General features: G+C 47.7%; 1 pseudogene; it reads right to left on the reverse strand.

The window, feature by feature from the left end:
- Positions 1-25,441: 25,441 nt before the first annotated feature.
- On the reverse strand, positions 25,442-26,294 carry LOC124519369 (40S ribosomal protein S2-like; annotated as a pseudogene).
- Between the last annotated feature and the right edge of the window lie 45,795 nt (positions 26,295-72,089).

Genomic DNA, 72,089 nt, shown 5'->3' on the forward strand with positions numbered 1-72,089 from the left:
CTCTCTCTCAATAATAAATGTAAATTTAAATATATATATATATATATATATATATATATATATATATATATAAAATGGGCACAGAGAAATAACAAGGAAAATTATAGAATAGAACATGTAGGACATCTAAGACATAGTCAGGAGGCTAACATACTTAGAATTAGATTCCTAGAAGGAGGAAAAGCTGGAATGAGACAGAAATACTATTTTCAGGACATGGGATGAAAAATTCCCCAAACTGATAAAGTATACAAAGTCACACATTCAAAACGCTTAAATACAGAGAATGTCCTACAAAGGCACATCATAATAAAAATCTCGAAAGCCATATAGAAACTCTTGAAAGAAGTCATCAAAAAAAAAAAGACACATTGTCTTCAAAGGCACAACAACGATAATTATTATTTTTAAAAGTGTAAGAGATATATTTTCCTACAGAAATTATGTGAGTCAGAAAACGATAAAATGTGCCTACCAAAGTGCCACCCCAAATTATTTCTAACCCAAGAATCATATACTCAATGAGAATATTCTTTCATAGGAAAAGTGATATAAAGACATTTTCAGACGAGCAAAGGTTGACAAAATTTGTACCCAGCAAATGTTCACTAAAGAAATTTTTTTCTAGAAAGAGTTGTGTAAGCAGGTATTACATGGGTCCATACAGAAGCACAATTATGCAGCAAAGTGTTAAGAAAAGAATACTGGAAAGGGTAAGTATGTCAGAAAACTGAATTTTTTGTGTGCTAGTTCTCAATCTGCAAAATCCAAATCTCGTAGAGAAAGAGAGAAGAAGGGTGGTTACCAGTGGTGAGGACAGCTGGGGATGTGTCATTACAGGGGAGAGGCTTGCACCGGGAAGATGAGTAAGTTCTAGAAATCTAATGCATAGCAAATAGTGATAACAGTCAACAGTACTCTACTATATGTTCCAAGGTTGCTAAGCCACTAGATCCCAAGTGTTCTCACCACAAAAAAGGAAATTATAATTATGTGATGCGTTAGAGGTGCTGGCCAAAGCTATAATGGTCATCAAGTCACAACATATCAATGTATCAAATCAATACTTTGTATATCTTAAACTTCTAATAATACTGTATGTCGACTGTATCTCCCTTAAAGAATACACTTGGTTTCGGGCCCAAGGTTCGACCCAAACCAGATCGATGGGAGTACCACACACATTTGTTGCCTGATATATGACAAATGGGATATTGCAAAATTCTTTTTTTTATACAAATGTTAATTTTTTAAAAAGTAATCTCGAAGCCTAACGTGCGGCTCAGACTCACGACCCCACGATCAAGAGTCGCATGCCCTACCAACTGCCATTGTAAAAGTCTGGATACGGTACTTTATAAAAGAGGATGCCCAAATGGCCGGTAAAGAAATGAAAAGTTGCTCGACATTACTGGTTGACCGGGAGATGTATGCAGTTAAACCCTGGCGTGTGAGTAACTTGTTCTGTGAGTGTCAAAATTCTCTAATAAATTTTAGCTTAATAAACGCGTGATGTCTTGGGGTATGAGTAGGATGTGACACCAAGAGTCACGTGATCGCCACCGAGCCAACGATTCTCGAAATTCGCTTGGTAATACGGTGCTTTGGACTAGAAGCATGTTTCCGGAATGAATTGTGCTCTCAACCCAAGGTTTTGCTATTAGAACGATAAGATACCATTACAAACACACAAAATGAGCATGGTTAAAGTCAAGGGAAAAAACTGGCAACGCCACACATTGGTGAGAACTTGGAGCACTAGAATTTTCCTAGTCCGCTGGTGGGAGAGTGGTCTGGTACCGCCACTTGGGAAAAGCTCCCCCCCCCGCCATGTTGGGTGAAGAAGGGGGGGCAAAGCTGAGGGTAGACATGGCAGTCATTGGCTCTTACTGTCTAGTGGGCACTGGAGGCCAGGTGGTGGCCTCCTTCTATGCCACACTATTCAGAGCAGGGGAACAGCCCTTACTGAGCCCAGCTCACACGTGGGGTTGGGGAAATCCCAATAATTAACCTCACAAAGAAGCCTCTGATCTTCTGGGAATACCAGTCCTCGGTGTGAATCTTCAGATGCCAACTACTAAGAGACGAATTTCCAGGGCATCTCTGTCATATGCCTTTCCTTCCATGCGAGCGTGAGTTGCAACCTCCTCGAAGCCAAAGCAGTGGCTTATTTCTGCCAGTTCCCGCTGCTCCTCTGGGTGCTGAGGCCTTCCCCTTCCGTTCCACCTGCAGGATCCGTGCTGGAACAATGCCTGTGTAGACAGACAGACACCCCCCCCCCCCCGCTCTGGTTGGCTGGCTTCTGGAATTAGACCAGCCCTCCCTAACCTGGTGTCAGCTCTGGACAAGATTAAGAAGGCTGATGGCCTCCCTACCTCATCCCCATCGTGACGTCTTTGACCTCCGTTCCTGATTTTCCCTTGTGGCCTGCCAGGAGAGAGGTTCAACTGTGAATGCCAGGAGAATCCCTGAACGACCTTGCTGAGCTCCGCATTGTGACGGCCCACGACCGGACAGCGCTTCTGATATAACTACCAGCTCTTCTGGCTTCTTCCCTACGCAGGCTCCGAAAGATATTTTTGTACCACAGGTAGGCACCTCTGAGCGCAAGAACACCATAACCCCACCCCACCCCCTATCAGTGCACTCATACTAGACTCTCCCACCGCCTAACCTTGGCTGTTCCACATCAAGCTAGACCTCACGCTATCCTCAGAGTCTGGGATTCGTGCTACCTGGCTTAGCAAGGCTCACCGTACCGGCGGCCTGCTTGTCACTATTTCTGGCATGCGATATGATTCACGGAAAAAAGTGAAAAAAAAAAATCCATCAAGCCAGTTGTTGCAATTCACGTGGGCTTGCCTGCCAGAAATTTAACATTTCAAAGACTTTAGGGAAAAATTGTGTCAGGACAAAGGATACTTAGAATAATAGATGTACCGCCATCTCTGTTCAGGGCAGCCTTCCTTGGCTATAAGATCTGTAAGTTGTTACTTAAAGATACATTTGTCAGTTGGATTTGGTTTCAACACGGCCTCTGAAAATTACTCACATTCCCCGAGGCCACAGGACAGTCCCTACAACTTAAGTAAATCGGGCATGTTTGAATCGATAAATAAAGGCATGCGTGTCCGCCCACTCCGGCATCCTGGACATGGAATACTCTCTGGGGGAAAGTTCTAAGAAAGGCTTGAGAATTACCCCAAAGCTGCAGAAAAAAATCCTTCCGGGGGCACGGTAAAGTGGGATACCCACCCATCTGTGCTAGAGTCAAGCACACCTCAAGGAGAGGAGGCAGGACCTGTTGGGGGGAGACTTTGAAATCCAATGGATACCTTGTTTATTTTTTAAGAGGCTGTTTTAGAGCTGTTTTAGGGTTACAGCAAAATTAAGAGGAAGGTAAGAGAATTCCCCCCCCCCGTCCCCACACATGCACAGCCTCCCCCCCATTTACCAACATCCACCTCCGGAGCGTTACGTTTGTTGCAATTGACAAGCCTACGTGGACACGTCACAGTCACCCAAAGTCCACAGTTTCCTTTAGGGTTCACTCCTGGGGTTGCACATTCTGGGGGGGGGGGGTTGACAAAAGAATAAAAGACGGCTATCCACCGTTAGAGTATCGGGGAAAAAAATTTCACTGCCCTCTGCGCTCTGTGTATTCATCCCGTCCTCCCCTCCTACCCCTGGCATCCAACGATCGTTTTCCTGTCTCTGCACGTTTCCCTTCTCGAGACTGTCGTATGGTTGAAATCATACAGCATGTAGCCCTTTCAAAAGGCTGCTTTCCCTCAGTAACACACATTTAAGTTTCCTCCGTGACTTGTCACGGCTCGATAGCTCATTTCTTTTTAGCGCAGAATAATATTCCGTCGTCTGGATGTGCCAGTTTTGTTTATCCATTCACTTGCCGAAGGACATCTTAGTTGTGTCCGAGTTTTGACGATTATGGGTACCGCGGCTATAAACACCCGTGTTCTGGCTCTTGTGAGGACACGGTTTTCAACTCCTTTCAAAAACCAGAGTGCGATGGTTAGATTATGTGCTAAGAAACTGTCAGCCTGTCTTCCAGAGTGGCTGCTCCCTTTTGCATTCCCACCAGCAGCGAACGAGACGTCCCGTTGTTCTCCAATGCTCACCAGCATTTGGTGTTGTTATTGCGTTGGATTTTGGCCCTTCTTATAGATGAGCGGGGCTTTCTCATAGCTGTTTTGACTTGCATCTTCCTGACGGCATATGACGTGGAGCATATTTCCATATGTGCATTTGCCGTATGTGGATCTCCATTGGTGAGCTGTCTGTTAAGGTCTTTGGCCTACTTTTTTTTTTAATGTTTATTCATTTTTTTTTTTTTTTTTACAGCGAGAGCATGAGCGGGAGAGGGGCAGAGAGAGGGGGGGACAGAGGATCCGAAGCGGGTTCTGAGCTGACGGCAGTGAGCCCGACGCGGGGCTCGAACTCACCAACTGTGAGATCGTGACCTACGCTGAAGTCAGCCACTCAACCGACTGAGCCACCCGGGTGCCCCTAGCCTATTTTTTAATTGAGCTGTTTTCTTTACCGTTGGCCTGTCAGCGTTCTTGGTATATTTTGGGTACCAGGCTCTTCGCAGTTGTGTCTTTTGCCAGTATTTTCTCCCAGCCTGTGGCTTGTCTTCTCAGGCTCTCGAGCATGTTATTTTCTTGAGTTGTTGGGTGCAAGTCACAAGGGGGCTGGTGCCTGGCTCATTCCGTGAAGAAGCGTAAAGTAAAAAAGCATCAAGTCTTTGAGCACTTGCTTACTAGAGAGACGGGAGGGCATAGTGGTTAAAGCAGTTTGTGTATGTGCAGATGGGGGTGGGAATGGGGGCCAGCAAATGCCCTGTGTCCTCCTCCTGTAGCTCCAATCCTGGTCATGCCATTTAATGGCTGGGCCAAACTACGTAACTGTGTCTGCCTTAGGCTCCTAACCTGTGGAGCCAGTCCCGAGAGGACATGAAGACATCTCCGGACGGCCATCAGCAAAGCACTGAGAACGATGTCAACGCCTCGTAAGCGCTCCGTCGACGGTAGCCATTATTGTAACGCACCCATTCCCGTTAGGGGTATTTTTAAGGATGCAGGAGAAAAAGACATCCTTACCCGTGGGAATATCCTATTATTACACTGGAGAAGAAGATTAAAGTGCAAGGTAACAGAGGTGAAGAGTGAAAGTGAGCACAGGCCCCTCTGGAAAACATTCCCCATCAACTAAAGCTGAGCAAAAAGTCGGAGATAGAGCGGATTCTGAATACGTGTTTAAGTATTCCATTAATTATTCGACAGAAGGGCCAACCTCGGCGGGAGGTAAAGTGGAGACGTTGGAAATAAGACCGCCTAAGATGATTTGATGACCGAAAGTGGGGGGGGGGGGGACCGAATCCCAAAGGATTCGGTCAGATTTGGATTTGTGAGGGAAGAGGAGAAGAGCATACATAGCAGGTGGATGAATACTCGGAAGGGAGGGCTGTATTCACAGGACGCGGAGAAGCCCGGCTGTAGAGGAAATCGGACAGGCAGCAAGGAGCCGTATTACAGGTGATTGCTGAATTAAACTGTAGCGTTCACCTCGGCCTTCGACACCAAGCTCTCCCACATAACGTATGTAACTGAGTTCTCCCTCCTGGGACAACTGTTGGATCTATCATTTCACTCTTGGGGGGACGTGGCGACAAGGTGATTTGGGATTCTGTTCACTTACACAACCCCCTCAGAGCAGCTCCAAGGAAATTGTTTAAATGTTGACCCCTTCCCGCTAAATGTTCATTGGTTAACATTAAGTCTGATATACAAGGAATTGGAAAACTTGCATGCACCCAAAACCCGACATGCAAATGTTCGTGGCAGCTTTATTGTAATCACTAAAAACTGGAGGCAGCTGCGATGCTCTTCTACAGGTGAATAAATAAACTGTGGTATGTCTATACAGGAAAATACTACGCAACAATCAACAGGAGCAAATGGGCAAGCCACAAAAGGACACGGATGCATCTTAAACACACATCGCTAGGTGAAAGATGCCAGTCTGAAAGGGCTACCTATGAACGATGCCCTCCCTATGATGTTCTAGAATAGACCAAACTATAGAGATTGCAGACAGATCAGTGGTTGCCACGGGATTCGGGGAGGGGAGTGGGGGCTGAAGAGAGGAGGCACGTGGGGTTTTGGAAGGTGGCCAAAGCAATCTGTGTGATCCTGTGATGGCAGATACATGACACGCGCTCGATATTGGTTAAAAGCCGTAGAGGGGCGCCTGGGTGGCGCAGTCGGTTAAGCGTCCGACTTCAGCCAGGTCACGATCTCGCGGTCCGTGAGTTCGAACCCCGCGTCGGGCTCTGGGCTGATGGCTCGGAGCCTGGAGCCTGTTTCCGATTTGGTGTCTCCCTCTCTCTCTGCCCCTCCCCCGTTCATGCTCTGTCTCTCTCTGTCCCAAAAATAAATAAACGTTGAAAAAAAAAATTAAAAAAAAAAAAAAAGCCGTAGAGCTTTACAACACAAAGGGCGAAGTTTCATGCGGGCAAATAAAAGGAGTCAGGTGGGAATTCGGGGGATCCCAGCATGGAACACAGAATGTGACCCCCAAAGCCCTCTAAATTACAGATGTGTGAGGCAACCCCAATAAGGAGGATGGGGAGGGGAGACGCTAACCTAAGACAGTTTGAAAAAGAGTAGACACAAAGCCCAGCCTCTAGAATTTCCATGGGGGGGCCCAGGTGCCGCTCAGAATATAGGTCACATTCACCCCCCTTAACCTTTAGGAAGCCTTTCCGGCCTTAGCCTTGTCAGTTAGCCAATTACCCTTGGTGTCCCCTGCCCCCTTTGCCCAGACACTAGACACGTCTTAAGCATCCGTGGGGTATGTAAACTGGGGGCTGTCGTCCAGACACGGCTACCCCAAGCTATGTAGGGATTTCTCCTTCAGGTCCCACAATTACTTAGGGCAGCAAACCAAGGTAGAGCTGAGCAGAAGGCAGTGGCAGCTGAGTGTAAGCGGGTCAACAGCCCATGGTGCCTTTCCAGGCCATGCATGCCATTCTTTGAATTCGATTAGTAAGCCAAGAGCAGTGGAGAGGCACGTCATCGCGGTCCATCACCGAGCCGCCCAGCTTGCCACACCAATCATTTTGAAACATACCTGGGGTTTGCTCTAATCAGGTATGGTAAGACGACGGACATGGAGACGACTGCCTTGAGAGAAGAGTTTACCACTTACCATTCGCAAGAGGAGGGGGGACGTCACGTCACACAGGGGCCACAAGAGGAGGCACCAGGGTCGGTCAGAGCCGGAGTGAGAGGGAATCGCTGACAGGAATCTTCCTTCTGGAGCGGTGGCAAGTTTTCAGTCACGGACTTTCCCTGTGGGGCAGGAAGCAAAGCACGGATGTTGGGATCCGCTGTTGGAAGGGGTGAAATGTGACTTCTGTGTGCCTGCAACCCCCCAGGGGTGGTAGGCGCGGTAACAATTCTGACTCATGAGTCCAAGACGTCAAATAGTCAACTACAGGTGATCAAGGTTGATCATTACGATGGGATCCTGAAGCAACAAAGAAAGAAAAGGGCATTAGGCAAAAAGTAAGGAAATCTTGGGGCGCCTGGGTGGCTTAGTCGGTTGAGCATCTGACTTCAGCTCAGGTCATGATCTCTCAGTCCGTGAGTTCGAGCCCCGTGTCGGGCTCTGGGCTGACAGCTCCGAGCCTGGAGCCTGCTTCAGATTCTGTGTCTCCCTCTCTCTCTGCCCCTCCCCTGCTCATGCTCTGTCTCTCTCACTCTCAGGAATGAATAAATGTTAAAGAAAAGAAATGAAAAAAAAAGTAAGGAAATCTGAATAAAGCATAGAAGTTAAGGCATCACGACGTAGCAATATTCATTCATGAATTAGGAAAAACTAGCATCCTTTTTTTTTAAGTTTATTTATTTTGAGAGAGAAAGAGAGAGCACAGGGAGGGGCAAAGAGAGAGGAAGGGAGAGAATCCCAAGCAGGCTCTGTGCTGCCAGGGCAGAGCCCGACGTGGGGCTCAATCTCACGACCCGTGGGGTAATGACATGAGCTAAAACCAAGAGTCAGTCGCTTAACTGACTGAGCCACCCAGGCTTCCCACCAAGGTACCATCCCAATATAGGGTGACAGTTCTAGAGGACATAGGAAAACTTGGGAACGCTCTGGTGCTATCTTTATAACTTTTCTGTAAACCTGCAACTTTTCCAAAGTAAAAGTTGATGTCACAAAACTGAGACCAAGTGTGGGCGGAGGAGGGGCAGAGAGAGAGAGAGAGAGGGAGACACAGAATCCAAAGCAGCTTCCAGGCTCCGAGCTGCCGTGGAAAGGGGTGGTAAGAGATGCATCTGGAAAGGAACAGTAGGGCTCTAGCCATTAGGAAGCACTTGATGAACATTTGCTGATGAACTGAAGGAATGAATGGATGAATGACCAGAAGCTGAAAGTTCCTGTGTGATTTCCAGAGTCTCGAGTTTACTGCATGGGCAACAGGGAGCCACCTGAGGTTTCGAGAGGGGGCGTGACCCGATGTGTTGGCCATTAGACACTTGCCACTCCAAAGTTTGGTCCATGGACCAGGTGGTTCATGCAACATCGGTGTTACCTGGGCGTCTGCAAGAGCCAGAGAAGCTGAGGTCAGACCCCAGAGACACTGAATCTGAATCTGCATTTCACCAAGATCCCCCGGGTGCTTCCTCCGCACGTTTCAATTCCAGAAGAGTCGCTTTCTTGAGATCACTTTGTTGGTGGGGGGGGGGGTGAAGTCTTCTGATTTTGTTGGGTTGTGTTTTTGTTTTGTTTCATATTGCAACAAAAAAAGGGGGGGAGGGGGGAGGAAGGGAGAGAGGGAAGGGGAGGAAGGATGGAGAGCAGGTGTATTGTGGGACAAATACACAGCCTCCCCCCTGACTGCTTTCTTCCACCGAGGTGCTGCGAGACGCAGTATCTCTAACTGGAAGGCTTCGGATCCCGGCCAGTTTCCTGCGGAGGGAGGTGGGCAGCCTTTGAAGGGGCTGCTGGGGAAACTGGGGACAGGGTAGGGGAGAACGGGACGGACCACCGGCGGCACAGCGCCCGGTGAACGTGGAACCCTTCTCCCCTCTGCCAGCAGCTGAAACCTACACTCCATTTCCAGGAAAGTGGCCGTCGGGCTGGCTGCTGGGGGAAATCAAAGGCTCAGCGGGCCTCCGTAATGCACCCCCATTTTGTGCAGCCAGAGCAGAGGATGGGACAGAAGGGTACAAACGTCCCCCGCTCCCGCTAGCCCATCTGGCCCCTCTGTCCCCGGCCCTGCACGCTTGCCCGGGGCGGCCCAAATCTGGGCTCGTGCAGGGAAAGCAAATGGGAATGTCTGGCCGCCTCGGCCCAGGTGCAGACGGCTGCATCGAGTGACCCGCTTCTACTGCCTCATCTACACTGCCTGTGCTGCTGGGGCGTCCTCCTCTGAGACACGCTCATCGAGATCTGTTATATTTACCCACGAAACACCGCGTGATAACGACATCCTTATGTCTCAGCCTCTTATCTGAGACGAAAGATCTACCAGAGCCTTGCTCGCCTGATTGGCGCCCTGGGGTCAGCGGTCACTCGGGGAGCACGGGCAGGGCTGTATGTGGGGTTTTGTCCTCTCCCTCCCCTTCGTCGTTGGGCTGCTGAGAACGGAGCTCATTCTCCAGTACAGCCTGGCAGTCACTCAATTGCTCTGCGCCAGGCGTGTTCACACATCTCTTCCTTGAAGCGCCTCACGAAGCGCCCTGGAAGGTGGTCCCCTTGTCCCGAGTTTACGGACAGGGACATCGATGCCAGCAGCATGGATGGCATTCTGCCCAAGGCCGGGCTCTTCCCGCTGCATTGCTAGTGACAGGACGAACTCGGGGTCAAAATCCACTCAAAGGCACGGTCCTGGTTTCCTGAGGTCAAAATCTCTTGGAGGAACCCTCCCTCCGGAAGAGTGCCAAGTTTATAATGGGACACCAAAGCCTCACGGGTGTTAGAGTTTTGGGTTTCCGGAACTCTCCATGATATCATAGCTCAATGCTCGCGACTAGAAGAACTGCAGGGCTAGGTCAGTATCCCCAGCTTCTGGAGACAGGGACTGAGCCCCGCAGAGAACAAGCCAGCAGCGTGGCCCCATAGGGAAGAGATCTGGAAGAATGGAGGGGCGTCGAGGTACCCCACCCTCCCACCTGCGTGCACGGGCTCGTGACTTCACCCAGCAGGCATTGGAATGTGTGGCTTGGGATTGAGGAGGCAGAACTGGAAAGCAATGACTGTTGCCTTTGAAAATCTGAATATTGCCAAGAGGGGGAAATAGCAGCCTTGTTTTACGTGCACGTGTGGGTGCACGTGTGTGTGTGTGTGTGTTTTCCAGAAAGCATACGAGGAGTAAGACAATCCAGCCTCCGAATGGGTCTCTGATGAATTGAGTCACCCTCTAGCTCAGTTAGATTCAGTTAAATACAGAGACAGGAGCCCTGAGCAGGGCGTATTGTGAGAACCAGAATGCCCGACAAAGCGACCGGCTACCAAAGGTGCCATTTGTCTGACGGTGTCATCGACCCTGTGTGAGGAAAGTCCATGGGATGATGATCGCCCAAGACTGAGATGCCCAAACCCATTGGGGAGCAGCACCCTGGCCCCCTTGCTCCCCTGGACCACATAATAAAGGTACTAGGTATGGGGCACAGAGCTGGGCGGACGGTTGTTGGTAGCAAGGTGGAAGCATTTAAGCTGGTGCCACACTTACCATCTTTGAACCTCGTCTTAAGGGAATCCATCCAAGATCCTAAAGAGAGTGACCGCCAGACTCTGGAAACCTTGGTATTCCAAGAAACTGAGTAAACAGAACCATCAAGGGCCAATGGCTAAAAGGAGACATGGCCTAGCCATGGTCACACTCAACCCCACAGAGAGGCCATACTCAACCCCGTAGAGAGGCCATACTCAACCCCACAGAGAGGCCACACTCAACCCCATAGAGAGGCCATACTCAACCCCACAGAGAGGCCATACTCAACCCCATAGAGAGGCCCGTACTCAACCCCGTAGAGAGGCCCGTACTCAACCCTGTAGAGAGGCCCATACTCAACCCCGTAGAGAGGCCATACTCAACCCCACAGAGAGGCCATACTCAACCCCACAGAGAGGCCATACTCAACCCCATAGAGAGGCCCATACTCAACCCCGTAGAGAGGCCCGTACTCAACCCCGTAGAGAGGCCATACTCAACCCCACAGAGAGTCCATACTCAACCCCATAGAGAGGCCATACTCAACCCCACAGAGAGGCCATACTCAACCCCATAGAGAGGCCCGTACTCAACCCCGTAGAGAGGCCCATACTCAACCCCGTAGAGAGGCCATACTCAACCCCACAGAGAGTCCATACTCAACCCCATAGAGAGGCCATACTCAACCCCGCAGAGAGGGCTGTACTCAACCCCAGTGTGGACAGTTGGCATGGAGAAGCTGCCAGAAGCATGAGGAAGTGACATCAGTTTAGCCTCCGTGGTGGTAGCAGACCTCATGTGACTCAGCCTGGGCAAGGGTGGGGAGACGAGAGCCATGATGGCAGTGTCCAGCTGTGACACTGGAGCAGTCCACGGAACAGGAGGCAGGACTGAGTTCTGAAGAGCAGGATGGAGTGGGGGGCCCTCTCAGATGATGCCCGAGGGACCCCCACCCACTGGAGACCAGCAGGTCCCCTCTCTTACTTGATTATATCTTACTCAAACTTTTTTTTGGAAAGCTGATTTATTTATTTATCGAGAGAGAGTGTTAGAGGGGAAGGGGCAGAGAGAGGGAGAGACAGAATCCCAAGCAGGCTCCTCACTGTCATCGCAGGGCCCGATGCGGGGCTTGAACTCATGAACCACCTGAGCCAAGATCAAGAGTAAGTACACTTGGGGCGCCTGGGTGGCTCGGTCGGTTGAGCGTCCAACTTCAGCTCAGGTCAGGATCTCGCGGTCCGTACGTTCGAGCCCCGCGTCGGGCTCTGTGCTGACAGCACAGAACCTGCTTCAGATTCTGTGTCTCCCTCTCTCTCTGCCCCTACCCCGCTCATACTCTGTCTTTCTCTCAAAAATAAGTAAACGTTGAAAAATATTTTTTAAAAAATGAGTCAGACGCCACCCCAGCGTCCCTATACCATATTCAACCTTTAAAACCCAGCTCCGAGGACACTCCCTGAAGCATTCTTTTCTAGAAATGGGTCATCCTCCGAACTCCTGGAGCTCCCAGAGCTCTTAACCTTATTGTGCATAATATCTTCCGTCCTGTACTTTGGCTGGCTGTGGTCCATTTGCCCCAATTAATTTTTCTAGACCACAGCCACCTGTCTTGTGTCCCTCTGTCCCCTTTACATTGAACATCTCTTTTTAGATCAAGAGACCTCCTCTCCGAATCCACCCAGCCTGAGCCCATAGGGTGATCTTGTTTTGAATGAATGGCTGCATGCGTGATAAAGGCGAGAGGGAGGCTGGGTCAGGGAGGGAGATGGGGTGCTTTTGAGTCCTCTGGGAAAGAAATTGATGAGGCTTTGGCCTCATTTTCCCAGGAGGGGTCCAGGCTTGCTCACAGTGGGTGAGCCAAGAGAGGGAGGGGGCGAGACGGCCAGGGCAGGTGCATCGGGGCGCATCAGTTCGACAGGGAGGAAATGCCCTTGACAGGGGCAGCGTGCTCAAGGGGCCCGGCCCTGGGTATGCGCCGTTCCAGCTGCGTTCCCAGGAATTAGAGGCAGAGAAGGCAGGGGAAGGGACTCATCTCAGAGCCTGGCGGGTGAGGGGACAGGAAGGGGGGCGGGCGGGGGGTGGCGACAACACCTCGGCTGACTAATTAAAGCCTTTGGTAGCTGGCCCCCACCAGCTCCAGCAGATTATCACTGCTGACTCAGCTCCCCGCCAAGGCCAGACGCACGCTCCCTTTTTTCCTGCTTGATTTGCCTAATGGAAGCTGACAGTGAAGTTCAACCCTGATTGTCAGATTTCAGTAGGAACCTCAAGGAGGGGGGGAGAGGAAGGCAGACATTTGAGGAATAAAAATAGCTCACATAATGAGATCCTTTATTTAGCTGAACTGCTTCTTTAATGACTCACCTCTCCGTCCCTCGCTCCCTCCCTCCCTCCCTCTCTCTCTCTCTCTCACACACACACACACGCACACACAGTTGTGCACACAAATGTCTGATTTGCACGTAGAGCTTGCCTCGGTCCTGTAGGAAAGAGGCCATCCATTCTGGACCATACGGTCTGCAAAAGCGGATGTCCCTTAATGGCAAAGTTGGGAGATATTGTCCCTCATCCCTCTAACCAGAATTGCTGCTCCCCAGGCTCATTCAATGGTCCAATTTCCAATATGTGACCCAGGAAATCGATCTGGCTGGCACAACCAAACACACGGGTAGGCCCTCGCGACCCTGGCTGGTTCCTCATCCATCTGTGCCTCCGGCTCTGTGAACTGGGGTCTCGAAGGTCCGGATCACTTCTTAAAACCTGAGCTCCTCATCAGAAGGGTCAGGCTGACCGCTTGTGAGGAGGAAACAAAATGGCGCAAGGAAGCCTCCAGATACTCCGTGTGACACGGCGTCTGGGCAAGAATGCCATTGCCCTCCCTCCTCTGCTGTGCAGTTTGTTCTCCGTGAGGTCACAGGAAGTCACCTGCTAATTGTACGTGTCCGGATTAAAAACCTAGCTCTAAAATGGGAGGTTGAGGGCACCTGGGTGGCTCAGTCAGTTGAGCGTCCGGTTCTCGGTTTCAGTTCAGGTCGTGATCTCAGGGCTGTTGGATGGAGCCCCACGTGGGGCTCCGCTCTGAGCATGGGATTCTCTCTCTCCCTCTGTGCCCCTCCTCCACTCATGCGCGCACGCTCTCTCTCTCTCTCTCTCTCTGTGCCTCTCTCTGTCTCAAGACAAATAAATAAGCTTAAAAAAAAAATAAAACGGGAGGTGGAATCATAATGCAGGCAGTTCTGCGTGTTTGTGAGCGCCGTGCACTGATGTTCGACGTCAGTATCCTGGGTCATATCTGCGTGTGCTGACGAGGAGGGGATCTGGGGACCCCAGTAGGGCCACATGGGCCTGGACTAGGGTGGGACTCTCTGAATGAGCGCCTCCTCATGCTTTGTCCCCCGTATGCCTCCCACGGCTGAGGGCCACGTGAGGGAGAGACAGAAAGGCCGGCGGTCGACATGATGTGACTCCATCGTCCTGAAGGTAGGGCTGAACAAAGACCGTCTCACGCTAGCTAATGGCTCAAGAAGAGAATTCCAGAGGGCAAGTTCTGATCTACTGCCTACAGCCAACCCGGCCTCACGGATTCCCAAACCCAGTGGGGAAAGGCAGGCCAGAGGTGACAAGAAGGTCACTCTTAAAAATTGAGCTGTGGAGCACCTTGCGGAGCGTTTTTTTCCCCTTTGAATGTAGACCGTATTTTTCTTTTCTCTTTATTTTTCTTCCCCTACTCTAACAAAATCCTTTTTTTTAATGTTTTAATTTAATTTTTCTTTTGTTTTCTTTTATTTTATTTTAGAGAGAGAGAGCATGAGTGGGGAAGAGAGGCAGAGACAGAGAGAGAAAGAGGGAGAGAATCTTAATCAGGTTCCATGCTCAGCACAGAGCTTGACGTGGGGCTCAATCCAACGACCCTGGGATTGTGACCTGAACCAAAACGATGAGTAAGACGCTCAGCTGACTGAGCCGCCCAGGCGCCCCTCTAGCAAGACACTTCTTGAGTGGCGGCTGCCATTTTTAATGGTGAGCATCTGCCCCCCATTTGTCAGTATTTCCTCCCTATCTCTTGTGCCACAGAGGAGGGACCTGAGGCACAGAGAATGTATGTAAGTTGCCCAAGATGGAGGCAGCTAACAAAGGTCAAGTGTCCAAAGCCTGAATTATTCTGTTCCCTGTAAGATGTTCCCTCCTTACTTTGTCAAGAGGGAATACAAGGCATAGTGAGGCAGGAAGGGACCAAAGAACAAAACCTAATCAGTGGCCCCAGGACCTTGGAATTTATTGTTGTGCATGGACTCCTATGTTTTTGAGTAGGCTCATGGGAGGGAGCCACACAAACCCCTACCTGAGACGCCTGTATTTCTCACTGTGGACCTCTTCCTTACGGTTCTCTTGGTGTCTCCACTACAGGCAAACCTTCCGTGTGATTCTCAGGAGTCAGCACAGCCAAGCAGCCCTGGTCAGCCCGCCCACCCCTCCCTTCTCCCTCCTGTGTATGACCTTCATATACATTGACGCTTGTTGTTGGGTGATAACAACAAGCGTTGGGTGACGCTTGTTGTTGGGTGTCTCTAAACCCACGTTCTATGCATCGCCATGCAAAGCGACAAAAAGACCCGCTTTTTCAAGGGTCTCTGAGTGGCTAAATTAGTACAAATGTTTAACTACTCTCGCTAGGCAGGCATGGTTTTTATCAGTCACCGTCTTCAGTGGACTGTTAACTTTGAAGACAGGACAGAATAAGAACAACGATGGAAGACGGGGTTCCCCAAGTTTTTCTCCCTTCCTGTTCCATCCGCTTCGTGACCAAGTGGGTAGAAAAGTGGCCAGTGGGGGCCTGGGGACAAGACAGAAACAGCAAGAGAACTCGGAATCCATGGAAGAAGCAGGATGCTACCAGATTCTCATCTGCTGGGCTCGTTCACTTCTGCTCCACACAAGCCAAAGGCTTCTGCTTTCTCCTCGTCAGGGGAACAAACTGGGCATCACCAAGTCTGCCCATGAAACCCCAGAGGAATCCGAATGAAATAAAAAGAATGGCCGCTCAAACAGAGGGAAGGAACATGGGAGGGGGTCACTGTCATTGGTGGTCGAGAGATCCCAAGACACTGAAAGAAGACAAAAGCCCGATGAAGGTGTGTTGATGGATAAAAGGGAAGGCCCTTAGCTCAGAATAGGCTAAGGAAGGGATATAATGGCGGAGAAGCTGGTCATCTGAGAAGAGCTTGGGACAGACTCTAGACCAGAGGTCTGGGAGAATAGAGGCGGGCAGAAACAGAGGGAGCAGAGGCAAAGAACTTCACTGAACAGTTGTTTGTCCTCAGAACAGCTAGGCCGTTAACCCTTCCCTCGACGCCCGTCCTTATGGAACGGAACGGAGAACTGCGAGATGTCCTGGGACAGAAGCCAAGAAGCAGCTGGATTGAGACAGAAAAGGCAGTTTGGGAGGATCCAGGAAGTGTGTTTGCAGTAAAGAAACTGGGTGCTTTTATAAGTGGAATCGTGGACAGACTGTGCAAGTTTTGAGGATGTGGGGAAGACACAGTATTGTTTTATCAGCAGACAAGAGGGAAGGAGGGAGGGAGGGAGGGAGGGGGGGTGGGGGAAGGAAGGAGAAGAAGGAAAGAAGGAAAGAAGGAAGAGGAAGGAGAGGAAGGAAGGAAGGAGAAGAAGGAAGGAAGGAAAGAAGGAAGGAAGGACCTCCAATTGGGGGAAAGAAACTCAGGATCCAAATATAAAGCAAAATAAAATGGAAATGTTTCTGAGTCATTAACAGAGTATTCAAAAAAAGGAGAGAGAAATTGTACTCAACCTACATGTTAGAAATCTTTTCTCTGGAGTGGGTATTATTCCCAAGAAGACAATATAATCCTGGTATCCACTATGGCTCTGTAGACTAAAAATTTCACATAGTTACGTTAGGGTGAATTGTTTTTTCAAGTTTTAGAATGAATCTATAGGAAAAGTTAACAAGCCCTCATTTGGGTTGTGGAACACCATGATTGCGTTTTCAGTCTTGATCTCATACAAGTGATGTTAAGCTGACAGGTGGGAGAATGGAGGCAGGGAGGCGGCAAGGAGAGGAAGCGGTGAAAAGGCCAACATGAGTAAAAGACTCCACTTCGATGGCGTGAAGTCAGGCATCTGCTAATGTTTATTCAAGAAGCATCAGAAGTTTAAATATACTATTTAAAATGGTAAGCATTGGGGCATCTGGATGGCTCAGTCGGTTAAGCATCAGACTTCGGCTCAGGTCGTGATCTCACGGTGGGTGAGTTCAAACCCTGCGTCGGGTGAGCACCAGGCCCGCTTTGGGTGAGCCCGCTTCTCTCTCTCTCTGCCCCTTGTGGGATTCTCTCTCTCTTTCCCCATCTCTCTCTCTCACTGCCCTTCGCTCACTTGTGCCCTCTCTCTCAAAATAATAATAGAATAGGATAGAATAGAATAGAATAGAATAAAATAAAATAAAATAAAATAAAATAAAATAAAATAAAACTGTGAGCATCACCACGGGGAAAAAATCCAAATCATATAAATATTCTGAATATAAAATATTCTGAATATAAAAATTCAGGACTGAAGAGGTTCTTGCTGTATTCTACGTAGCGTAAATACCGCGACCCTGAGAGTAGGGTAAGTTCCTCTTTTACGTTATCAGTCAGTATATATGCTTTACAAACAATAAATTATGAAACACTGCCACAAGCATGTTATCTGGAAGCGAGAGAAAAACAGAAGGACTCGAAAGTTCTAGCTTCTGTGGCTGAGAATGGGGATCAGAAGGAGAAGGCGGTTACTTTTTCGCTAAAGAACTTTTGACCTCTGATTTTTTTTTTAATTTTTTTTTCAACGCTTTTTATTTATTTTTGGGACAGAGAGAGACAGAGCATGAACGGGGGAGGGGCAGAGAGAGAGGGAGACACAGAATCGGAAACAGGCTCCAGGCTCCGAGCCATCAGCCCAGAGCCTGACGCGGGGCTCGAACTCACGGACCGCGAGATCGTGACCTGGCTGAAGTCGGACGCTTAACCGACTGCGCCACCCAGGTGCCCCTCTGATTTTTTTTTACATAGGCATCTACTAATGTGATTAAAATCTGCATGAAAAAAAAAATTCAAAGATCCTTCTGGCAAATGAAAAAAAAGTTCAAGAATTACATTTTCTCCTGGGAAATTGTGAATCTCCTCAAGATGACAGATTGATGTGCTTCCGACCAAATGTGAGTCTTAAAATTTTGCACGTGGCTCGAATTTGTGTAAATTCAGAGAAACGCAGCAGTGACTGTCATGCTTTACTCCTAGCATGTATGAGTCACGTGTTTTTCTGGAGACGTCTTCATTGAAGGTCTAAGGCACGCTGCAGATAGCTTCTCAAATAACCCTCCGTCTCATCTCGCTCATAAAGCGTACCTAGAGCCCATCACTTCAGAGAAATTCATCTTCCTGTGACTGTTCTTTTTCCATGTAAGCTGCCGACCTTCAGACACCATATGAGTTCATGTTGCCCAGAAGTTTCCCATTCTGCCTGTCAATTCCCCTCCTTCCTGCTCCCTGTGACTGTCCCCTACTGGCCATTCTTATCTGCTACGGTCATTGGCGGGGCCATCTTGTATTCTCGGTCTTACGTTTACTTCTCCTGGGACCTATCGGGTAGTGCCTTCAAAACTACACTGATGGCAAAGAAGGAAGCCAGCTGGGAACTCAAGTAAAAATTTACCCCTTGCAAGTGGTCGATCGTATGGGAGAAGAATATACAAAGTCCAGAGAACCTACATCTATGGCACATTCCCGACACTATGCTGGGTGTTCCATATGAACGATCCACTGACTTCCCACGAGCGGCTCATGACAAAGGTGTCATGTTCTCTCCATTACGGATCAGAAACTGAGCTTCGTTAGAAGTTAGGCACTTGCCCTGGTCACGCTGTTAGCATGGGGCAATGCCAAATTTGAACGTAAGTCTGTGTGGCTTCCAGGGTCTTTGAAAAATATAAATCAGAGTGTAATTTCACTGTGGCTAGCTTTCCCCGTAAGACAAGTTACGCTGAATGACAAAATGGGGATCAAGAGAGCTGTATTCTAACCAGCTGGCTTACAGGCAATCAGGAACTTGGAGTTGGTGCCATGTGTTGGCCTCCGGAAACAATCAACACGATTGAGGATCCAGGGGTATTGGCTTTCATTTTGGTCCTAAGACCAACGAGCTCTCTGGACTTGCATTTTCTCATTTATAAAATAAAACGTTTCTCACCAGTTGATTACTAAGCTCTCCTCCAACCCTGAAGAATCCGCAGACTCGAAACAGAGAAGGCTCATTACTGTCTCATTCGGATATCGTGCAAATCACTGTGGGGAGTGAGGTGGAAAAATGGGTTTCAGGTTAAACAGCAAGGTAGTAATTGAACTAAAAAGAAAATCCTCATACGCTAACACCTTGTTACTGTCCAGGGTGGAATGGAGTTAAAGTACTGTACTTCATCAGCTCGGGCCGCTGGGACCGAAAAACCCACAGACTGCGAGACGTAAGCAACAGAAATGTATTTCTTACGGTTCTGGAGGTTGAGCGATCGAGGGCAAGGAGCCCGCAAGGTAAGTCGCAGCCTGAGGCTTCTTCTCTTAGCCTGTCGGTAACCACCATTTCACAGTGTGGTCCTGTGATGTCTTCTTTGTGCATACGCAGAGAGAAAGGGAGAAAGACAGAGAGAGGGAGGGAAGGGCAGAGGAAGGGAGCAGAAGACAGTGTGCTCTCTGTGTTCTGTTCTAAAAATGACACTAATTCTAATCTTCCAAGATCGGGGTTCCAGCCTTAGGACCTCGGGGGACCTTAGTTACTTCCTCAGAGGCCCCATCTCCAAAGACGGCCCCAGCACAGGGCTAGGGTTTTAACGTACACGTTGTAGGGGGTCACAGACATCAATCCCATCGCATGGAGAATCAGAAAATAACGGCGTGAGTGCACGAGATTTGAATTGCCAAGTTATTTCCCCCAAGAGGAGTAAAGAAACTACCCCAGGAAGAGCAATACGTTGGAAATAATTCGGAGCACGGCTTTCTCAAACTTTAGCATGAATCAGAATCACCTGGAGGGCCTGCTTAGCTAGAAAGTTTAGCTGTGAAATTGGATTTCAAATTACCTGTGAACAGAGCAAAAAGGAAAGCATGCCAGTCATATACCTTCCATTGTTGCTAAGGACATTTCATATAAATCTCTTAGGGGAGCTAAGTTTTTGCCATCAATTAATTCTAAAATAAATTGATCATCGCTGCGACAATGAGAAATAAGTAGATGATGCTTGGAACAAAATCTTGACAGGAAATAATAAAGCTATTTCTCAATAGCATCTCTCAATAAAAGTCGAGGCTATAATGTCGAAACCAACTAAATAAAATCAGTATTCTGGGCCTATGGATGATAGACTGTCTCAAAATAAATGTAATTTTGTTTCTTCCAAATGCATAGGGTAATTACAGTTGGGTCAACACAACATTGTCCAACAAAAACCCTTAGGGGACCTGCTTTAATGAGTAGGTAACACGTCTGTGATAAGCATGACTTTAAAAAAAGAAGAAGAAGAAGAAGGCACTTCTGGAGAGCACGAAGAGTTGGGTTTTTTCCTAAGTAGTTTAATCATTCTCCTGGGGTTTGTGTTTATATAATTAATTTGCTGAGAAACACTTTTTTTTTTTGTAGGCCGATCGGCTTTATCTGGAAATAGGGATGCTAATGAGAGGAGACAGGCTGCATGTATCAGAGTCAGAAATCCTATGTTCCATAGCTTCTATGTCTATGTTATGCAACCGGCCTCTGATGCCTGTCTTTACAGTGTGGCCCAAGGCCTGGTTGATAAAATATCCGTGAGAGTTTGCTCAAAAATAAATAACAGACTGCAGTGAAAGGGCAGAATTCTCTGGGCCCAAGGCTTGTCCATAACAGTAGTTAAAAATGTTTCCAGACATGTGTTTTGTGCTATCCTGGACACTACATCGTGTCTGTTCTCTGAGCCAATGGAGATGTGCGGATAGGAGAGGGGAGGAAAAAAAAAAAAAAAAACCAAAGAGAAAACAATAACATTTCATTGTGTCTGACTTATGGATTTGTTCTACTCTGGGAGTCTAAGAGGAGCGTTTTCTGACAAGGGGCGCGACTGATTAGAAAGCAATGAACTATGGAAAAGAATCCAAAGCTACTGAGAGTAGGTCCCCACTGAACTGAAACTCGTAGGACTTGTATGAAGTGTCCTCTTGCTGTCAGCTACACAAAAGGCGGTTGCCTCCCTGTCGTCGTGCTCTAGACCTCTTAGGAGCTGGGATAGAGAGCCAAGACACCGGCAAAAGGAGCGGGCATGCCTCTGTGCTTGGCAATTATATCACCTATTTCAAGTAGTGTCGTCTATATAAAGCCAAGGGAGTGGGGCGTGTGGTATTACCACCTTCCCAGGAGCGATATTTGTATTTCCTTTGCTTCTACTAAGCGCCTAAACCTAATTTAGTCACTGAAATCAAAAGTGTTCACGGGTTACATCCGCCTCCCCTTGAGGCAGACTGGCCACAAAGATTTCTGAACGAGCTCCAAAATCACACACGGAATCACATGGTCTGTCTTTCCATCAGGGCTGTCTCATTAGGTCACATCAATGGACATCCAGCTCAGAATCTGTATATATTAATCACCCTTAACTTCATGAGTCACTCCATAGTCGAGTCTAGGCTTTGGATCTGTGCTATCATTTCTTCCTGGCAAGACATCTTTTTATCCATCCACTTATTCAAAAAAGCTTCAACTTCATACTGAGTGAAATAGAAATCTAAGCCTCATCTTATTTGTTCTAACTTATTATTTTGCAGTATTTATATTTAAAAGACAGGCAGAGTGCAGAAATAGTTCTAGTTTTCAGGGGTCTGGTGGGCAATCCAAGCAATCCTTCTCATATCCGTGGGGATTTTGTAGACTTGAATCATGATGTTTCCTTTGGCTTTTCCATCTAGTTCTAATCTGCTCTATATTCTTCCTTGAAAGCTTGATACTTAACTGGCAGAAAATCATTCCAGGACTAGTGTTTCAGGGGATCAAAGAAACCCAGATCTGCTAATGTCTCCTTTCAGTCACCCTTCCTAATCCCCTCTGCCTTCTGGTTGTTTCCCATTTCTATATCTAGGTCAAAGGGACTCCAGGCATCTGCTCTATGTGTAAATGTTAATGGCATTGAATGGACCATGGGAATCCAATTATGATGCTCTAAGATAGCACTATACAAACACATACCAATATAATCAGAGATCAAACTCTAGCAACATATCTTGTATGACTTGACACTTTGTAAATTTATTGATACTTATTTTGTGGTCCAGACTATTGTCTGTCATGGCAAATGTCCTATGTTCACTTGAAAAGAATGTGCACAACAAAGAAGATTAAAACAAATCATAAAAAAATTTTAGTTCTGTCCCAAAGAAGACAGAAAAAAAGAGGGAGAAGGAAGTAAAGAACAGATAGGAAAAACAGAAAGAAAAAATGGTGACATGATGGGTTTAAACTAGTTATCAATGATCACATTAAATGTAAATGGTCTAAATATGATTAAAAGACAAGGATTATTAGATTTGGGTTTGGGGGAGCCAGATCCAACTGTAAATTGCCTACAAGAGACTCACTTTAAGTAAAAAAGGCATAAATAAAAAGGAAAAGTGACATAACATGGTAAAATCAAGAGAAAGTTGATCAGAAGAAAGCTACCATAGCTAGGGGCACCTGGGTGGCTTGCTTGGTTAAGCGTCTGATTTTGGCTCAGGTCATGATCTCGTGGTTTGTGGGTTCGAGCCCCACATCAGGCTCTGTGCTGACAGTTCGGAGCCTGGAGCCTGCTTCAGATTCTGTCTCCCTCTCTCTCTGCCTCTCCCCCACTCTTGTTCTGTCTCTCTCAAAAATAAATATAATAGGGGGCACCTGGGTGGCTCAGTCAGATAAATGTCTCGCTTTGGTTCAGGTCAGGATCTCACGGTCTGTGAGTGCAAGCCCCGTGTCAGGCTCTGTGCTGACAGCTCAGAGCCTGGAGCCTGCTTCAGATTCTGTGTCTCCCTCTCTCTCTAACCCTTCCCAGCTCATGCTCTCTCTCTCTCTCTCTCTCTCTCTCAAAAATTAGAAAAAAACATTAAAAATAAATATAATAAACATTAAAAAAATAAACACAGAAAGTTAACATAGCTATATTTACCTATGTAGTAAATTTCGAGCAAAAAATATTATCGTGGATAAAGAAACTTATTGCATAGTGATACATGAGGTCAATTCATTGAGAAGACACAGGGCAAATATTTTTGCCCTTAATAGTACACCTTCAAAGTACACGATTACAAAAGCTGACCTAATTGCAAGGAGAAATATACAAATCCACAATTATAGGCAGATAGTTCAATTCCCTTCTCTCCATAATTGATGGAACAAACAACTAAGAACAGTAAGGATATAGAAAACGTGAACAGTACGGTCAAACATCTCGACCTAATTAACATCTACAGAAGGCTTCACCCAATAACAGCAGAATACACATTCTTTTTAAGTGCACACAATACAGTCAACAAAATAGACCATATTATGGGCCACAAAGCAGGTCTTAATACATTTAGAAGGAGTCAAGTGATACAAACCATGTTCTCTGACCACAGTGAGATTAAGTTAGAAATCCACAGCTAAAAGAACTTCAAAAAATTCCCCAAATATTTGGAAACTAACCACACCATTCTAAATTACTTAGGACTCCAAAAAATAAACGAACAAATAAAATCAAAACGAAACAACAAAAAGAAAGAAAAGGGAAAAAAAAGGAAATCAAAGCATTATTGAACTGAATGAGAATAAAAACACATATCAGAAGATATAAGATGATGCAAAAAACGGTACTCACAGGGAACTTAATAGCATTAAACTTCTATTTTAGAAGAGGAGAAAGATCTGACATCGATACCCTTAACTTCTTCCTTAAGAAACTGGAAAAAGAGGAGTGAATTAAACCTACGTTGCACACAAGAAAGGAAATAATACAGATCAAGGAGGAAATTGGTAAAGTAAAAACAAAAACAGGAACAAAAAAACAGGAAAACAATGGAGAAAATAAACGAAACGATAAGATGGATCAATATAATTGATAAACCTCTAGACAGACTCAGAGAGATACAGAGACAGAGAGAGAAAGAAAGAAGGAGGGAAGGAAGGATGAAGACAGCAGAGGAAAGAAGAAAGAAGGGGAGAGAGAGAGAGAGAGAAGACAAATTATCCATGCCATGAATGAAAGAGGTAATATCATTCCAGATTCTACAGATAATAAAAGGGTAGGTCAATAGTTTCAGCAATGTGGGTAACAAGGGCCAATTCTCCAAAAGGTACTCAAGAATAGATAATCTGAAGAGTTCTGTATCTATTATAGACACGGAATTTGTAGGGGTGCCTGGGTGGCTCGGACGGTTGAGGTCTGACTTCGCCTCAGGTCATGACCTCACGGTTCGTGGGTTCAAGCCCCACGTCGGGTTCTGTGTTGACAGCTCAGAGCCTGGAGCCCGCTTTGGATTCTGTGTCTCCCTCTCTCTGTCCCTCCCTTGCTCGCGCTCTGTCTCTCTCTCTCTCTCAAAAATAAATAAAACATAAAAAAGAAAGAAATGGAATTTGTAGTTCAAGTCCTCCCCGCAAAGAAAACTCCAGGCCCAGATTACTGCAGTGGAAATTCTACCAAACATTCAAGGAGGAAATAATTCTAACGCAACACAAACTCCTCTAGAAAATTGAGGAGGAGGGATTACCTCCTGACTCATTCAATGAGGCTCGTATTATACTTACTTCAAAACCAGATACGGATATTGCCAGAAAGGATAAGTACGTACCAATGTCCCTTATGAACACTGATGCAAAAATTCAAAGCCAAATTTTAGCAAATTAAATGTAAAAATAAAAATAAGACCTCAGGAGCAAGTGAAGTTGATCTCAATAGTACGATTTTGGTTTAACATTAGCAAGGCAATCAAGATCAATTCACCGTATAATAAAAAAAAAAGAAAGTCATCTGAACATCTAAATAGGCAAAAAAGCATTAAAATACAGTATCTACTCTACATTTAAAATACACCTCTCAACAGGAATAGAAGGGAACTTCCTCAACCAAATAAAAACAGGTACCAAAAAACCCTGCAGATATCACCTTACTTGCTGGTAAAAGGCTAAAAACTTTGCTTCTAAGAGGAGGAACAGACAAAGGTAACTTCTCTCATCATTTCCACACCACATTGTGTTTTGGGTTGTAGCAGGTGCAATCAGGGAGAAAAAAAAAAAGAATTAAAATGCATCCAGATTGTAAAGAAAGAAGGTATGATAGTATTTATTCTCCGACCACATGATAGCCTATGTGGAAAATCCAATGGAATCTACAAAAGATGCTTCTAGATCTGAAAAGTGAAAAATTGCGGAATCTAAGGTCGATATATGACGATACATCATATTTCTATACGAGCAATCATAACACTGAAATGAAAGAAGCAATACCATTTAAAATAGCATCAAAGTACGAATTATTTAGGAAAACGTAGGACAAAAAGTGTGCGAGGCTTGTACATTGACAGCCACCAAATATTGCCCAGAGAATTTATTTTATTTCATTCTTTTATGTATTACTATCTTTTTTAAACAAGCTTTAATGCACTTTATTTTTCCGGTGCAAACCTATGGGATGGCCACAGCTGGAGCCTGGGTCCTCTGCATGGACCCTCTGGTATGATTTCCCGATGGGGAGACTTGGTGAACGGTCTCTTTCTGAAGATCAGGGGTGAGAGAGCTGTAGGTCTTGGAAACAGTATCAAAGTGGCTTTGGTGAAGTTTCCCTGGGGGGGCGGGCAGTATAGCCCCCCTGGCTGCGGTGCAGACATCGTCAATACCAGCCAATATCAGTAGCTTCTCAGGCACAGGGGTTCAGGCAATGCCAGTGCCTCCGGGGACAGGGATGAGGCACACCAGGACAGAGCCACAGTGGCCGGTCACCTTGCACGGGACAGCATGGGGTCTTGCCAGTCTTGATCCCCCAGTAGCCTCACCGCACGGGGAAGATGGAAAGCTTGGCCAGGATCACGGCCCCACGGATGGCAGTGGCTACCTCCTTGGAGCACTTAACACCCAGACCGACGTGCCCATTGTCATCTCCAATGGCAGCAAATGCCTTGAACCTGGTCAGCTGGCCAGCGCGGGTTTGGTTTTGCACAGGCATCATCTTCGAAACCTCGTCGTTGAGGGACGCCCCCAGGAAAAAGTCGATGATCTCAGATTCCTTGATGGGCAGGGAGAAGAGATCGATCTCCTCCAGGGACTTGATATTCATGTCCTCGACCAGGCGGCCCAGCTTGGTGTTGGGCATCGACTCTTTGTCCTCGGCCTTGCCTCCGCGAGGTCCCAGGCCCTGGCCCCGGCCCCTGCCCTGACCCCAGCCACAGCCCCGGCCCAGGATGCCTCTACGGAAGCCTCCGCGGAAGCCGCCGAGGCCTCCCATTCCAGGGTCCCCGGGCCCACTGGCATCATCTGCCATTTGCTGTTTTCTCGGAGAAGCACCAAGAGAATTTAAAAAAGAAATAGGTAAATGGAAAGTTATATCGAAAAATCTAAAGCTATAAAGTTTTTAGAACGAAACGTAAGACAAAATATTTTTAATTTTGCACCCCGTATCTTAGATAGGACTCTAAAAGCATGGTCCGTTAAAAGAAAAGGAAATGAATAAATCGGAGTTCATACAAACTGAAACATTTTGCTCTTCAAAAGACACCAATGAAAGGGGCCCCTGGGTGGCCCAGTTGGTTCGGTTCAGGTCATGATCTCGCCGTCTGTGCATTCGAGCTCTGCCTAAGGCTCTGTGCTGTCAGCTCAGAGCCTGGAGCCCACTTCAGATTCTGTGTGCCTTTACTTTCTCTCTGCACCTCCTTCCCTCTCCCTCTGCACCTCCCTCACTCTCTGCACCTCCCTTGATCTCACTCTGTCTCTCTCTCTCAAAAATAAACATTAAGAAAAAAGTGAAAATAAAATCCACAAGCCATGAACTAGGAGAAAATATTTTTCTAACCAAATATGTAATATTTATATCACGTATATTTGTTTGTATATAAATATAAATTTATATTGAATTAATATAATATATATTATATAATACATATATATAGTGTATTATAATAATACAATATATAATATATAACATAATATATAATACAATATATAATTAAATATAAACAAAATATATACGTATATATAACATATAATTAATTATAATATATAATATCATTACATAGTATATAATATATAATATAATATAATATAATATAATATAATATAAACAGATATATATACGATAAACAGGAAATAGGCATAAATAGGAAAACGTGTTAAGTAGCATTAGCCATTCACAAAATATAAATTAAGCCATGAAGAGATGCTTATTACATTGGTGAACATAAAAAATACTGACAATGCCAATGCCAGTGGACATGTTCAGCCCCTGGAACTCGCATACCCTGCTTGCAAGCACCTGAAACAGAACAACTGCTTTGGAAAGCAGTTGGCAGTTTTTTTAAAAAAAAAATTTTTTTTAACGTTTATTCATCTTTGAGAGACAGAGACAGAGCATGAGCAGAGAAGGGTCAGAGAGAGGGAGACACAGAATCCGAAACAGGCTCCAGGCTCCGAGCTGTCAGCACAGAGCCCGACGCGGGGCTCGAACCCACGAACCGTGAGATCACGACCTGAGCCGAAGTCGGACGCCCAACCGACTGAGCCACCCTGGCGCCCCAGTTTGGCAGTGTCTTTAAAAGTCAAACATACACTTGCCATACGAGCCAGTCATTCCTCTCCCAAGTATTTCCCCCAAAGAAGTAAGAGCCCGTGTCCTTTCAAAGACGTACACGTGGATATTCCGAGCAGCCTCATTTGTAAGAGTTCAACCCTGGAAACAACCCCAATGCGCACTCAGAGGTGAGCGGATACACAGAAGGTAGTATGTCCTTACAGTGAAGTACTAAGCAGCAATCAACAGGAACGAGCTACTGATAAAGGCACCGTCACGGAGAAATCAAAATAATTGTACTGAGTGAATGATGGCAGATGAAACGCGGGTCAAAATACCCCCAAATTAAAACATCACACCAATCAGCTTGCATTCTCCACAGTCATTCCATGCTTGTGAAGCACTGACCACATTCCATTTTGAGCTAATGAGTGGGTTTTTAAAAAATGTCTATTTATTTGTGAGAGAGAGAGAGAGACAGACAGACAGACAGAGCATGCGTGGGGGAGGGGCAGAGAGAGCGGGAGACACAGAATCCAAAGCGGGCTCCAGGCTCCGAGCTGTCAGCACAGAGCCTGACTCGGGGGCTTGAACTTTGCTTTTGCCCTTGAATTTGACGCAAGCAGACCTTGACCAGTCTGAGCCGGCTTGCCCCTCTGCCCCTCTTACTCCCACTTTCCCGATTCTGACCCTTCCCCCATAGACATCGCCAGCGCCGGGTCCCCCACGATATTAGGCAGATAATTAGTTGTGGCTGTGTGTGTGTGTGTGTGTGTGTGTGTGTGTGTCTCATCCAAGTTTGTGCTATCAGGCTCTGCGAAATATATATGTTCACTGTCATGCCTATTTAACACAAAAGTCCCTATCTCTGGGGGTAATGTGCCATTTTATCAGTAGTTTTCCATCAAGGGCAGATCATAACATCCTAATATTCTCAGCGCTGTTCCTCAGTTCCCCAGGGAATCTCTTTCTCAGGTATTCATCTTTGCAGCAGTGCTCATTAATATGATAAGGCTCTCTGGTTTTAAACAGCTCTTCAGACCCAAACAGGCCATAATTGAATGGAAGATTTAATTGTTTCCCCCCTCCCCACCCCCCCCCTACCCCCCCTCAGCAAACAATCAGGCCAGGAGAGCAAGGAGACCGCAGACAAAACGCCACCGCTCGACTCCGGAATGAAAGGCGTGTGCTTCCATTCACTCACGGGCAGAAATGTCACTCGGATTTCAGAAGGGCTGACTCGGGGCTCAGTGCGGAGGGGAGCACTATTGAATTCTCCCTTCTGGCGGGCAGACAGCTCAGCTGCGGGGCTCTCTCTTCCCCCCCCCCCCCGTCACTCCTGTTGATTTGCCTTCAAGGTGGTCATTCAGAGGGAGAGAAAAGGCCACGGTTTGCCATTTCGGGCCCAAAGATTTAGCCGTGACCTCCATCTAGCTGCAGCTCTTAGCGGCACGGCTCAGCCCGGAGGCTCCAGCCCAGGGCGGCACGCCGTGCCTTCGTGTTGTCTTTTGTTCACCGCAAGTAAGATCATCTCCCCGACAGATAATAACTGCCTCCCCCCAAAAAAACATCCCGTGGCGGGGGGGCCTGGGTGTGACGCATCAGTGGCTGCTGCTGAATCAGCAGCTTCCATTTTCCACTACAGGTTCACGTGGTCAGTCATGGTTTTAAGCTTACTGACAGCGGTGTCCCCTGTCCTTTCTTATCTTCTGCCGGACTCTGCTCTGTCCCTCCGCAGGCACTCGGCCTTCCAGCTCTCTGCATTCTACAGAATGCTGGAAAACTTCACAAAACCCAAGTTTTCAACTCTTGTTGTTGCTCTCAGAAAATGGGGGAGGGCATGGCTGGGGACTGTAGGGACCATGCTCGTTGCCATTTTGAAGGACTTAGAATCATAGATTGCTTGTACTCTGGTTTCAGGAGAGGCATGGCTATTGACCAGGGAGCAGAACGTAAGCTGAGACACGTTTCTAGCGACACTGGAGCCGTATCTCCCTATCTGGAGAGGAAAGGAAATCCCAGAACGTCGCAGGTGCCTCGGTCCGTGGTAGGCGTCAAAACATGTCTTAAAGCCAAGCGATGCTGATTTTGGAAGGAGCCATGCCCAAATTCACGTCCACCGTGATCATTAAGGAAGATAAGACCCATTGTCCCTAGAAAGCCTGGTAGAGATTGTTAGAAGTTTATGCAAAACGTACACATGGCTAAAAAGCCCATATCCGTTTCTTCATGGATGTATTACTTGTGTCCAGGCAGGAAAGCAGGTACATTTCTGTAACTAGTCACTGTTGATGTTTATAACTTTCCTCTTCACTACCATTCCACGCTCCCTCTGTCTTCAGTCAGATCCCAAACCGACCTCATGTGATGCTGTGAGCCTTTGTTCCTGAAGGGTCTGAATATTGAGTGGCCCTGCCCTTATTTGATTGGTAGAGTTTTCTACTGAGCGTGAAACTGAGAAGTGGCTTCTCCAGAGAATCCCAAGGGTGAAGCATGACCTGGAATGTCACTTTTATGTAGCTGCAACCCTAAAAAAAAAATCAAGATCTGTCACTTCAGCGGACAGAATAGCAGCCTTCGTTGTCCATTCATTCAATGGCATGAGGAGCCCCAAATGGCCAGGCGGTGGACTAAACTTGCTACTTAACGGAACCATAGCTGTGCACCTTGTGGGAAGCATTCCTCTGCTGGGAATTAAGCATCAAGTGTCAAGGATGGAAACAAATATCTGCAAGTTGATCATCTGGGGTGTTAATTCACAGACCCCTGCATTCAGGCTATGAGACTAATGGCACCAGACATCGGTCGTTTCTTGAAAGTGTCTTTAACATCAGGTTTTCAGAGTTCTCTCTCCCAACTGGCAGTATAATCAACTCTTCAGCAAGCCATTTCCCCATCGATCTGACCAATGGCTTCCGTGTAATGTGATACATGGTAAGACTCGTAAATTCCATGGGCGTGCATCCATGGGCACACTTATCTTGCTGTGAAATAGGTTCTTCCTTCGGCAGCAACGCTGTGTGGCACACAGTGACTGAGAATAAGGCATTTAACAAGTCCATGGGTTTCGGTACTGGCGCAAGCATTGACAGAAGAGAAGGCACATGTGTAACTATCCTAGTGTGGACAAATCACCGCCTTCTTCCTACTGGAAGGAGATCAGTGCAGATGGTCTGTCACCAAGTGGCTATCTGGTCACCCGGGAGAAAGGCACCAAAGCAGGGCTCAACACTGGCCTTTGCCGTTGGAAGCTTAGGTCCTCAGACCATATTGGTGAGCCAATACACAGCCTTTGTCTGTGTCCTCATGGGCACTTTGTACATCTGACCGTCATCTGTAGAATGTGTCATCTTGCCCACAGGATTATCGAGAGCCTTCCCTGCGGTGCACGGCCTTTGCTTTGCATGCACATGCAACAAAAGTATGTTTCCACACTGTACTCACCCAATACCTTTTCCCCAGACGTTTTGTTGCCAGTCTTCCAATTCTATACCTTCTGATTCCTGACCAGCTGGCCAGACACTTCTCTACTGCACGTGAACCAGGATGTATCCAAATTGCCGATCGCTCGGTCCAATCAAAGTGGACGGACAACTGCCCCAAGCTTTGCCGTTGCGGAAGATTGGCCTTTATCGGGTATCTTTCCAGAATGTGCCTGATCAGAGCTGGCACACCACAGCTGTTCATTTCACATTGGTGGCAGCACACTGTGCAGAGAAATCTGTGACCCGGATCCAGACATTTGTTTTGTTTTGTTTTGTTTTGTTTTCAGTAAACCAGTCATCTTGGAGGCCATAGATATAGATCGAGGGAAAGTAGTCTCTGCAGCGGGAATCGATGACATAGGAATCTGGGCCTCCTGTTCACTCAACTTACCTCCCTTTCGGACCTGCTTAACCCGGAGTTCTTTCATAACATTCTAACTTGATGGGAGATGGTTGCTGTGCATATCCTAAGGTGGTGGGCCAGTGAATAGCCAGTTCGTAGTCGGTAGAGTAACAGATGCTTTGGTGCTCTGCCTGGATCTCGACGCTCATCATTTCAGGACCTACCGCTTTCTACTGTGGTCTCCAGTGATTCTCTACGGGAATCTGAGCACACAGCAGGCCAGAGTGCAGAGCACTGGGAACAGCTAAATGACAAATGGGAGTTGAAGAGTCAGGACACCAGCTTCCTCATCCCTTAGGTTAGGATGTTGTGGAGAGGTTCGCCAGGGTTTCCAGTGGGATTAACCACTGTGAGTTGTGCCCAGTTCAAAACTCATGAATGTGCCCATATTCCCTTCCCTCTCTTCCCTGCCTCGTATTTCCACTTCTTGTCTTTACCACTGCTTCCTGGGATCACCTTGCAAACAAACCGTACGTACCCAAATCCCGTCTCCAGGTATGCTCCTGGGGGAACGCGGGTGACGGCAGATAGCTCAAATTGCACATAACTTGATGTCAGGTTCTCAGGTGCGAGAAACAACACATAGAATGGGAAGAGTTTCAGAGACAATCGAACCACTGAAGTAAGCTTGATTTTGTTATTCCAACCCCCATTTTCTCCACACCAACGCTGCTCAAAACCAAGACGAAAGGGAGAAAACAAACCAATCTGTAGACTTCCATCAAACTTACACCCTACCAGGACCCACACCGGTCACCCCAGAGTTATGCAGAATCATTTTGCTGTCTCACGGAACAACTTCACACGAACACTTTGCCAAGAGGAAATCTTGGTTCTCTCCTTGAATATTTGTTACTCAATTTGCATTCCTGTTCAGAAAATGCCTTCTCCAGCCATCTATGGAGGGTCTCCAAACATTCCACTCCCTCATTTCTCCACGGGGCTGCCCATACCGCATTGGCAGACTCAGACCACAGGTTGGAAGTCTTTCATTAAACAAATGGATTAAAGGCAGAATTGATGCAAGTTTCAATTCTTGTAACTGTGAAATGGCTTTTATCTGATTAAATTTCATGCAGAAAACAATGATGAAACTGGGACAAATAGAACAAAACAAAACAAAAAGGCAACGGATGATGTTTCTGTTGGCACCGGAGAATGATCAAAAGCAGGCAGAAATTGGAATGGAGTCAACCCTTGAATGAAAGAAAATGCGCTGGGTGAGAGCTATGTTTATATAGTTTTTCCCCTGAGGACTACCCCAGTATGCTCAATGTAGGTTGCCTAGAACTCAAACAAAAACATCCAGCCTTTCAGCCTGAAGTATCAGAGGGAAGGATTTGGGGGGTTCCAGGGTAGCTACAAATTTAGGGAGAGGAGGATGTTTAAAAGGAAGGATCTACAGGAAGAGGAGTGCCCCAATTTACATGTAAACTCCCCCCAAATCCTAATGTCGTCTGAATTACGTACATGTGAGGGGGGAGTGGTGTTGCCAAGACCCTCAAGAGAAAGCAAAGGATGGAAAGATGAAAAACTTGAGCAGAGATTTCAGCTGTGACCTACCTGAGGAGCAGTGGAGTTCAGAGTTTGAACCCCATCAAGTTACAGAGGATTGGTAGACATCTCAGATTTCTGCTGATTTCTAAGGGCAATGCTTTAAACGACGATTTCCCAGAACTAAGGCTCCATCCAAAGACTAAAAGAAAAACTAAAAGTGACCCACACTAACAAAGGATAAAACAAAACATCCACAAGTTCAAGTAAATTAGTAAGAAATTAGATCACCTGGTACAGCAAAAATCATCTCATCCAAGGAATATACCAGAATCCAGAGTTTCTGCAGCATCTACAATGTTCCGTACACAATAAACAATTACTGGACAAGGGAAGGGCAATGCAGTGTGATTCATAGTCAGGAGAAAACTCAATCAATAGACTAAGAGCATACATAGTTATGTTGTTATTAATAAACACAGACTTTGAAGCAGTAATTAATTATATGGTCAGGAATGTAAAGTAAAAAATGGTTATAATTGGTGAATGGAAGAGGAATACCAACGGAAAAACAGGAACCATAAGAAAAGAACCAAAATTAAATTCTAGAACTTTATTTATTTTTTTAAAAAAAAATTTTTTTTTCAACGTTTATTTATTTTTGGGACAGAGAGAGACAGAGCATGAACGGGGGAGATGCAGAGAGAGAGGGAGACACAGAATCGGAAGCAGGCTCCAGGCTCTGAGCCATCAGCCCAGAGCCCGACCCGGGGCTCGAACTCACGGACCGCGAGATCGTGACCTGGCTGAAGTCGGACGCTCAACCGACTGCGCCACCCAGGCGCCCCAAATTCTAGAACTTTAAAAATAACCTGTGAAAGAAAAATTTACTGGACAGACTAAGTAGCAGATTAGAAACATACAAGTCACTAGAAACTTGAAACAGAAAAAAAATTGGGGAAAAACTCAAGAAGTTCTCAGAAACATATGGGAAAATAGAAAATACTTGAAAATATGTGTAATTGCCACCCCTAAAGGGGATTTTTTTTTTTAATTTTTTTTTTCAACGTTTATTTATTTTTGGGACAGAGAGAGACAGAGCATGAACGGGGGAGGGGCAGAGAGAGAGGGAGACACAGAATCCGAAACAGGCTCCAGGCTCTGAGCCATCAGCCCAGAGCCCGACGCGGGGCTCGAACTGGCGGACCGCGAGATCGTGACCTGGCTGAAGTCGGACGCTTAACCGACTGTGCCACCCAGGCGCCCCTAAAGGGGATTTTTAAAAAAAGGACTGGAAAAATATATGAAGTAATTGTTGACTTTATAATATTTGGTGAAAACCATTACCTTACACATCCAAGAAACTCCATGAACCTTCAGTAGGCTAAATATAAAGAAAACCAGGGGCACCTGGGTGGTTCAGGTTCGTGTCCAACTTCAGCTCAGGTCACGATCTCATAGTTGGTGAGTTCAAGCCCCACGTCAGGTTCTATGCTGACAGCTCGGAGCCTGGAGCCTGCCTCACATTCTGTGTCTCCCTCTCTCTCTGCCTCTCCTGTGCTCACACTGCGTCTCTCTCAAAAGTAAATAAACATTAAAAATTAAAAAAAAAGAAAACCATAAGTAGGTCATCATAGTTCCACTTCTGGAAACCAAACAGAATAAAAAAAAAAATGTCTTCAAGGCAGCCAGAGAGATGTGACACATGATATACAGGGGAACAATGATACTATTTATAAATGACTTCTCTTGTGGAACAATAGGGATCAGGAGACAAAAGAATGTCTACCTAGAACTCTGCATCTAGTAAAAATATTCTTTCAATGTGAAGGCAAAATAAAGACATTTCAGGTAAACAAAATATGAGAGAATTCATAGTCAAAACAGCTGTATTTTAAAAGAATGTTGAAGAAGTTTCTTCAGCCTAAAAATAAGGGAAACCAGATAGAAACTAAATAGTATAGAAAGGAACAAAGAACACCAGAAATGGTAAGTCGAGTCAGTCCTTACTATTCGTAGAATTCATGCATGTGAATTGACCCATTCACTAAAATTTACGTGTGATCGAAAAGCAAACCCCCGCGGCTCCTTTGCAGTCCTTCAGGGACACGTGCAGAGTGGCAGAAAGTGTGAGTTGCCTGATATGCATGTTCCCAGCTGTGGTGACTCTCTGCTTTCTTGTTTCAGCTCTCAACGTACAAACAAACGATCTTTGTACGTTTTATTTACCGCCACGTTTTTCACGTCTTTGCTTTTTCTCGGGGATTTTGCCATTTCAAATGGCCCCTTAAGTGTAGCACTCAAGAGCTGTCTGGTGTTCCTAAGTGCAAGTGGGCTATGCCATGAGAACATATGTGTGGGGGTAAGCTCTGTTCAGGCATGAGTCACAGCACTGTTGGCCATAGTCAATGTTAACGAATCAACAATACGTATGAACTAAGGTGTCTTTAAACATAAACCCACATAAAACAAGGTTAGCTATTGATGACTGGACGAAAATGTTGTGACCAGAGTCTCGCAGGAACCTAACCCCGTATCTGCCGTAGGAACGAAAGCTCAGTATTCACTCACTCACTCGATAGCAACTTGACAGAATATTACCACGAATAATGGAGTATCAGCTGTATATGGGTAGAGTCATCAATCATTTCTTATTAGCTTCTTTAAAGACACATGACTATTTAGTGCAAGAATGTTAATACTGTTTTGTGGCTTTATAAAATAAGTAGATGTAAAATACGGTACATAGGGAAACAGTGAACAGAATGATATTGTACTGTTGGCGTGTTCTTGCATTTTATGTGAAGTGATATTAAATCTAAGTAGAATATAATAAGGTTGCATATTATAATCCTTAGAGTACCCACTAGAAGACTGATATGAGAAAAGAACTAGCTTAAGAGGCTATTAGTGAATTTAAATGGAATATCAAGAATATTTGGTCAATTCAAAGAGGCCAGGAGAGAGGGAACTAAAACCAGATGGGACAAATATAAAACAGTGATATAACTGACCTAAATATAACCATAGATCAATGAATACACTAAATGTAAATACACAAAATCCTCAGATTGAAAAGTAATGAATATCAGACAGGATTTAAAAACAGGATGAATGAGCAAATAAACGAATGAACCAACCATCTCAGAAAAATGGATCAATGGGATTAGCGGATACTTTGTCCATACTGGAAACCATTTAAAGAACTACCACCCGCCATTTTCAGTTCACACAGTGTGATGGTGAGCATGACCCCACTTCTGGCTCCAAAATGGGGCACGTTATCCAAATATGGGCAGTCAGAGCACAGTTTATCCCTCACTACAGTGACTGATTAAGAAACATATTCCCCAGTGGCACCTTGGTGGCTCAGTCGGTTAAGTGCCCGACTTCGGCTCAGGTCATGATCTTGCGGTCCGTGAGTTCGAGCCCTGTGTCAGGCTCTGTGCGGACAGCTCGGAGCCTGGAGCCTGCCTTGGATTCCGTGTCTCCCTCTCTCTCTGCCCCTCTCCCACTCATGCTGTGTCTCTCTCTGTCTCAAAAATAAAAAACATAAAAAAAAAAAGAAACATACTACCCAAACTCTACTAATATGAGTCAGAGACAATACTTTTGCTAGAATGCTGGAGAAGAGAAGCCCTTTTCTCACAAGTTTCGAAGGTGATAAAATGTGCACCTGTGTCTACCAGTGGCCATCCTTGCCTATTTAATGGTGAGAGCAACACAGAAAAAGCAGAACTGAAAGGTCTAGATGTGTTTCTGAAGTCATTATTTTATCCATCTGGATTCAGACATGCCTGTAGCCATATACACTCTGTCCTTTTAATCATTCAGAGAAAAATAAAGCAAAATTTAAAAAAAAAGAACGCTTTTTTGGTTACTGTTATTTTCAGCCAAAAGAGCCCTAATTAACCCAAGTAGCAAGCCAATTTGTTTTCCAAATAATCCCCCCTATTGGTTGAAATAAGATGTATCTGCGAAATGAGTTTGTTTCTAATTTCTGACCCATTTTCTTCAACCATGAAAATCCTTGCAAACTCATACACCAGAAATGATATAGAGAGTTGCCTTCAACTCTTCACAATTGATGGATATTGTTCACGAAAACATTGTGCCCTCTAATTTCCACATGACATGTTAGTAGGCCCCCGAGGGTGTGCTCTCAACCGTCCGCTGCTCCCTCTCAGCTGCTCCCCTTAGAAGAATTCTTTACCTTTTCCCCCAGATTATTTATTCCATGTCCATGGCTATGGGATGACGTATAGGAATATTAATCCTCTTCCCCCACGATTTACATACACGGAGCCTAGAGCCAGGTGCATTTCAAGGAGCTCCCTACTTGCCTATCATTGATGTTTTGGGGGACTTGGCATAACCAATAATTTGTATGATTAGAAAGGGAGATAATCCCCTAATCTTCGTACATTACCTTCCGAATAGTTGACTCTCTCGTATCTCTTCACCCGGTAATGAAAGAATGAGTTTTCAGGGACTTGCAAAATTAGCCTTGTCTGTGTTTCAGGATCTTCCTTGACAACGGGTGACTGTCACAGATGCAGAGACCAAGTCTGATGCCATTGGATTAAGAAACCTACACCGATGTGGGTATCGTACAGTCATCAGCACTCACTCCGCACTCGATCCCAGAAGCTGCAGCGGGAGGTTTCACGAGTAAAAAGCAAAATGGCCAAAGCGCTCTGAGTTTATTCATACAACATGGCAAATCCTCAGTAAATGCCCAATGGATCAAATCGACTACCTGTTGGACCAGACTTGGGTGCAAAGCCCACCAGCATAATGAGGAGGTGGATGGGGCTGGGACAAGCGGGAAGGAGACTGAAGGTCTAGGGAAGAGAAAGAAGGCGGCCCTTGTTCTCACACATTTACGTGACCTCGAGAGTTGGCAGCTTGTGGTTGAGCCATAGCTGCCTCGCTTGCTTTGCCTTGGTCCTGGCCTTGAGTGCTGGTCATACATTACAAGCAAAGAGGGACGGATAAACTCTTCTACGCATTCAGAGCAACGTGCTCCAAGGACCAGGAACACGAAAGCGGGTGTAGCTAGAGAAGAAGAAAGAAGTGAGTCCTTTCAGTTACATCCAGGAACGTAGGAGGGTGAGGGGAGGGGAGCAGAAGATAAGCCTAGGAGTGTGGGCTGTAGCCAAATGGGGAAGGGTCTTCTAGGCCATGCTGAGGATCTTTGACTGGTGACCGTAGACAAAGAGGGAACAAATACAGTCTTCAAGTTCAAGGCTGTTTTTAAAGGCTCCCTGTGATAAAGTGCTATGGGAAAATGGCTTGGGGAGGAAAACCAAAGCTAGGATAAGCCCGGTTGGAAGCTGCACTCATGGGGTGCCCGGATGGAGCCGACGTCTCTTGGACCTGGTCCCGGAGAAACGTGTCTGATGAGGAAAGGCCACATGTAACTCAGCGGTCTCTAGGCTGGGCAAGTAAGTGGGTGATTCTGTCCCCTAAGAAAGACGAGGACGAGAGGTGATAAAGGAAGCAAGCCGGTCACATTGAGTTTGGGGCACGTTTTGAAACATTTAGGTTGTGTCTGAGGCAGCTCAGCCTGTGGTAACGACAATGCCAGAGACGAGGCAGCTTGAACAACAGACATGTCTCTCTCATAGTTCTGGAGGCTGGGACGTCCACGATCAAGGAGCTGGCAGGTTGGTTTCCTGGTGAGACTTTTGTCTTGTAGACATCTGCCCTCTTGCTGTGTCCTCACACGGCTTTTCCTTTCCTTTGTAAATGGCGGAGGGGAGGAGACAGACAGGAAGCTCAAGTATATGAATCCCATTATGGCTCTACCCTCATGACTCCCTAATTACCCCCCAAAGGCCCCATCTACCGACCACCACAATGGGAGTTAGGGTTTCAACATGTGAAATCTGGGGACAACAAAGAAAACTCAGTCCACAGAAGCGCGGCGAACTTTTGGATTTTAGTTGGCAGGAAAGCCAGGCTCTGTTCCTTGGCACTCCATAAACAGAGCTGTCTTTAATCTGGTTTTCACATTTTCACAGCCGGCCACCAGGACTTGATGGGCAAATGAGATCTCACCCGTGACTTGAACTGCTTCAGCTCAGGAAATAGAATGCAATTCCCGGTTCTACTTGGCAAAAAAAAAAAAAAAAAAAAAAAAAAATGAGCACGTTTCTCCCTGGAAGGCCAGTACCGACCCCACGGCCCCAGCTGACAATCTCTTGGCTTTGGAAATTCATGTAAAGCGTCTCCAGGGCCTCCAGGGCCTTACCATTTTTCGTAACCTTTATTTTCAAATCAACCCCTTGCTTCTGATCCCTCAGGCCCCCGGCGAAGAAAAGGCGATATATTTTAGAACAAAAGCATACGCACACTCCACGGAACAGCTCCACTGTGTTCGCCCCATGTCAAATTCTTCCACTACCTGTTTTCAGAACTAACCTTTCCTCTCCTCCTCCCACAGCTTCCCCCAAAGAAATTCCCATATTACTGTTACTTTGACATCTTTGGGGTCTCCGGGATCGGAGGGGGGCGCAGCATGGCTCAGGGTTGATTTCAAAAGCCATAGGTGAAATGCATTTTTTGTTCATTCTACCTCTTATTAGCAGAAAACACACACACACACACACACACACACACACGCGCGCGCGCGCGCTTTTTTCTCAATTGTGAACGTAACAAGCGAGCGAGAATTTTACCTTCCGTAGGACCCCCGCCCCCCTGTGGAATTTCTTAGCCCTCACATCCTGGGCAGGGTCTGTGCTCAGAGCCCCCATGCAGGGACAGCTCTTAGCACATTCTTCGTAACTGTTGATTTCCTCTACTGGCTCCCCCATGAGAACTGGCTCTCGGTTAGTACAAACTATTTTACATCCAGGGCCTAGGACAGCAGAAGGCACAGGGGCGCCTTCCGTAAGTGCCTTCGCGCCAAGTGAAGGGAGGAAGGAAAGAAAGGTGCTTCTGGTGTTGAATCAAACGCTCCAGGGGCGCCTGGGTGGCTCAGTAGGTTGAGCGACCTCAGAGTTCGTGGGTTCGAGTCCCCCCGTCGGGCTCTGTGCCGACAGCTCAGAGCCCGGAACCTGCTTCGGATTCTGTGTCTCCCTCTCTCTCTGCCCCTCCCCCGCTCGTGCTCTGTCGCTCTGTCTCTCAAAAATGAATAGATGTGAAAACAAAATAAAAAAAAAAATGTTCCACGTCTGAATAGCAGAGTGATGGTATTCAGTCAACGACCATGGCCAAGGACGTCCCGTGAGCCAGGTCTGTCTCCCGCCTCATTCCCTTCTGTGACGCCCCCCCTCCTCGGTTTGCTAAGTCTGAGTTCGTGATTCGGCAGCAAAAGCTTTCACGTGTATTTCAACCGTGTGTCTACTGCTTTCCCCGGCCCCCTCCGCCGCGACACGCTTGAGGGACAAGCTGAGGCTCACGAAAGGCTGGATTCCGGCACCCACCACGCTGACTGACGCCCAGCAGGTGCGCAGCAAGCCATCGAGCGTCCTACGGAATCCCACATTGGCCACAAAACCCCGCTCTTCCAAATCAGAGCGTTTCCAGGGATAAATACTCCATTTCCTCCCTACAGGGTTTGAATCGTGCACGTAGATTTTCTGTGGTTTCTTTCTGACCCTAGCAATGGCTTCTGGACAAGGAGCTCCCCGTTGTACACGTGCGTTCAAGGTGGGTATTATCAGCGGACAATCTTGAGCGGAGGTCCGCGAGTGTGGGGTCCCGGAAGGAAAACAAGCCAACGGGCAAAGCAGAACAGCAACAACAATAAAAACCCACTTCCTGAGAGTACTTCGGGGTTGCATCTGGAATCCGAAGGAATCGCAAGGCCCTCAGGACAAGCCCGTCGGTTCAAAACCTGGGCTCATTTCACAGCGAGGTGTTAGGCTGGAATATGCAGCGTCCCCGAGTTTGCGAAGGAAACCATTGCTTTGCCGGCCCAACGCCCCAAGCACGGCACGTTATTAATTAGTCTAAGAAGGCCCAGCACAGGCCAACACCATCCCCAAATGGGACAGAGCATTGAATGACACAGTGAGTGATCTCTAAGGGATCTGGCAAAACCAGGAACGTGCTTGCTTGCCAAATAAGCAAAGTAAGCCTTGTGAAGTGGCTGCATTTTGTTGGTGGTCCTGCGGGTGAAATAGTCAGGTTTTCCATAAATAGAAGGGGGAGGGTGAGAAAGAGGGGGAGAGGGGAAGGGAGAGCAGAGCCAGGGCCAGAGCAGGGGAGGGAGCTGATGTTAGAGAGGTGGCCGGGGTCCGGTGGGAGCAGAGCCGTACTCCGGTTTCTGCAAACGCCCTGCCTTCGGCTTCGCACCGATTCCGCCCCCACCCCCCTGGCTGGACCCAGATAAAGCCTGGGAGACTGCAGGCTGCAGTCCGGGGCCCCACGGATAATGCAGGTCAGGGAAGCCGAGGCAGGCTCTGAGGTCCCGGAGGGACCAAGAGCTGGGCGTCACGTGGTAGGAAGGGTCTGTCACATAATAGAAACCTAACCCCAGTCCGTTGCAATCCCTCTCTCCCCGGCACGGACAGGTGGGTGCTTGCCCAGCGGTTCCGCCCTGTGTCTGGGAAGCAGCCTGGACAGTCGGAGCCCTCGGGGACTCCTGAATGCTGAAGCTGAAACATCAGGTGACATCAGGTGACCGGTGAGAGGACAGCCGGGGGCCCCGTGCAGCACACACCATCCCCCGCTGGGCTCATTAGAGCCCCAGTGAGACAGGATCTATTAACAGCTCAGAGGACCTTCTTCCTGCACAAGGACGCAGTGAGGAAACGTCCCCCGTCTTCCTCCCCGCGTGTGTGTGAGTGTGTGGGGGGCAGAAGCGGGGTGGCGGGGCTGTTGCTTCAGTTCCTCTAAAGGAGAGAAGACGCTTTCCAGAATCTTCTCCCTGGGAGCACGAGGGGGTGAGAGCTAGGGGGCCCGGGGCTCCAGACACGCACAAAGCTCTCCGGCTGTGCCCTCAGCTGCGGACCCACCGACCCCACATGCTGCAGTCACAGAATCACGGGGCTGACACTCTGAGCCTCAAGGACTTTTGCTGGAGAGGACAGTCAACCATGAAGCTTGCTTGATTTGGAAGAGCGGGAGGGAAACCCTGGATCCACCATTTCTCTGCGAAGTGACGTTGAGGCAGGTGACACAAACCCCCAGTCCCAATGCTCTTGTCTTCCAAGCGCTACTCCTCCCAGAATCCCTGGAAAAATGAAATGAACAGGATCCCGGGAACGGGGCAATCCTAAACACATCCACGTTCCTGTTTTTGCTACTTTTCAAAGAATAACCGCCTGATGGCTTCTCTTGCTCTGACTCTGGACAAGGACAACGATGATTTCTGTAGCTATCACGGCAGCGGCCAAAGAGATACTTCTCGGGGCGCCTGGGTGACTCACTCGGCTAAGCGCCCAACTTCAGCTCAGGTCAGGATCTCGCGGTTCGTGGGTTCGAGCCCGGCGTCGGGCTCTGGGCTGACAGCTCAGAGCCTGGACCCTGGTTCGGATTCTATGTCTCCCTCTCTCTCTGCTCCTCCCCTGCTCGCTCTCTCTCTCTCTCTCTTTCTCAAAAATAAATAGAAACATTACAAAAATTAAAACAAAGAAATACTTCTCTACTTTTTGATTTAATAAATGGAGGTATTCGAGCCCGGGGAGAAGAGGTGGACGTTACTCCTGGGTGGCAATGGGGGCTGTAGATCTTCTCTACCTCTCCTCTTCTCTCCTCCAAAGAACACTGCCTTGTCCACGGCGGCCTGGGGTGGGGCGGGGGAGTGGATATGTTGTTTGCCCCTTACAGGTGACCGGAAGTGAAGTTCTACCAGTGAAGAGAGATCTGGATTGGCAGCTCCATTCTCCAACCAGGTCTGCTCTGCTCCCGGCCATCCCTCTGGCTGGTCGCTTCCCACTGATATCCCCAGAGCACCCATCTACCAGTCACCATGGCAACAGTTGCAAGAGTGACAAGAGGAGCCACGGGGAGGTGACAGTCACAGGAGATGCCAGGACCCGCCCACCTTGACCACCATTTACTCCTGAGCACCGCCCTGCAGGCAGACGACTAAACACACCCACTCTTACCTTCTTGGGCGTCCGTTCCCCTTTGTCTTTTTATTTGTCCCTCGTCCCGCCCCATCTGGAATGTATTCGCTTGGGACCATCACTCCTACCTTCACCCCAATCCAAGCCACGCACATCTCTCAACTGGACCATTGCAATGGCCTCCGGCCGCCATCACCCATTCTCCGGAGCGAGCTTTTATAAACACGGATTAGATAATGGCATCCCCTTCTTGAGTGTTCCTTAACATCCTCCCGTTGGCCGGAGGGCCAACGGAACATTCTCAGTACAGATTCCATGCCCTTGCGGGGTCTGGCTGACAGCGATCTTTCTCCCTGTCCTACACATGCAGCCCCAACACCAGCCCTTCCGTTCTTTCAATGTGCAGAGAGTTCTTATCCCTCGGGGCCCTGGCACATGCTGTGCCCCAGCCTTCAATGCTCTTCAAAAGCTCCCCACCTGCCTTGGCTCATCTGATCTCAGCTGAACCGTTTCTTCCCCAGAGAGGCCATTCCTTCCAGGACAAGCTCACTACCTCTGCTGGCCTGGCCTGGAATCCCTGTCCTATACCCCCCCCAGGCTGTCGTTCTTTTCTCTTTCAGGGACTTCATCATGGCTCTAACGACAGAGGATCTTTGATAACTAGGTGTGTGCACTGGAAGCATTCAGGGACCCATTTTGTCCCATTCTCTGACCTATCTCCGAAGGCTTCAAAGGGATCGGCACACGGTAGACCCGTACTTAATATTCACTGGGCGAGTGACTCCCTTGCGTCCCTGTTTCTGCTCCTTTTGTCACCGTCGTGGCATCTCCCACGGACAAACCTAAACAAACGTTATGTCAGCAGAAGTTGCTGGCTGCCCGCTCAGCGGTGGTGATCTGCTCATTCAAATGCTACCTCCTCAAACCTTAGGCAGCAGCTGGGGTAGGGATGCCCCAACTTGCACATTCCAGCCCTGGTGTGGCGGCCAAGCCTCAGAATCACCCTGGGAAGACCTGGCCAATCTCAGGGTCTAGAGCCCTCACCACCCCAGGGTTGCAAAACAGCAGACCGGATTTATGTCTTCTGGGCAGGCCTGTCCAACCGTAGAAACTAGGACCCCTCTCCTACAAACCCTGAAGCTTAGTTTTATCCTTATTGATGCAGCTCGAAGGACGACCCCGACCATACTCACTGGGTATTGGGAATAGAAACATCTTTCCTCTTTCCAGCCAAAGCCCACTTGCCTTTGCCACGCCGTGGCATTTAAGCCCCGTGTTTGTTTCGTTTTGAACAGTTCCGGGGCTCCGAGTGCGACCCCTCAAGATGACGCCTCTAACTGCGACGGGAGCTTTGCAAATTGATGTGAATGTGCCTGGCAGTGTCTTGAGAGGCTGAGTTAACACATCTGTCCTTCCAATCATCTGAATTCAGTGTGATGCCTTTTGGCCCAGTGTCAACAAAACACTGCGAATGCATGTGGTTGTTAGAGCAGTGAGTTTGCCCAGCTTGTTAAGACGTCGATTGAAAGAAACGGATGTTTGCATTAAGAATTAGACTTGGGATTGTCCTCCGAAGGGAACTGCCCTCTTTCCAACGTGTGTCATGCTGTTGGAGAACCTGTATTTCTATGTTGCGTTCTCTTCGATTTCATAGATTGACTTATCCTATGACTATTGAAAAAAAATTTTTTTTAAGTTTATTTCTTTTTGAGGCAGAGAGAGAGAGAGAGCGAGTGAGTGAGCATGAGCAGGGGAGGGGCAGAGAGAGAGAGGGAGACACAGAATCCGAAGCAGACTCCAGGCTCCGAGCTGTCAGCACGGAGCCCGACGCGGGGCTCGAACCCACAGACCGTGAGATCGTGACCGGAGCCGAGATTGGACGCTCAACCGACTGGGCCACCCAGGCGCCCCTCCTAGGACTACTTTTAATCCTGTTGCCCATGGAAAATATGTGCAATTCTCCCTTTCGTTTCATCAAACGTGACTGGGATCCAGCTTTGTGCCAAGCCCTGTGTTACATCTGGTGATAAAGGAAGAGTGTTATTGTCTATGTCTGTTTCATTTTCTAGTAGAGAAAACAAAACAGGAAGTGAATGCTGACAGCATCTTATGATATATAGAGAGAGATCTTCCTCCACTTAGGGCGCCGTTACATCCTAATAAACCCCATGGCAGGTTGAAAATATGGTAAGTCACAAATGCATGTAATACATCTAACCTACCAAACATAATCGCTTAGCCTAACAACTCTTAAACGTGCCCAGAGCGCTTCCATTGGCCTACATTTGGGCACCACCATCTGCCACAAAACCCATTTTATACTACAGTGTTGAATGCCTCATGGAATGTGGTGACAACTTTACTGGCCGCGAAAAACCAGAATGGTTGTGTGGGTACAGAAGGGTTGTTAAGTGTATTGGTTATGTAGCTCCATGATGGCGTAGCTGACGGGGGGGGGGGGGGACCGTGGCTTGCTCAGGGCCCAGCATCACGAGAGAGGGTTGTATTGCGTTGTCACCAGCCCCTACAAAGCCCCAAATTCAAGATCTGAAATCGAGTTTCTACTGACTGCATATTGCTTTCACACCATGGTAAAGTCAAAAACTCGTAAGTTGAAATGTGCATCCTAAGTTGGGGACCATCTGTACGTGATATAAGCAAAGTGCCATAGACACCCAGAAGGGGGACATTTCAAATCTGTCTGGAAAGATTTCAGAGACGTAGCGGTGTTTGAACTGGGTCCCACACGAGGACTGTAGAAGGGACTCTTACGTGAAGAAGGAAGCAAAAGGCAGCAGCAAAGGGGGGCAAAGGATACCAATGGGAAATTGACAGATCACAATGTCAAAGCCAAGAACATGATGATATGTTCAAAAGCATGGTAATTAATTCCTATCAGGGAAATCTAGAAAGCTGGGTGATGCCAAGTGTTCCTGAACCTCAGAGGATGTAGATCGTTCTGCAGAACAGTCTCTCAATATTTAGTGAAATTAGATACGCGAATGCTCTCCAGCAAGGACTTGTACTTCTGAGCGTCTGTCTCCCAGGGAAATTCTCATACAACTCCACTGCGGCATTATTTGGGTTCTGGGGGTCAGAGGTAACCCCGTGGACAGATGATAGTGTGCAAGGAACTAAGACTGAGATGAAGGGGCGCCAGGGTGGCTCAGTCGGTTGTGCCTGACTCTTGATTTTTGGCTCCAGTCGTGATCTCACGGTCGTGGGATCGGGGATGAGTGAGCCGTGTGCTGACAGCACGGAGCCTGCTTGGGATTCTCTCCCCCCTCCTTCCGCCCCTCCCCAACGCGCGCCCTTTCACTGTCAAAATAAATACATGCCCTTATTTATTTACTTTGAAAGAAAAACAACAAAAATAAAACCTAGATTAACATCACTCTGAACCTGAGCCCATAAAAGGAGAGAGGCAGAAACAGACTGAAAATTGAGGAAAGGCATTTCGGACAAAGGGCATGGGGCTTGGGAGAGAGGAAGTGTGTTGCTTCCTGAATGTCAGAAATGTTGGCCCTTCTGCTGCACTGAGTGTGCCTGGAGGGCAGTGGAAGAAGTCGGGGATGGCGGGGGGGGGGGGGCAGGGGTCGGGGGGAGAACGTAAAGGGCCTTGTAAGTCATGCTAATGGCACAGACATTTTATTTTATTTTTTAAAAAAATTTTTTTAACGTTTATTTATTTTTGAGACAGGGAGAGACAGAGCATGAACGGGGGAGGGGCAGAGAGAGAGGGAGACACAGAATCGGAAACAGGCTCCAGGCTCTGAGCTGTCAGCACAGAGCCTGACGCGGGGCTTGAACTCACGGACCGCGAGATCGTGACCTGAGCCGAAGCCGGATGCCTAACCGACTGAGCCACCCAGGCGCCCCGGCACAGACATTTTATAGTCCGGTTAGAGACATGGCCATATTTGGATATTTAAGCTAATCACTCAGGTAGCAGTTGGAGCAAAGAGCTAAAAGGAGGTGATGTGTCATGTGCTAAGGGCCGGTGGAATCCTGGTAGTAGTAGGGAAGTTCTCACTTTTCAGCTGTATTTTCCCTTCCACTGATAAGTGAAATGGCAATGGCCTGCAAAAAGTGTCACTAAAGTGCCCAGAGCCCCACCTCTGTCCATCGCTCGGAGGCTTCTCCTGTCTCTTCTCCAAAAGCCACGAAGCTCTCCTCGGAGATCTTTGTACCCTCCAGTCAAACTCCATCAATCAACTTCTTTGAATTGTCTCAGTGCAGTCTCAGGACTGATGGGTGAGGTGGGCCTGTTTTTCACCTTTCAGACCACCCACACTTGCTCTGATTCACATTCCTCCTCCCTCCTCAGGAAATGGAGGGAAGAGACGATTCCCTGTCTTGGTAACACACACAGACTTTTGAGGGAAGTCTTTCCTGGGCTCTAACACTAGCAAATCAATCGATGTATTTACCGTAGTAACAAACTCCACAAGAGAAACCACACAAATATCCCAATAGATGCAGAGAAAGCGTTTAACAAAATCCAACATCCACCGTGGATAAAAACTCTCAACAACTTAAGAATAGAGGGAAATTTCCTTAACTTGGTAAGGACATTTAAGCAAAACCTGTAGCTATCATCATTCTGAATGGTGAAAAGCTGAATATTCCCCCCCTGGGATTAGGGACAGGACAAGAAAGAGATTGGCAAGAGACGGGGGGTGTTGGGGGGAGAAGAAAGAAAGAAAGAAAGAAAAAGGAAGGAAGGAAGGAAAGAAGGAAGGAAGGAAGAAGAAAGGAAGGAAGGAAGCGAGGAAGGAAGGAAGGAAAGAAGGAAGGAAGGAAGGAAGGAAGGAAGGAAGGAAGGAAGGAAGGAAGAAGAAAGGAAGGAAGGAAGGAAAGAAGGAAGAAGAAAGGAAGGAAGGAAGCGAGGAAGGAAGGAAGGAAGGAAGAAGAAAGGAAGGAAGCGAGGAAGGAAGGAAGGAAGGAAGGAAGGAAGGAAGGAAAAAAGGAGAGAGAGAGAGAAGACATTCAGATTGGAAAGAATGAAGTAAAATTGCCCTTATTACAGATGACGTGACAGTAAAGGAGATCAGAGTAGGCGACCTAAAAGTATGTCACTTTTGCATACAGGTTATTTTGAGCTGAAGGCAACTTAGAACCGACAGATGCATAAAGGAGCCTTCCTGAAGCTTCCCTTGTCTGACTAAAACCAGAAACTTCTGAGAAAGGAAGCTGCTAGAAATCCCCTCTCCAGGAGATGTGTATGGCCATGAAGAAGACACAAAATGGGCATTGCGATGAGTCTGTACAAACAAGCCTTGCTAAAGTAACCTTTCGCTTCCTTTAGTTTCCCCACAGGTTTGCCTTCCCACAATTTACTGCCCCCGGAAGCCCACACTCCCCTTTGCTTTGTCCACCTACTTATCACATTTTGTTAAAACGGTACATAAGCTTTTGAGTCCAAGTGCCTCTTTGGGTTTTTACTTCTCTTCTGTGTATCCTCCTTGCATGCAGAATTAACAACGTAATTAAATTTGTATTCATTTTTTCCCCTATTAATCTTTCTTTTATCAGTTTAATTCACTGCCCCCACGTACAGAACCTAAGGAGGTAGAGGAAAACCTTTCCCTCCCCTACAATGAATGATGTAGAAAAGAGGATAAAATCTCCAAAAACTTAATAAGTGAGATCACATGGTGGCAGGATACAAGCTCAATTTACAAAAATCATCGTAATATTATGTGCCGTAATTGAACAATGGTAACTTGAAATTAAAATACCTTTTACCAAGCATGAAAAAAATGCTAAGTCCTCAGAGAACATATGACAAAAGAAAAGACCCATAGACCAAGAGTACAAAACACTGAGAAGCATCACAGAATTAAATACATGGAGGAACTGCTGTGTTCGTGGGTCAGAAGACTCCATACCGTTAAGACGCCCGTTCCCAAACTGATCTATCTATGTGCGTTCAATACGATCCCAATTGAAACCTCCATGAGCCATGTGTAGAAACTGACAGATTCTGAAATTCGTATGTTAAAGCAAAGCGCCTAGAACGGCAGAACCATGATGAAAAAGAACTAGAAAGCATTACTTGATTTCGAGACTTCTTTGAAAGCTACGGTAATCAAGATAGTACGGTATTTGTGTCAGAACGGGCAACTAGATCAATGGTACACGAGAATCCAGTAACTGACCCACATTTATATGGAAAAGTGGTTTTCAACAGGGTGCCAAGAAATTCAGTGGGAAAATGACAGTCTTTTCAACAGACGATGATGGGACAAGTTCATAACCACCCACACACACACACACACACACACACACAGATGTCTATCCATCCTTCTCAATGTATAGAAAAACAACTCAAAGGGGATCGTGCAACTAAACGCCAAACCTAAAACTGTGTAAGATCTCGACGAAAACATCAGAGAAATTCACTGCAATGAGCTTGGGTTACCAAAAGACTTCTCGGGGATGATACCAAAAGCACCACCTATAAAAGAACAAATTAAATACATTGGCTTTGATCAAAATTAAAAAGTCCTGCTCGTCAAAAGGTGCTGTTAAGAAAAGGCACAGACCGGGAGGAAGTATTTGCCAAACACAGACACGATAAAGTGCGTGCATCCAGAATATGGAGAGAACTCTTGACATTCAATTAAAAGAAAACAAACAAAAAATTGGCAAAAGTTCTGAACAGACACTTCAAAGAATATGTAAGGCTGGCAAGTAAGCATGTGAAAATATGTTCAACATACCAGTCATCGGAGAAATGAAAATTAAAGCCACAGTGTGATACTCTTACACACCTAATCAAGGCTGGCTTCCCGAAGGAGGTGTCATTTGATCAAAGGCACGAAGGGTACCATGTACCATTATACACATTTTTACGTCTCTGTGATCTGTTTGCACACATATAACCTCTCTGTGGAATATTCAGTGTGTTCTCTTATATCTTTTCTCACCAGCTTACCTCCAGCCTCCAGCATAGTGCTGAACGGTCTTAAGCCTTCAGTGACTGAGAGTCACAGGCGTGGAATTTTATTTGTTTATTTTAATGTCTTATTTATGTTTGACAGAGGGCGTGAGAGCGGTGGAGAGGCAGAGAGGGATGGAAACACAGACCGTGAAGCGGGCTCCAGGCTCTGAGCTGTCGGCACAGAACCTGATGCGGGGCTCGAACTCACAAACCTGGAGACCACGCCTGAAGTCGGAGCCACCCAGGCGCCAAAGTCATGGGATTTTAGATCTGCAAGGGACTTCAGAGATCAGCTAGTTCAAATTCCTCATTCTATAAGCAATCGGATTGCATCTGAATGCAACCAAGCAAAAAAGCGAGAAGAGAGTCAAGTAGGAGGCACGTTTTCTGACCTCATGGTGGCCTCAGGCTAACCTCTTAAACTTTGTGGGTTTCAGGTGTTTTATATGTAAAACAAGAGAAAACTGCCTGAGGACAGTGGGCTAAACCCGAAATCTCCCCTCCCTCACCAAGGTAACAGCATGAATTCTTGTATGTTCCTCCTTATAAAGTTTGAAGAACATTCGAGGTTCAGAACAGAGGTTACTTATCTTATAAATCATCTCTCTCTCTCTCTCTCTCACACACACACACACACACACACACACGCACACACCAAATCTACAAAAGAAGATGAACGGACTTGGAAAAACCAATTCTGGAAAAACTGGAATTCCTAGAGTCCCGATTTTAAAGCCAGCTCCTGCTTGTGACCTTGGGGGTGACCTTGAGTATGTCAGAGCGTGCTGAACCACGTCTCTTCTTAACTGGATATCCTCACACAGAGATCCCGAGATATCAAAGCATGAGCCTCTTGTCCCCACCACTCAGGGACCAGGACCAGAAGCTAAGAAACGTATCACAGATGCATTTGCAGCGTCTCTGATCCTGTACTAAATATTACAGTTAATTCTCCCCATTCAAAGGAGTTACATGCCATTAAGTGGCAGTAAACACTGAATTAGCCAATCCTAGATCGCTGCTTCTACAAAAAATATGTACAGAGTTTGGGGCGCCTGGGTGGCTCAGTCGGTTAAGCGTCCGACCTCGGCTCAGGTCATGATCTCACGGTTCGTGAGTTCGAGCCCCGGGTCGGGCTCTGGGCTGACAGCTCGGAGCTGGGAGCCCGCTTCGGATTCTGTGTCTCCCTCTCCCTCTGCCCCTCCCCTGCTCATGCTCGGTCTCTGTCTCTCAAAAATAAACAAACGTTAGAAAATATTAGAATACACACAGGTTTCGGTGAGCCTCTGGATACAGGTCTAGCAACTGACCAATGCATAAGTTTGTTTTATGCATGTTTCTGTTTAAAGACACCTTGGTTGGTCTATATTGTTTATTCACTACCACTGGACAGTGCTATAACTCCTGCCTTCACCAAGGCTGTCTAACACATCACAACCTTCTTCTAGACGGCTCCCTGACACTGTGCTCGGGAACCATTTTAAGTAACAAAATTACCGCCACCACCACCACCAAAAAAACAAACCAAAAACGCGAAGAAAAAAAAAATGGCACTCAACAGACCCTGAAAAATGGCCTGAGGTCTGAAACAAGGAGGCAGAGTGTCCCCTTGTTCAGCCGGAGCTGGGACACTGGGTGAATACACAGCCTGAGCTGTACATTGGGGGAACCAACGTTTTTGCTTCTCTGCACACACCAGCAAGTGACCGTGAATGTACTTTGAATACTGCCCTGGGGGTTACAAATACATTTTAGAGAGTGAGTGGGTGAATTTGCAAATACAGAATCCACGGTCCGTGAGGACCAGTGGGACCGCTGGCACCTTCCTGCTTCTAAGCTTTCCTCTGTACGTTGGCTGTAAGGAGCCCGAGAACGATATTTTGCAGCCTTCCTTGTCCGCCGGATTATTATTTCGATTCCGCCAGAGGCAGGAACTCGCATCGGATGTGGAAGGTGGGAGAGAAGCAGGGACAGTTATAATCCTTGGACGTAGGTGGGCAGGTGTGTGGGTTTCAGCAGAAGGCTGTGTGACGTTTTATGAAGCTTGCCCATTTCCTGTGGTTCCATTTTCCTATGAATCACCCGCCTTGGGTGACAGTTGCTTACAATTCCTCCAACGGCCCGATATCCTGCTGATGGGCACCACTGATGATTCCCCCTGATGTGCGTAGCTCCCGCTTCGCCGCAAGTTCTCTGGAGCACCTGTGATATCGTGATTTATAATAAAATATATATATTTGATTTCATCCCTGACACAGAGCTCCCGAAACCTTGGTCAAGTCCTAAGTGATAAGAACGCGAGGGGCATCTTTCATTCTAACGTGGTGGCTCTGGGTGAGCTCTGGGATGGGGGCTGGTCCCCGGAAAGACCAAGCCAGGGGTCCAAGCTTGGAATTTTCAGCCCCACCTTCCATTCTCCAGGGAGGGGAGACGAGCTGGAAATGGAATTAATAATCGATCGTGCCTCTGTGAAAATCCCAATAGTGCTGGGTTCTGAGAGCTTCTAGGTCAACAACCACATCCACGCCAGTAGGGACAGACCCTCCTGTGCTTGGGATGCTCCCAGAGCCTGCCCTATGCCACTCCTCATTCGGCTGTTCATCTGTATCCTTTCTCATTTCCTTTAATGAACGGCTAAACATAAGTAACTTCTCATGAGTTCCATGAGCCACTCTAGCAAATGAATGGAATCTGAGGAGGGAGTCCCGGGAACCTGTGACCTAGAGCCCATCAGTCAGGACAGGTAACAATCGGGACGTGAAATTGACTTCTGAAGGGGAGGCTGGTCTTGGAGGACGGAGCCCTTAACATGAGGAATCCGACGCTACCTTCAGGTAGATGGTGTCAGAGTCGAGGGAAATCAAAGGACACCCAGCTGGTGTTTCAGAGAATTGCCCGGTAGAGGACAGCTCTGCACATCTGGGGTCAGAAGGGCCGTAGGTGTGGCAGTGACATGAGAATAAAGGACGCGCAGGAGGAAGGACTGCGTTTTTACTCTTCAGCACCCAATTCCCTGCATTCAATCCCTTCCTGACAATATCTGGAGTGGTTTCCGTGTCTCTGCCTAAAATCACAACAGCAAACCCATATCTGACCATATCGCTTGGACTGACACTAACTGATTTGTTTGGAAAGAAGACATTTGGGGACAAACGTTCCCACTGAGCGTCTAAGATGCGAATTCCTCTGTTATCATTTCCATTTGCTCCACGTTGACGGTCAGGTTTTGAAAAGCATGTTCAAATGATTTGTGTTATTACATATTCAGATAAGGCACACATTTACAGGTTGCTTATGAAGTCCCAGACATGATGCTAAGTACCGTAGAAATGTGATCTGATTCAATCCTTACCACAACCCAGCGGGGCAGTAGCTTTTACGAAACAAGTCTCATAGAAATTAAATTCCTTGGCCAGAGTCGTGAAAATAGCAAATGATGGAATGGTGGTTCAATACAAAGTTTCCCACAATGACCTCACTGCTGCTTCGGACAGCTGAATCCTTCTCGATGAATCCATATTCCCTTATTAGTCTTTAATAATGGGGGGGATTGAAGAAGTCAGGTTTTGATGTTAGGAAAGAACAATTTATGTATTTTACATTTTAATCGGATGCTCACAGTTAATGACAAGGGACCCATGTTCTCAATCACAGATACGATATAAAATCAACATGAATTGGAGACAACTATTCTGCCTTGCACATCCTTCCTCATTTAGTCAGAAAACGATTGCCCCCTTTTCAAATGTGCAAAGTGCAGGTGAGTATGGAGAATGTCTCCCCTGCCTAAACCTTGATAAGGCGCGTGATACGAAACACTTCTTAATTGACTGTCAATTCTGTCCAGGCTCTGGGGTTGTATCACCAAAAAACCCGAGTTTATTTACCACTCATTTGTGCCTTGACAATCCGAACAATGTTATGGGCTGAATGCCACATATTCATTTAGTAATAAACATTTAGGACCACCTCCGTGCTTGAAGTACGTGTGCTCATAGAGTGGCAGGGAAGACTATTTTCATGGATAGACACGAACACCGCCTGTATGCTGTCTGGTCTGTCCCTTTATGAGACTCTTACAATCTTTCATGGCAAACATAGAGAATAAGGCTTTGAGCTCTTGCCTTCCTAGAGAAGCCTATTGTTAAGGACTGAATGTTTGTGATCCTCCAACATTCATATGCTGAAGCCGTCAGTGAGGCTGGTTTTTTTTTGGAAATGGAGCTTTTGAGGAAGTAATTAAGGTTGAATGAGGTCATAAGGGTGGCGCCCTGATTCCATCAGATTAATGTCTTGCCTCCTGGCTGGAAGACTGCAGAGAACGCTATCCATTCTCCCTCAGCAATGCCAGCCTTGGGTTTCCGGGGCAAGTCAACCCAGGGTCTACAGGGAATTCATACACGAGAAAGGAGCTAGAACGGCTGAGGCAAAAAGAGGGTCTAGGTAGCTTGTTTTGTTTTTGATTTTAATGTTTATTTATTTTTGTGAGAGACACAGAGTGGGGGGGGGGGGAAGGGCAGGGAGAGAGGGAGGCACAGAAACGGAAGCAGGCTCCAGGCTCCGAGCTGTCAGCACAGAGCCGGATGCGGGGCTCGAACCCACGAACCATGAGATCATGACCTGAGTCGAAGCCAGACGCCCAACCCACTGAGCCACCCAGGTGCCCCTAGCTGATTTACTTCCAAAGCGTAGGGAATAAGGTTGGCCTAACCTGGAAGGCTTCCAGGGAAGTGACTGCAGGCTCCAGCCCCAGGGTCCGGCATGTCAGTATCTTCAGCTCCGCCCTGGCCCCGCCCCCCCAAGTTTGGTAGGACCGGTTGGCCTGACTGCCCCCAATTCTCCCTACTTATCCGCTCACACAACAGCAATGAGACCCCTTTATTTCTCAAAAACGTCTCTTCTCAGTGCTCTCTGCCACCCTCTGCTTCCTCTATTCTTAGACTCTTAAATAATCATGAATTGAACATGAACAGTGACCGCTTCCCTACAATGTGCCGCGGAGGAGAATCGGTAACCCCACACCAGATGATCTTTTCGTTAACCGTCCCCCGGTCCCCCGCCAAAGCGTGTCTGCTCGCGATTCTCGCGTTTACAAAAGGCGGAGTCGGCGTTATCAATATCAAAGTCATCGGCAACTCTAGCGGTGAGGCTGGGGGTGGGGGACGGGGGGTGGGGTTCCGGATGAATTTCCTGAGTTGAGTGCCATCCTGCCTAAAATACCGACAGCAGTTTTTTGATTGCCTGACCAACGCCAACGAGCCGCAAGCCTGAAATCTAGACATTTATTTCCAAGTAGCGAATTTGGGGTCAACCGTTTCCGTGCACTTTTCATTCCTAAGTACTTAGTCCTTTGTGTTGCGAGCCAGGAGCCCTTCAGGTCTGCCACGGGGGGGGGGACATCAGTCATTTCATCTGGCCTGGGTTTTGCAAATGTTCTAGAGCCTTGCTGTCCAACAGGGTAGCCACTGGCCTCGCGTGGCTATTTAAATTAATCAAAACGTAATGAAATTAAAAATCCATTTCCTCCGCTGCCCCAGCTGCATTTTAAGTGGCTGGTGGTTACCGAACGAGACGGCACAGGCGTATAATATGCCCACCGTCACAAAAAGGGCCGCTGGAAAGCCCTAGTGAGGACCGCAGCCGAGATTTGTATTTTGTCCAGGGCTTAAGAGCAAATGTTCGGAATCAGGCGAGCCTGAGTTGAAATTGCGACTCTGTCCCGCTCATATTAGCTGTGTGACCCCGGGCCAAGTTGCTTACCTTTTCTGGGCTGGAAGGTCCTTATCTGTTATACGGAGATAACGACACTTCTAGGGTAAACTGCGAAATGTTTAGCCCCCGCCAGGCATTTGGGGACTGTGCTTCCCCATCCGGCTGGCTTTCTTGGGCAAGTTAACTTGAGACCTTTCATTTCTGAAAGGTACACAGTACGGGAGGTCGGGGACGTGGCATTTCATCCCGGTAGGAGAGCCAGCACCCGTGGGATTTGTGCAGGACATCCAAAGGAGTATGAGCATAAAGAAAAAGTGATTAAAACTGGCCTATGGCCGTCTAGTTTGTGTTCCCTTTAAAAATATTTGACTTCCGGGGCGCCTGGGTGGCTCAGTCGGCTGAGCGTCCGACTTCGGCTTAGGTCACGATCCCACGGTTCCTGGGATCGAGCCCCGCGTCGGGATCTGCACCACGGTCAGCGAGGAGCCTGCTTGGGATTCTCTGTTTGCCTCTCTCTCTCTCTGCCCCTCCCCTGCTTACACCCTCTTTCTCTCCGCCCCCCCCCCAAGATAAAGAAATAAACAATTAAAAAAAAGGATATGATGGGAGCACCGATAAGAGTCAGCAGACCTACAGTTTGTTCCCTGAAATACGGTACCTTACCCTGGGGCCCCCAAAAGCATCCTTGGTGTCTTTATGTCATAGACAGGGATATCTATAAAGTGAGACTAATGATTTCTGCCTGCCCACATCACAGGTTTATATTAAGAACCAAATGAACCCCTGCACGTGAGGTGCTTTGCGACCCTGGTGTTTCCCTCCACCAGTGCCCCCCCACCCCCCTCCCTCTGCCTCTGCCTCTAGACGACAAATTCCTGAAGGCAAGTACCCTGACTCTTTCATTTAGGACTTTTGCAAACACCATTGTGCATCCAATCTTTCTTCCTTACGAACAGAAGCCCAAGAGGGCACTCCACAACGTATCATGACAGAGCCGATCACGGCAGCTCTGTCCCCTGTCCGGGTCCCCTTGTACCTTCGGGCCCGACCAGGCCCTTTATGTCTTGGCCAATGAGACATAAAGGGAATTTGGCTGAGAGAAAGTGACGTGGGGAAGTTTATGCTTTCTTGAGGAAAAGATCCCAACAGCACGCTTGGCCTTTCCTTTTTCCTGCCTTGAAGGAGAAGTGATGGCTGGAAGTGCAGCAGCCACCTTGAGAGCGTGAGGAAGAGGCTTAGTGATAGCAGACGTATCAGCCCAAACATCATACAGCCTATTGGCTAATACCGTAAGTATCTGACTCCGGGCTTCTTGATATATAAGGAAAAAAAAAAGCCCTTGTTTATTCAAGGCACTTTTGTTAGGTTTGTTGTTACTGGAACCAGTAACCAGTCTTAATTGACATAAAGCTCCAGTTCTGCACCTGCCAGTAACTGGTCAATAGCAGGTACTCAAAAACGTTGTATGAATGACCCGACAAATGCATGAATAAACACAGGGGTCATCAATCTTTACACCCTCTGTAGCACTTAGCTCTGAGCCTGGCATCTAATAAGCACACGATAAATATTTGTTGAATTCAATTGCAGAACCAAAAGTGATCATTTAGCACACCGAGGAAAGGAGCCAGAAATACTTCTCTGAAAAACCCGACTGCCCTTTGAAAGAACACAACGAAACCTGCCAGATCTCGGAGTTGAAGGAAATGCGAAATTGAGAACATCTAGTACCCAGAAGCGGTGCTCCAATTTAGAAAGCCTAAAATAATACCACTCATCACTCTTGTCTCCTGGCAAAGTACAAATTAGCGGCTTGGAAAATTCCTCCAAGCTTGAGGGTGACACAGACATTAGCCTAAATAGGAAAAGCCCTCGTGGCCTGCTAGGCCTGCTTTCCAAGGAGGGTTTACTCGGGCTCCACAAAGTCCAGAAAGTCACAGGGCACCTCATTTAAAGCGATCGCTGCCAAGAGTCAGAAAATGTAGCAATGCTCCGGAGCAGAGAACATTCCCAGGGCGGGCGGAGGCCGCTCCCTGCGGCTCCCCGGCGGCCAGCACGGAGCACGAAGGGGTCCCTAAAGCAAAGACTGGCCTCTCCCCTAATCCCCCCGCCTCAGTCATTTCCCTACCTTCAGCAGAAGAGACTCAGGCCCACCTCGCCCTCCAAGGAGCTCGCTCTGCAGACAGCCTGGCCCTCCCTCCAGGAGGCATCGTGTCTGGTCCGCTTTGGGCCCCCCGGTGAGACACGAGGATGGAAAAAAAAAAAAAAAACAAAAAACAGCGGGCAGATTATGGAGCATGAATTATTAATTCCTATTAGCATATGAAAATGCTCTCAGCGGCTAGCACTGCCGAAATATTGCTCATGGCAGCTAGGCCCGCGTGCGTGGAGCCGTCTACACTCATGGGCCCGGACACTGAGCATATGCTCAAACAGCGCAGCGATGATTATGGAGCGGCCGCTCCGCCCCAGATGCTCACCGCGTAGGTAGAGAGGCAGCGCAGGTATTCGGGTCTGATCTTGCCCGGCTGATTCTGATGCCAGAGCGTCTAGAAATGAATTCCTTTCGTGAGCCAGCTTTCTCGTCGAGAAAATACCGTTTGGTAGCATTCGAGCCCAAAGACTAGACGCGGCTCTGAAGGAAAACCGCGTAGAGAAAATGCATCGCTGGGTGCAGCGCACTTGCGCGAGGGAGAAATCTACAGGCGCGGGCGCGCCCACGCTGATCCAGACGCGGTTCCTCCCCGCGCTCCCCGGAAAGGGGAAACGGAGGCTCGGAGGGGACATGCGCCAGCGACAAAGCCCGCAGGCTACCAGACCTGGAGGTGCCCTGTCAGGAGGTTGGGGTAGGGCAGAGAACCACGCCGGGAGGGGGTCGGACGGGTGCAGCGCTCTAGAACACCTCCGCCGCTCTCCCCACCGCCCTTCCTCGTCCCCAGCCCAAGCCTTAGTTCTGGATCTGACACCTGAGTGCAGGAATGGCGTGCCTCTTCTGGGGGTCCTCGGGGACTGCTGGCCCAAACGTCATCGAGAGCTAAAGAAAACCTGTCGTGAGGCTGAGCGCACGCGCTCATGAGCTGCTTTTCTCTTTCCTTTGTGGCAGCCTTTTATAGGATCCTATGTCCGGAAAGTCCAGGGGCGGAGGCTGGGGCCAGCAGGCCGGGGCGGCTGCAGCCACCAGTGGGCTGTGTGGTCTGACGTACCTGCGTGAGACCGGGGCGGTCCTTAAAAAGAGCACGCTGGGACGCCCGGGTGGCCCAGCGGGCTAAGCGACTGATGTTGGCTCAGGTCACGATCTCTAGGTTTATGGGTTCGAGCCCCATGTCGGGCTCTGTGCTGACAGAGCCTGCTTGGGATTCTTTCTGTCTCTGCTCCTCCCCAACTCGTGCTCTGTCTCTCTCTCTCAAAACAAAATAAACTTCAAACAAAAAAAAAAAGATGGAACACAGGTCACCAGGGCAAAGGTCATCTCTGAGATGATTGTGGCTGGTGATCATATATCCAACAAGAAAAGCATGAGTTTAGACTGTGGACAGGGGTGGGGGGAAGGGGGGGGACGGCTCGGGGATGAACAGCGGGAAGAGAGACTTGGGTGGGAAGAAGAATCTAGCATGTATCATCCATCAGCTCTCCAAATCAGCTTACGGATACGGGTCACTCCCTCCCCACCTGATCGCCACAACCATCGCCACTAAAAGACCCTCGAACCTCTTGAAGATCTTTAGACCAGGGAGTCCGGCATAGCGGACATTTGTGGAGTTTGGGGCTCTTTTGATACGGCGTCTTGGTTTCCTGTGGGGAAACCGCTTCCCTCCCGCAAGACAGCCACGAAGCAGGGACGCGCACCTGAGCTGGATCAATCAGTCGCTTCGCAATAGAACGTGAGTGAGTCTTGAGCAGTGACGGTGGGCATGAAGATGATACCCGCTCGGTTACTCCAGCAGCTGGGCTCTGGTGGGACTGGCAAAATCCATGCTACCTAGACCCTCGAGTGCCCTTGGTCCTCACTCTTCAATATTCCCTTCACTTCTTGGAGCTCTCCTTCCTCCAAATCGCCATAAACAATAAGCTAAAGCAGCTAATGATGCTGTTGTCCACGATCATCTAGAATCTCACAATCCCCGTGGGCCAATCAGGCTGGCTGCTAATACAGACACTATAAAGCGTACAAAGAAGTCAAGGACGGGAGGCTAGGGTGGCTCCGACAAACAGGGGCTTGGAAGGAGCAAGACCGGGGCATTGAGGACAAAGCGGTTGGGGGACTTTTCCACGGGCCTGAGAGTATTTGTAGCCAGTGTAAACGCTCACCGAAAGGCCCCTTTCACTGAGGATGGACCGATGGGCTCTTCCTTCAGTATCAATCCCCCTCCTCTGCAAATAGCCAAGTACCAACGAGAAAAGCCGGTGGCCAAAGTGGCAGCTACGGGACTAGGGATGGAGGGGAGGAAAAGGCTCAGCGGTATGGACTTCCTCTCACCAAAGCTCTCTTGTCACCTGCTGCCACTCTAGACTGACCGGGATGCTGATATTTGTAACCAACCGTAGACATGAGGGACATCAATATGATAAAATACCTCGAGGAGGTCATCCAGCTACCTGGTGGCAGGTTAATTACACCGAGCCACTCCTGTCACCGGGGCCTCTGCAATTTGTCCTGATGGAACGGACCTTCATTCTGGGTTTGATTTTGTTTCTTCTTCCTGGCCTGTCAGGCCTCTGCCAGCCCCGTCATCTGTCAAGTCACCGAATACATTATTCACTGTCTCACACAACATTGCTTCTGACCAAAGAATGTACTCCCGGGGCAGAGAAGAAAGGCAATGAGCTGATGCCTATGCGATCCACTCTTATCATGAATCCTATCACCCAGAAGCATCTGACTTTACAGCTTGGTGGAAAGGCTCCCGGATGGCTCAATTACAGTGCCGGCTGGAAGACAATACCTTCTAAGTTGGAGGCCGTCTTTCCGCAGGTCGGGCACCAGGGTCCAGAACGTGGCGTCTAGAGCGCGCGGGCCCAGGAATGCGGAGGGGAAAACGCCAAGGGCACCTCGCCCGGACATACCTGAAGACCCGTTTGTAAATGTTTTTCTTCCGATATCCTTGATTCTGACTCTCTTAGGACAGAGAGTGGAATTGGAAGCAGAGACTGCCCACCCAGCTATTTCCTGCTACTCATTTTACTGGGACGAAAGTGGTCACCCCGTTGGCGGGGACGATCAACTAGAGTAGTAAAGGGAAATGGGGCCGCTGGTACAAGTGGCGAGGAGGCAAAGTACAGACAGAGCTCTATCTGGGACAGTCACACCTCTCTGACCTGGGGCAAAGCTTCACGGGAAATGGCAATAACTCTGCACAGGCAGATACACCACAGGCTAAGAGCCGTCAGGACGCAGAGTTGGGTCTTTGTAACCTGTCAAAGGGCCCCCCGTTGGCCGAGGTCCTGGGAAAAGGGGAGGGAAAGTAGAATGGGTTCTAGAAGAGGGAAGCATTATAGATTGGCGGGACATCAGCTACTGCCCCATGAGCAGTTCAAACATTCATTCGTTCGTTCATTCATTCATTCATTCATTCCACAAGCGTTTATTGAGCATCTCCTATGTGCCAAGCACTGTCTGGGCCAAGGGGCAAAGTAATGAATGAAGCAAACAAAATTCCCTTTCTTCATGGAGTCTGTGTAAGTGACAAATCCCATAAAGAAACGAAATGTGTATCATGCTAGAAGGTGATAAGAAATACACAGGCAAATAGACACAGAGAAACCGAACCGCATGTTGGGGGAGGACGTAGGCCTTGGGGTCAGGGCCGGCCTCCCTGAAAAGGTGACATTTGAATAAGGACACCAAGGGCTTGCAGATGAACAAGCCGCGTGTGGAGATTTCCAAGTAGGAGGGGTGCCAGGTGCACGCGTGCTATGGTGGGGACAAGCCAGCCATACTGGGGGAGGACTGAAGAGGCCAGGGTGGTTGGAGTAGGGTAAGTGTGAGGGATCGGGCCACGAGGTCAGGGAGTCATGGGGCCCAGATCATGGATGTCCCGCAGGCATGCTGAGGAGTCTGGTTTCTTGTAGAGCATACTGGAGGCCACTGGGCGTTAGGGCAAGATGGTGGATGTTGATCTGACAACCTTTCAACAGGTTCACCCTGGCCGCTGTGTTAAGAATAGACGAGAGCAGGGCAAGAAGAGGAGGAGACAGGCTAGTCAGGAGGCTATGGCAGTAAACCTAGCAAGAGCCGGTGATGTTTGAAACAGGATTTTGTAACAGGGAAAGGAGGTGGAGTGCTTGGATTCCATACATGTATTTTTTTAAGTTTATTTGTTTATTTTTGAGGGAGAGAAAAACTGTGAGCAGGGGAGAGGCAGAGAGAGAGAGAGAGAGAGAGAGAGAATCTCAAGCAGGCCCATGTAGGGCTCGAACCCATGAACCGCAAGATCATGACCTGAGCCGAAACCCAGAGTTGGACGCTTAACCGACTGAGCCACCCAGGCACCCCACGGATTCCATATGTATTTTTGAAAGTAAAACCAGTGAGACTTACAGACAGAGTGATATAGAATGAGAAAAAGAGGGGGTCAAGGATGTCCCCCAGGCTTCTGGCCAGACCCACAAAAATAGAAAAATTGTGCAGGTTGTGGGGACAGATCAAGAGTCACTTTGGACACCGAAAGGCAGACGTACAGAACCTACAATTGGAGATCGATACGGTGTGTACAGATAAGGTGCATGGCTGATGTCATATATGCATTTTTGTATTTTAAATAATTTCCCTTCTCTTTCCTCTTTTGTTTGCCTCACATGGCATGTAGGCTGGGTGGGTGGTAGTTAAATTAACCACCGACTTCACAGACCGCAAGATATTCAGGTGGGCTCTCGCAGGAGCCCAACCTACCGACTGTGGTCTGTGTGTGGAGCCTTGCCTTTCTCTCTGGAATGGATTTAGCCTTCGTTTTCCCAATGGACAGAGCTCTCAGCCCTGAATCCAGTCTAGTTGCCTGTGGTCTTGCCCTTTTCACCTAATTCCAATAAAGCTTTTCCATCCAACCAACAGAGGATTAAACCTCGATTGCTGTTCTTTATTGGAGTTCGCTTTCTTGGAAGGGTCTCCAAGGATCAGAGTGAATGGAGACGTGGAATCGAAGCTTATACCCGGAAAGAGTCAGGCTGGGCAGACAAATATCCTGACAGCTATGAAATCCAGACTATCATGAAAGCAAAGTAAGTCTGAGGTCAGTAGCAGAAGCCCAAGAATGGCCGAAGGACTCAAGATCCGGGGAGAATGAGTAAGGGGTGTGCCGGACGATGGGCTCATGGGAGGGCAATGAAGATACATGCCAGAGGGAGGAGGGACATGTTGCTCTCAGCTGGCCTTGTTCTCTGTACTGAGTCACATGGATAATCTGGATCCGTTTAAGCGCCCAGACACAATAAACCCCCATTGTCTCCACTGGAGTGGTTTTCCTGGGTCTACCATTTTGACCGCCTGCCATAAACTTCAGGAGCCACATACCCTTCCTCAGATCTTTCAAGACTGCACCTAGACCACCACTGGCCATGTTCTGTGCACATGAAGTCTTGAAAGCTTGGCACCGAAGGCTGGTGAGGCCAGTGTCTCCCTGTCCCTGTGCTGTCCTCCCTGTTCCCTCCCTCATCACCTTGGAAATGAACCATGGTTGTCAATTTCCTGTGCAGAGTGACTTTCGGAGACGTGCTGGGGAGCATTTTATTGAAGTCGGGAAATTGGAAAGCGTCTCAATTTCTCTTACACCGAGATTTTATTATTTCCTTTGAAGTGAATTTTCAAATACACCAGACAAGTCTCCGCTCAAATGGAAGCATGAAAATGCATGTAAAAATCAAAAAGAAGAGGGTTTTTTAGGCTTCTCCCATTTTGTATCCTCTATGCCCTCGCTTGCCTGTCTTGCATGCGTTAATGGAAAGATCACCTCTGCATATCCATAAGCGACGGCCAAACAGCACCAATACCCCAGGGAAAAAATAACCATGAGAGTTTTAAGGTCTTACTTCACTCGCCAATTTTAGCTCTTTATCCTTCCGAGACTGTAGTCATCTTCCGAAAATGTTGCTTTTTTTGATTAACATTTTTCTACATGTTCCACGATCCGCGTGTATTACATTCGTAAGACAAAACAAGGAGCTACTGTAACTACGTACCGAAGGCCTTTGGTAGAATGGAATAAGGAAATGATAGTCTTGGACTTGGAAGTGACATTTTAGGTCGTCAAGAATCCTCTCGTAGCACCTGTGACAGATGAGGATCCTTCCAAAGGAAACTCCAGTAGGCCAGAGTCAGGGGAATTGTCTTTTGCCGTTACTAGCCTTCTGGAGCTAATTAGAAAATGTCTCCATGACAGGGTCAGGCCCACGGTCACCTCCCTGTGCTGGTGTTCCTCAGCCCCAACCACCTGGTGTACTGAGGGACACCGCAGGGGAAGCTAAGGTAGCTCTGGGTCTGATGGAGCCAGAATGCCCCTCGGCGGCCTCGGTCTCAGTGCCCAGTGGCACTTGGGACAAAAGAACCTGGCCTTCCGTGTACATCATGCCCCCTCTCGCGGAAGCTGGTACAGGTGTTACCCGTACAGATGCCTGCTCAACCGCAGCTGAGCCCGCCATCGCCTTTAAACACCGTGTCACAGCGTCTGGGGCACACTTCTGACGTCGGCTCAGCCTCTGTGACTTCCGAGGGCGGCCTGGTGATCAATCTTGGCCGCCCCTCTTCCCCCCTAACCCTCCGTGGCCCCCCATCCCAGGCACGCCGCGTGCACCCGTGAATCTTTACGGATACGTGTCAAGATCTGGGGAGAACGAGTAAGGGGTGTGCAGGACGATGGGCACACAATCTGATCCAGCCTGGTCTTCGGTATTGACCCCAGGCACAGACAATCCATGGATCTCCTGTTCCGTGGATGAACACAGAGGCAGCAAGCCCTCCAAGATTTCACGGGGGTGGGGGTGGGGGGCTCATTTCTAAGCAATCCCAGACCTAATCCCTACCCAAGAAGGAGACAGCCTTCACCGTGCCTGGAATGGGGACTATCCACCCTCCGGCCGGGACATCGGAAGCCAGCCTTCGGCAAGGATAACTGACTCATTTGTTGCAGTCAAACTCCCCACTCAGTCCACCTGCCATCGTTTCTTGAGAAGTTAGCGTTTCAGCGCTGGCCTTGTTACTGCTCGCCCGAATGCAGAAAACTCCACCCCACACAAGAAAGGAAGCTACTTTTCAATGGAAGAAACACAGTCGTCCGGTTCCCTCGTAAGTACGTCCAGCTCAAATAAAACTAATGGAAGAAGGGCAGGGCAGAGCTTAGGAACGCTTAGTCCGTGGGAGATCGTCTAAATAACGCTTTCTCTTTGGCCAGGATGGTTCAGAAATCCCACAAGGCCCTCCAGCCTAATGCGTGGGGAAGCCCCATGTCTTTGGAAAGAAGACCTTGTGTTCATTCTCCAAAAGAAAACTACAATTCAAGTCCCCATGGGGTCAACATCTTTCATACTCTCCGCAGCGGGTGTATTCTATTAAACGAGGTCTAGAAGTTGGCTGTCAGCTGCGCGGATCTACAGGCTCGGAAGCTCCAGTTCTCTGAGGTGGGTCTGATGAGCCAGCCCTGTGGGGTCAGGAGACCAGCAGGGCATAGTTCCGGGAAACTGACCCCAGGGGACGTGACCATCTCAGCTTCCTGGATGCCTACTCAACACAGGCACTCACGATTAAAATTAGCCATTATCTTGTACGTAAAACGCTTTCAAATGGACGCCTTATATTATTATCTCTACCCTGCCTGGTTTATCTGCCTAGTCTTTGTGATAAAATCTCAACTTTGTTTTCTATCCGATAAGCTGCCTTTCAATCTAATCCATCAGTGGCCTGATTTAATGGGGAGCTAGCGAAAAGCCAGGTAAAACGATATGATAAAAAAGCGTCAACTCAAAACTCGCCAGTGCTAAATATTGTCTCAAGCCCAGAGATCGTACGTCGACGCCCACCGTTCAACGTGCGCTGTGATCCGTCTCTGGCCCAACGTTTCCAACCATGACTTCCGTACTCATATTATGTATTTTGAGGCACCTCTTACTTTCTAGGTCCGCACTTTTCTTATTTTCTTCTGGGAAATAGGCTTTATATTTTATCCCCACCCCTCCTCTTCTTAGCACAAATGCTTTTTCCCAAGTCCGGAAGGCAGATTCAGAAGTGATATCCTTATTCTTACAAATTCCGTGTTTTCATATGACCCCTTACCCCCTTCACGGCCCTCACGATTGGTATGGGAGTGGACGTTCAACCTGAACTGGCCTCTCTCACAGGATTTTAGAACTTGAACCAGAATCCGGCAGGTATGCTAACGGGAGAGTGGCACCACGGTTCCCACCAGGAGGAGACAGAGAGTCTAGAAGAATACAAATGACAAGCTGAGAGGTGACAGAGTCGGAGGTGGTCACAGTGAGTCCTGGTGATTTTCAAGCCCCTTGTCCCATTTGCCCCTGCGACTAGCTCTTCCCCTGCCAGTCTCACAACTTTGTGAGCCTCACTGTTAATCTCCATTTTACCTGAGCTGTGGCAACCGGAGTTTTCAGTCACTTGCACCCAACATAATCCCAACGAGCACAGGTGATAGGTGCTTTTTCGCCCATCCGCCTGCCTCCGTAGGTGCTGCTTCCTCTGCGAATCCACATTCCCTTATCTCTAACACACAGAAGCCTACCTTTCTTTCAAGACCAAGTTTAAATGCCAAAACCTTAATCAAAAATGGCAGCTGATATTCTCAGCTGAAGCGACCACACTCTCCCTGCCCTACTATACTTACCATATCTTCATGGCCATTATAACCTCCCATATAATAAAGCCATGTATGTACTTGTCTGATCCCGCCCCCCCTTATCTTCCATTAGTTGCAAAGTTCCCTGAGGGCAGAGATTGTGTGACCATTGGTTTGCTAGTCCTCATAATATTCAGCACTGGACAGTCACGTGAGAAGAAATACTCCCTTTTCTTTTCTTTTCTTTTCTTTTCTTTTCTTTTCTTTTCTTTTTGAGTCGTATCTACGTCCGATTCTTCTGGGCCTGGGAGCCGAGTTCTGGAAGCGGTTGCATTTCCTAATCAAGCAAATTCCCTCCGACAACACTGTGTTCTAAGCGTGAGTTTCAAGCTCCCAGAACTTTGCCCACCCCAAGACCACTTGACCTACAGACTCTCTTTGCTCCAAACAGATATGAAAGGGCGCCTGGCTGGCTCAGTCGGTGAGGCGTCTGATTCTTGGTTTCGGCTCAGGTCTCCAGCTCACGGTTGCCTGAGTTCGAGCCCCATATCAGGCTCCATGCTGACAGTGGGGATCCTATTTAGGATTCTCTGTCTCCCACTCTCTCTGCTCCTCCCCAACTCACGCTGGCTCTGTCTCTCTCAAAATAAATAAGCTTAAAAAAAAAAAAAACCAGGCATGCAAACATACCATTTCCGCAAAGCACCGTTACCTAAGGGGACCTCCCTTCATTTTGAGCCACTATGATGATGGGATGATGGTGGCAGTTGGCCGTCCAAATAGTAACCCTCAGGAAAGTTTCAGCCAGGATCAGAGCATAGGATCAGCCTAGGATAGGGAAACGAGAATCAGGAATCTATAGGAGTTGCTACCCTAAGAGTTCATCAAGATTGCAAGCTTTGGAACATCGGCGGTGCAGTTTGAACACAGCTCATGCTTTTATTTTATTTTATTTTATTTTATTTTATTTTATTTTATTTTTTCAATGTCTATTTATGGTGAGAGAGAGAAAGCACGTGACCGCGAGTGCGGGAGAGGGTCAGCCAGAGTGGGGGGGGGGGGGAGAGAGAGAGAGAGAGAGAGAGAGAGAGAGATATTCCCAGGCAGGCTATGAGCTCTGTCAGCACAGAGCCCGATGCGGGGCTCGATCTCATGACCATGAGATCACGACCTGAGCTGAAACCAAGAGTCAGATGCTTAACCTACTGAGCCCCCCCCAGGAGCTCCGCAGCTCACGCCTTGAGCTGTCGTGTTACCTAGTCTTGGAATGACCGTTCCAATCCTTCTTCCTGGACTACTGAAATCGTTCCTATCTTTCGGGGTGGTCTCAAAACCCACGTCTCCCTTAGGCTCTCTCTCTCTGTCCCCACCACCTGGGGCATTTCACCCTCACCCACCCCTCCACGTACCCCCATTCCCCACTCTTGTAGCGCTTACTGATGAAAAGCATACATCTGTTTCGCTTTTCATTTGCGCTGCCCGAGTCTGTCTCCCCGAGTAACGCACAGGCTGGAGCCCGTTCTTTTTGGCGTCCTACTTCCCAGCATGGAGCCTGGCACAGATTAGGTTCTCAGTCAATATTTATTGTTGATATCATCCCGTAATTAGATGATGACAACGGGAAATATTTACCTTCTTGCATCGAGGTAAAACTGAACCTGATTAAGCAAGGCAGATAGGTGTCTGGGCAACTCCTGTGGCCTTCCGGCAGAGGAAAAATTGATAACCGATCTAAGCAAACACTTCCAACGCTAGCGCCGTTTGCTCCGTGACGATAAATATGTCGGCATTGTCATTTTGTCTGTCATCCGCTGTTTGTTTCTCTTTGCTGGATTGCGGTATCTCGAGATCCTGTCATTCCCTTCCGTGAAAACCAGCGCTGCCTGGAACGGAAGACAATAAGCAGGCTGGACAAATAACACGTGATTGATTAGCTGATTGACTCAGTTAATAAACATTTCCTCGGCTCCCGCTGGCTGCCAACGATACACGAACTAGGATGATTTCTTGAAGGCTCTCAGCGCAGCGAGGGAGACGGTCGCATTGTATTGCAGCTTGTCGTTCATGAATGCGACTTGCGACGGAGGCATTTATCAGGCCGACACTGATCAGGTCAACATGGGAACAAAGCAAGGGGGTGAGGGCTTCTGCTCCAGCAGGCGCTTCACGCAGGAGGCGGTATCTGAGCTTCGTTTGGCAGGAGAAGAGACTTCAGGCCAAGGGTGTCGGGGGAAAATGTCATGATTTTATGCCTCAGTAGAGCATGGCTGTGTTCGCCCAGCAAAACCAGCCCATCCAATGCCTTACGTGCAACTGAATGGGTCCTGACCCTGAAGAGGGCACATAGGAGCGAGTGACAGCCAGCCACAGCGCATCGCATCGACACGACGTGCGAGGCTCTGGTCCCAGGCCATACAGCTGCCAGACCGGCTGGTCCCCTCGCTGAGCCTGAGTGGCCCCACCTGCAAAACAGGTGTGAGAAGCCCATTCCAATGCGAATTCAAGTTTGAAAGGATTTTGCGGCTCTGGGAAAGACCCTAAGTGGTTTCCTCCTTTCCTTCGCTCTGGTGCAATCACTCCAGTGTTCTTTTCAGATTTATCAAAAAGAGCCTCGCGTCCTTCGTCTCCTGCAAAGTGCTCCCTGCGTTCGTGTCGAAAGACGTTCTAGAGCGCCACGCTGCTAACCCACGGAGAGGACAGCGCAGGGGTGTGGAGGAAGCAGTTAAAATATAAAATAGTAGCAAGGGTCTGAGAGTGCCCCTGACTGCCCATTGCTGCTCTAGTTTTTATAGTCCATTAAAACCTACAATCACTGTAATGTTTATGCATTATTGGGGAGATAAATTGCATAATTTTCATTTTGCAATTTAAATGTAATTATGATCGTACTAACGACTAAAACCTGAATTTGCCAGACTCTCCGTTTTTCTAACCCTTGCCAAAATTATAGGTAATTACTTAAGGCTTACAATAATTATAAGTCCATCTTTTAAATAATTAATGTGCACTTTCCTGGTACAAAACAGCTAGTAATCAAACGACCTCCACTTACACCGCAAACCCACGCAATTAGGCCTATTGTGTGGGGTCTGTGGAAATATACCCATTGGCGTAAGGGTCTCTTCGGTTGGCGCGCTGAAATGCAAGGTTGCCGCGTTTTATGACATCAAATAAAGCAGAATTCCGCGGCAGGGATCCGCAAGATGGTAGGAATTCAATACTGATCTGCACGTCGCTGGAGTAGCTGGTGGGAGGCTGGGGACGGGAGAGAAAGTGAGGCATTCTTTTCCTGCTGCACTTGGGGAAATGGGAAATGATCGTGGGGAACCTAAGTGGGTGAGTTTGGGGGGACGACCGCCCACTTTTTCAGCCCCTCTTTTCTTCCCGAGGGGACACGCCCATCTGTCACGTAACCAGGACGTGACCGTGCTGGGCTTTGGAAGCACAGGGGTAAGTAAGGCAGGGTTTGGGGCCAGGAGGGTTTAAACCACTAATGTGTGTGTTACGAGACAGGCGAACAGAAACTGAGACTATATTCTGAGAAGTGTCACGATTTTCCCTATAGTTCTGGCAGATATATAAGAGCCCTGAGACACGACCAGTGTTTTTCGCTGTTCATTATTCCACTCGCAAAGAGCTTTGAAGGTTCAGGAGGTGGGAGGGGGCCAGTAAGGAATATTCCAGGGCCCTGTATTCCCTCACATACCCACTCCTGCCCCAGGGTTATGGTTTGTAGTGAACGTGTTGATTGTGTCTTAGTCTCCGTGCCAGATGTTCTTGATTTAAGAAACGCTGGAAAATGAGCATTCTGTCTTCACCGTGTTCACTGCTTTCCTCCTTAATTCTTCCTGTTCTAATGACACTCAGCTTCACTCCCGTCTCCTCCAAGAGCTTCTCCAAACACCACAGAGCCCCTCGACTTTTCCCTCTTCACCCAATATTTGAGCTTATTTGAAGGGTGTTGCGCTCGTTAATTTTATGTGTCCACCTGGCTGGGCCACCGTGCCCAGATATGTGGTCAAACGTTACCCTGGATATTTCTGTGAGGATGTTTTTTTTGGATGAGATTAACATTTAAATCTGTGAACTTTGGAAAGCAGATTGCCCTTCCTCACGTGGGTGGGCCTCATCCAATCAGTTGAAGGTCTGAATACAACCAAGACCGATTGCCCTCGAACAAGAGGGAATTCCGAGGCACGTGGTCTTTGGACTTGAACTACAGTGTCATCTCTTACCTGGGTCTGTCCTGCAGATTTTGGACTTGCCAGCCTCCATAATAGCATGAGCCAATTCTTTAAAATCAATCTCTTTCCCTCTCTCTCTCTCTTTCTCTCTTCTTTCTCTCTCTCTCTGTATATTATATATATAAATATATTTCTTATTATTAATTATAATTATTTATAATTAACAACTCTGTATATTAATACATATTCAACTATTAATATTCATCAACATTACACAATATTTTATTTTATAACATAATTATAATATTGATATATTATTATATCTATATTATAATATCATATAAAGAATTATATAATTACATATATCCCATTGGTTCTGTTTTTCTGGAAAGCCTGCCTAATACAGGTCTCAGTTGAATGGCACTAAACTTAACCGTTAACTATAGTCTCCTGCTCTGGGAAGAAGCAGACACTGTACCTCTAAGGTCTTGCCCTCAGTCACTGGAACCCTGGAACCCCCATCCCTTCAATAATGACAAGTATGTGCTAAAAGTGATGCCATCCCAGGCACACATACTCTGCAAAACCAAAATACTGTTAGGGTTCAAAGCTTGGGTTGAGTAATCCGCTCATTTAGAAGAGCAGTGAAAAACAGAGGCAGAAAGTCTTGTCCGGTGCCTGCATAGACTGGATTCGTACCCATGCTCTTGGACAACCCATACGCTGGCTTCACATAACCATGCTCTTGGAGAACCATGGCGTTCTTCCGTGTGGCACTCATCCCAGTGCATCAACTTTTAAGTACGATATTGGTCTCTTCTCTGTCTCCCAGGGAGTCTAATATTCCAAGAGTGTAGGGACCAGCCATATTTGTAGTCAGCTCAATGGCTCAATAAATACAAGCTGTCTAAATGATTAATCAATTTCATCATAATGGTGAGGCTGAAAATCTGTGATAACGACATTTCTTTGTAATGATCTGACTCAAGCCTCCAACCCACATCCACCACCATCACATCCCTCCACCCAACTCATTAAAACTCTGGCCAATCTGGCCATATAAAATAAGAACCCGGAACTTTAGTTCAGGAAGGGGCCACTCTCTTTACCAAGCCCATGTGTTGGGTGGAGTCCAGTCCACGGAGAACACACTCCATGGGGGCGGAAGTGACCTGGGTCCTACATGTGAAAGATGCTCTTCCTGAAGCATTTCCAGTCAGATCTTCCCCATGCAAAAAGGACAACCATAGAAAACAGCAGTGGGGGGGCGCCTGGGTGGCGCAGTCGGTTAAGCGTCCGACTTCAGCCAGGTCACGATCTCGCGGTCCGTGAGTTCGAGCCCCGCGTCGGGCTCTGGGCTGATGGCTCAGAGCCTGGAGCCTGTTTCCGATTCTGTGTCTCTCTCTCTCTCTGCCCCTCCCCCGTTCATGCTCTGTCTCTCTCTGTCCCAAAAATAAATAAACGTTGAAAAAAAAAATTTAAAAAAAAAAAAAAATAAAAATAAAAAAAAAAAGAAAACAGCAGTGGGG

The sequence above is a fragment of the Lynx rufus genome, unplaced genomic scaffold (genome assembly GCF_022079265.1).
Source record: "Lynx rufus isolate CCGP_SWC_20201006 ecotype Redwood Valley unplaced genomic scaffold, mLynRuf1.p SCAF_27, whole genome shotgun sequence".
Taxonomy (NCBI): Eukaryota; Metazoa; Chordata; class Mammalia; order Carnivora; family Felidae; genus Lynx; species Lynx rufus.